The sequence below is a fragment of the Nicotiana sylvestris genome, chromosome 10 (genome assembly GCF_000393655.2).
Source record: "Nicotiana sylvestris chromosome 10, ASM39365v2, whole genome shotgun sequence".
Classification (NCBI taxonomy): Eukaryota; Viridiplantae; Streptophyta; class Magnoliopsida; order Solanales; family Solanaceae; genus Nicotiana; species Nicotiana sylvestris.
Genome location: NC_091066.1, coordinates 68,187,277 through 68,259,365, shown reverse-complemented (window position 1 = coordinate 68,259,365; position 72,089 = coordinate 68,187,277). Strand labels below are relative to the sequence as shown.

The 72,089-nt window shown below is 39.3% G+C and overlaps 4 protein-coding genes, 1 long non-coding RNA gene, 1 other non-coding gene and 1 pseudogene across 7 annotated transcripts; 4 read left to right on the top strand and 3 right to left on the bottom strand.

The window, feature by feature from the left end:
• Window positions 1-13,291: 13,291 nt before the first annotated feature.
• Window positions 13,292-13,982, bottom strand: LOC104226836 (uncharacterized). The gene is made up of 2 exons (XM_009778913.1): window positions 13,683-13,982; window positions 13,292-13,564 (listed from the first exon to the last, which is right to left on the bottom strand). Exons 1-2 carry the CDS (start codon window positions 13,980-13,982, stop codon window positions 13,292-13,294), a joined length of 573 nt encoding a protein of 190 aa, XP_009777215.1.
• Window positions 13,983-14,847: 865 nt separating this feature from the next.
• LOC138880602 (small nucleolar RNA R71) lies at window positions 14,848-14,954 on the top strand. Its single transcript, XR_011403331.1, has one exon. It is a non-coding gene; the product is annotated as a small nucleolar RNA R71 (small nucleolar RNA).
• A 2,449-nt stretch (window positions 14,955-17,403) lies between these two features.
• On the top strand, window positions 17,404-19,608 carry LOC104226833 (E3 ubiquitin-protein ligase APD2-like). 2 transcript variants are annotated; one of them, XM_009778909.2, is made up of 8 exons: window positions 17,404-17,568; window positions 17,666-17,892; window positions 17,971-18,067; window positions 18,144-18,215; window positions 18,490-18,710; window positions 18,799-18,868; window positions 18,988-19,282; window positions 19,348-19,608. In XM_009778909.2, the coding sequence occupies exons 1-8, from the start codon at window positions 17,514-17,516 to the stop codon at window positions 19,424-19,426; spliced, it is 1,116 nt and encodes a 371-aa protein (XP_009777211.1). In that variant the 5' UTR covers window positions 17,404-17,513; the 3' UTR covers window positions 19,427-19,608. The 2 variants fall into 2 exon arrangements, with proteins under 2 accessions (XP_009777211.1, XP_009777213.1); XM_009778911.2 differs by having other exon boundaries at window positions 17,425-17,559.
• Window positions 19,609-21,817: 2,209 nt separating this feature from the next.
• LOC138879469 (uncharacterized) lies at window positions 21,818-22,593 on the top strand. Its single transcript, XM_070159081.1, has 2 exons — window positions 21,818-22,112; window positions 22,202-22,593. The coding sequence occupies exons 1-2, from the start codon at window positions 21,818-21,820 to the stop codon at window positions 22,591-22,593; spliced, it is 687 nt and encodes a 228-aa protein (XP_070015182.1).
• A 2,286-nt stretch (window positions 22,594-24,879) lies between these two features.
• Window positions 24,880-25,288, bottom strand: LOC138880347 (uncharacterized). The gene is made up of 3 exons (XR_011402964.1): window positions 25,195-25,288; window positions 25,062-25,124; window positions 24,880-24,993 (listed from the first exon to the last, which is right to left on the bottom strand). It is a non-coding gene; the product is annotated as an uncharacterized lncRNA (long non-coding RNA).
• A 3,691-nt stretch (window positions 25,289-28,979) lies between these two features.
• LOC104226832 (cytochrome P450 81Q32-like) lies at window positions 28,980-30,734 on the top strand (annotated as a pseudogene).
• Window positions 30,735-31,269: 535 nt separating this feature from the next.
• LOC104226831 (uncharacterized) lies at window positions 31,270-35,160 on the bottom strand. Its single transcript, XM_009778908.2, has 4 exons — window positions 35,056-35,160; window positions 34,594-34,688; window positions 32,941-33,215; window positions 31,270-32,363 (listed from the first exon to the last, which is right to left on the bottom strand). The coding sequence occupies exons 1-4, from the start codon at window positions 35,083-35,085 to the stop codon at window positions 31,558-31,560; spliced, it is 1,206 nt and encodes a 401-aa protein (XP_009777210.1). The 5' UTR covers window positions 35,086-35,160; the 3' UTR covers window positions 31,270-31,557.
• Between the last annotated feature and the right edge of the window lie 36,929 nt (window positions 35,161-72,089).

The window sequence follows — 72,089 nt, the reverse complement described above, 5'->3', positions numbered from 1 at the left end:
ACATCATTCAAACTTGTTCCAACCTTCGAAATGCTCAAAAAAACATTAAAACACCAAATTTGCATCGGATTCAAGCCTAAGAATTCCAAAAACTTCCAAATTCCGCTTTCGATCAAAAAGTCTATCAAACCTCATCCGAATGACCTGAAATTTTGCGCACACATCACAAATGACACAACGAACCTACTCCAACTTTCGGAATTCCATTCTGACCCCTATATCAAAATCTCACTTATCAATCGGAAAACGCCAAAATTTCAATTTCACCCATTCAAGTCTAAACCTCCCACGGACCTCCAAACAACATTCCGATCATGCTCCTAAGTCCCAAATCACCCAACAGAGCTAACCAAATCATAAAAATTCCAATCCATATACTAACAAGTCAAAAACTTGGTCAACCCTTTCAAATTTTAAGCTTCAAATTGAGAACTGTTTTTCCAAATTCATTCTGATTGCCCTGGAAACCAAAACCGACGATTTACATAAGTAATAATATATCACACGGGGATAGACATGTCCGAGAACTAGCCAGAGAAGTGCAAAATCTCAAAATGAGTGGTTGGGTCATTAAAATTTGCAGGAGCGAAAGTCCTGGCAGTGTTATATTTTGAAGGGATTCCAAGTTTTCTTCATTTTGTGGACTTTGCAAGCTCGACTAGTGGTGATTTTTAAAAGGAGTTTCACTAGATTTCAAGAGGTAATCAACTTTTTATCATTTTTATTCATTAATATTGAATACGCATTGAATTTTCCACCAAGATTAGGTGTTTTTGAGGTGAAACTTTGGGAATTTTGGACTAGGGAGAGAGTTAGATTTGAGGGTTTGAGGGCCAATTTTTTGTCGGAATTGGATGGTTGGACTCGTTATTGAAAAGGAAATTTTGTCGGGTTTCGAAGTATGGGCCTGGGGTTGACTTTTTGAATTTGTTTAAAGTACTTAGCTCTATCGAATGAAATCGATTCCTATAGCTTGTATTGATTATATTAAGTTTTTTTGTGACTAGATTCGAATCGTCAGGAGGCCGATTCACGAGGCAAGGTTTTGTTGGAGCTTTGAGTTGTGCAATTTGAAGTAAGTAACACTTCAAAACTTGGTATTAAGGTATAAATCCCTAAAATACATGTTATATGGTTGGTGTTGGAGTGACGCACATGCTAGGTGACGGGCATGTGAGCGTGCACCGTGTTAATTATGACTCAGATGATTATGTGGTACTATGTAGTTATCTAGTCTTGTTTCTATCCGTGTAATTCCTATGTGTTAAAATAATTAAGTTGTGATCCATGATAGAAATCATGTTTAGGCTATGTGCATATTCTGTTGGGACCCACTAAGGTAATTTCTACTTTTGAGTTATTTGCTTAAGTTGAAATTATGTGCTCAACCATATTTATTCATTGTATATCATATCTCAGTGTCTGTTATCATTTATTGTTACATCATGATATCATTGTTTGGGCTGATTGGTATGGGATTTGTGAGCCGAGAGGCTGGAGAGATTGATGATTGAGTTGGAGCCTGAGAGCTAAATTATAAGTGACATTTAAGGATCGGGTTGCATACCGCGGTAGGCTTTATTTATTTATTTATTTATGAGATCGGATTGCACGTTGATTTATTGATTTATTATGGGATCGGGTTGCACGCCACATCATGCCATGTTGGCTTATATTAGCTCTTGGGCAGGATCCGCCCCTCTGGAGTTAGATATACTAGCAGCTAGCGCATGTGTCATGCCCCGATCCTTGCTTGAAATAGCATAATACTTATAATCTCCAAATAATCTTGTCCTTGAATTAATGTCAATTACCTTACAATAAATTCATCGTATAATACTACAGGGTGTAACATCTTCATAATATAATACTGCAGAGCATAACATCATCGTACTATAATACTGCGGAGCATAACATAATCGTAATATTGCAGGGCGTAACATCATTCCCCCCTTTGGAACATTCATCCTCTAGTGTTGACTGACGCACTTATCATTTTCATAACCTTTGTCTTTCGAATACTTTAGTACTCTCCTTGCCATCTAGGCAACTATTCTGTGAATAATTCCAAAGGACAGGGCATTCCCCCCGTTAGGCCTCTTTCTCACACCACAACTTGTGGTCGAAATCCTTCCAATCTCGTAACTGTCTTTGACCTTGTAAATGCGCCTATACGACTCTTCTATCCTTTGTAAACTAAACTAAAACCCAACCTCTATCTGATGTCTGAACTATTTACAACCTTTTGTACTTGAGTATCTCGTATCTTCTTCACCTTTACTTTACTTACCTTTTAATCTCGCATCGTATCTTCTGTTTCTTTCATAACCTCCCTTCTACATAAGTAGAAGTTACATCTACGCCTTAAAGCTCTATTGTGTAGCACCTCTAGTGCATACAAAATCCAGCAAAAGCTTCATACAGACTTCTTACAACTCAGATCTATGGCACGATCTGGAACAAAAGAAGGGTAACATTTCCTAAATGACCTATAGCCTCTCAATTATAAGTATGGCGTACAACACACCCATAAGTGAGACTCTACTAGGCACGAATTTATAGATTCCCTAGGACACGACCTGCTCTGATAGACAGAAATGTTAGCAGTAAATAAGAAGAGAGCTAATGAAGCATTAAGAGTAAGATGTGATACATGGATGACAATGGTAGGTCAAAAAGATGACAGTATTACAGAGTCTATAGTCAAGTGAAGGAAAAGACGAGAGGTGACATGCCTTGAGACAACAAAAAATATAGGCCATAAAGTCATATCCTCACTTTGAGAAATAAGTTCGTGACTCCTACGCAACTACCAGAAGGAAAAGTTAGACCCCAAAATAATAGAAATCAGCATGGGCTGATGAACAAGATAAAATAAACGTGAATTAGGGACTAAGTGATTGGATAATAGTCGACATCAGAAGAGTTTTAGATTTTGTTTCAGCAATAATAGAATGGACAACAGAAGAAGATTCATGAGAAATTCAGAGAATGGTCATTTAGGAAGACGCTTCCCTAAAGCAAGCAATGTGAGCAAAGTTAAGCTTAAGGAAATATGTGTGCCAGTTACACTAAGGAATTTCGTTATCCTTGGTACAGAAGGATTACCGCAAGGCAAGTAAGGGTCATCGATAATGTGAGAAGACGCTAATGATGAAGAGGTAAAGCATTTATAGGTAGATCGTCGTAGCGCTAAATATTAGTACTTTCCTAAAGGGGGAATATGGAGTGATGTGGCATTAAGTCAGAATTAAGTGGTTCTAGTAATTATGGAATGGTAAAGGAAGAATGCGATAAAATGAAAAAGGGATGCGATTGCACTTATTCAAAGCCTACAGATATGCTACGATACCAGAGCATTATGCAAACACGACATCAAAGAGAGGAAGTAAGGGTTCCTGCCCGAGATGTTATTGATTAATAAGGAGCCAGTGGTAAGTTAAGACAAAGGGAATAACTCAAGAAATATTACGCAGAATATTCATATGGGAATGGGCCAACAAGTCGTTATGTCATGCCCCGAGCTTGGGGGGCGAGACCGGCACCCGGTGCCTCACCTATCATTGCGTACCACTTGCGACTAAGAGACTTTGAACATGTAATGTCATACTTTAGCCATGGGCCACATTACAAGATAATGTGAGAAGCAAAATATAAAATTGAATAGAGGCTAACGCTGACTAAATGTCAACATAAAGCTAGGCCGACAAGGCCGTCATAACTACTATAACTGAGAAGCCAACAAAATATACGTACAGGAACTACAAGCCCAACATACTGCACTAACTAACAAGATACGTCTGCAAGCCTCTACTAATAGATGTACTGTGATTGGAACATGGCCCTAACCTCCACATAGCCTATATGTATATATACACAAGATTACACAAAACTTCTAGACCCGACAACTCTGAAGGACGTGGAGCTACCGATAAAGCTGAACTCGGGCAATACCTACTGAGGAGGTCTACTCGTCTGTCTGTCTGAACCTGCACACATGAAATGCAACGTCCCCCAAAAAAGGGACGTTAGTACAAAATAATGTACCGAGTATGCAAGGAAATAATATAACTAAAAGCTGAAACTGAACTGATAATATAATAACTGAAAGTAACTGGGAGTCAAAGATAATCTGCACCTATTGATACTGACTCAACTTTCTCCATATAGTAAGTAATACAGTAGTCTGACCCTATAAGGCTCAGTATACATATATAACTGCTCTACCATAGTAGGCTCGCTCATAGGTGCTTGGCCATACTTGGCTCGGTATCTCGACCAATTTGACTCGCTCATAGGTGCTCGGCCACAGTAGGCTCGGTATATAACTTACCATCTGATCCGAGGTTACCCAATAGGGGCCTGCCCATCGATTATAGCTCGATGGTAATGAAAATACTGTAATATATATATATATATATATATATATATATATATATATATATATATATATATATATACTCTCTGCTCTCTTGACTAGAAGAAAGAAATACTCAGTTGAATATGAAGTTCGGATAAGGAGAATATTGTAACTTACAAAACTAGAAAAACATATCTAAATTCCGGGATATGAATTTTTCTTTATGCCTCATATGTTTATGATTTTATGTCTTACAGGATTGACTAGTTTGGTTCTGGAAAGCTTTCGGGTTGATTTGGACCCTTGATTCTTGGCTTAGAGATTTGAATTAAAAAATATTGACCAAAACACAACCCCAAAACTACGTTTTGATGGATTTGATAGCTACATATTGTGATTTCAGACTTGGGCGTATGCCCAGAACTGATTTTTGAAGTCTGTAGGATGATTTATGTTTATTTGCTAAATTTGGCAATTTGAAGTTGAAAAGTTTGACTATAGGTTGACTTTTAGTGATCGAGATCAGAATTTGAATTTGGGATTTGGAATAGGTCTGTTATGCTATTTATAACTTTTCTGCAAAATTTGATAACATTTGGAGTTGATTTGATAGGATTCAGATGTTTTGTTGTAACTTTAAAAATTCTTGATCTTTACTTTGAAATTCATGCGTTTTAGAGTTCAATTTGTAGTTTTAGCTGTTATTATTGTGTTTTGATAGCGCAAGCGAGTTTGTATGATGTTTTTACTTGTATGGAGGTTTGGTTTCGAGCCCCGAGGGCTCGAATAAGTTTCGAACATGTTCCGGAATGGTTTTGACTGAAATTTGAAAAAATAGTGCTCTGGTGTCGCGATTGCGAACACCAAGGTCACATTTTCGAAGGTGACAGAAGGAGGGGGGGGGGTAGTTGTCGCAAATGAGACTTCCCCTTCACATTTGCGAAGTCAACATGATTCCAGCATAGTTCGCATTTGCGAACAAAAGTTCTCTTCTGCGATAGTGGACATTTGCAATTGCGATGCCTTTCTCACAATTGCGAGGATGCATAAGGTTGTCAGGGTTCGCAAATGCGAGCCCTAGTTTACAATTTTGAGGGTTCACATGTATCGCAAATGCAACATCTACAACTAGTTAAAGGGCTGGAAGACGGAATTTTTGAACACATTCTCTAATTTTTGAACCCTAGACTCGGTAGGAGGCGATTTAGAGAGGGAATATTTACCTACAAACTTTGTATAAGTCATTCTAATCTATTTCTAATAATATTCCATCAACATAACTTAGATTTTAACATCAAAATCATCTGAATCAAAGTGAAAATTTGTGAAATTTTATCAAGTTTTTGAAAAAATAAGAAATTGAGTTTTGAGAGTCGATTTGGACTCGAATTTTGAAACTAATCATGTATATGAACTCGTGGGGTCATGGGTTGTCGGAATCTATCATTGGACCCGGGTTTTGACCGGAAGGACCCTGGGTTGACTTTTATTGACTTTTTAGAAAAATTTTAAAGATCTTAGTTTTATATATTGTAATTAATTTTCCTAGCATTGTTTGATGATATTAAGTTAATTTTGGTTAGATTTGAGCCATGTGAAGGCAAATTTTAAGGAAAATTCTATTTTCGAGTGTTGAATTGGCCTAGTTGAGGTAAGTATCTTGTCTAACTTTGTGTGGAGAACTACCCCTTAGGATTGATATTGATTGATTTATTTGTGCTATGTGAAAGCCGTGTACGCAAGGTGATGAGTGGGTGCACGGGTTGTGCATGGTATTTGGCCGGTTTAGGATACTTAAACTATTTTCCATGCTTTAGTTGAAATGTCATATCATGCTCTAAATCCTCTTAGTTAATCTATTCTTGTTTGTATTAGTGTATCCGTACGTGCCTTAATTGACTTGTTTAAAACTTGTTCTACACCCTGCTTGATAAATTGCTCCCATGCCTAAGTTGAACTTGATGCCTATTTTATTGTTACATGCTATCTCTTCATTGTTAATTATCATTATTTGAAGTTATTGTTCATTTTTATCCCATTCACTCTTGATTATCATTACTTGAATTTATTGTTCATTTTATCTCTTTCCTCTATTTTAAGTTATAGTTATACGTCTCTTCCATTGTGAGTCATTCATATTTAATATCGTGGTCATACGTTATCTCATGGTTGAGTTGTTGGTGTTGAGGTTGTGAAGGTCGTTATCATGTTGAGGCAAAATTATTATTGTTGAAACGTCTTCCTTGTTGGGCATTTTACATTCACTGTGTTTGTGATATTCTTGTACCCATTGTGGTGGAGCCATGTGCTATTGTTGTGAAAACGTTGATATTGTTGATTATTGGCAAATTGTGATATATGGGCACTTATGGTGTGAGTTGTTATTGTAATATGATATTGACGAGCATGTGGGGTATGTAAGCACGTGATTTTTGACCCTCCCCGAGAATTTTCACATTTTTAGCGTGAATATGTGAAATTGGGTCCAACACGGTCATTTTAACTATTTTTACTTTATTTCGGCGCAAAAAGAAAATTTCAAAAAATATATATAAATTTTAGTTTATGTATCTCTCATAAACTTGAAAAATACAAAAATTGTACTTTATTTTGGTACTTTATATAAATTCGAAAATTACAAAAATATAGTTCTATTAATGTTTGCAGTCATTATAACTTTGAAAAAATACAAAAATATTACGTCTTTATTAAAGAACGAAAATTACAAAAAAATAATTTTATTAATATTCTATAGTCATTTTTAACTTTGAAAAATACAAAAAATATTACTTCATATTTTATCTTAATATTTAAGAAAAATGAAAATTACAAAAAATATAGTTTCATTAATATTTTGTAGCTATTTTAAATCTTTAAAAAATATTTAAAAAGAGATAGTTTTGTTTAAATACTAGTCTTATTTTTGGTAGTTATTTTGCTTACATAGGACTAGTTAAGCAACGTGTTCCTATTTCTCGGGTCCTGGCAAAAGAATAATATTCGGGTTTAAAATACCCGGTTTTAGGCCTAATTTTCGGACCTAGCCCACAATAAACCGTGTCCAGGACACGTGGGGAACCCCACCACGCGTGGGGGACATATGCCTTGAACCCCACCACGCGTGGGGCTCATTTTTCTGGGCAAACCCGTTACAAAAACACGGACAGAAAAACGGACTAGAGGAGTTCCAGGATTTGGTTTTTGAAAACAATGGTACTGTTCACGCTTCTTCTTCTTTAGAAGAAGAAGCAGAAGCCCTAGAAAAAAACCAGGCAAAAACCCTCCATTTCCGGACTTCCCCCCAGCACCGGACCAGCACCCCGTCACTGCCAAAACGACGTCCAAACCCACTTGCTCCAACAGACCCTCCAGTCCGTCGACCTCCATAACCGCTGCCCAGTTCCGTCGACCACGACCACCCCTCCAGTCCGTCGACCTCCATAACCGCTGCCCAGTTCCGTCGACCACGACCACTCCCCCATTGCTGCTGCTTCACGTTCTTCTTCATCTATACTACCCAAACCAGTCGCGAACCACCCCCAGCGCACCAGCCTCGTCGTCGTTGCCCTTCGACTGCCGTTACCCGAAAAAAAAACAGTAGTTTCATCGCCTCCCTTCGAGCAGCAGTTGTGGCTGCGTTTGCTGCGTCGCATCACCCAAACAACCCACAGTCCGTCAAGGTCGTCGAAAGAGAGAAGATGAGTGTCGAGGTCATTGACAATCTTGGTTCGAGTCGTCGGTTCCGTTGAGGTCGTCGTTGTTCGTCGAGTCCGTCCGTTGAAGTCGATGTAGAGGTTTGGTCCCTGGTTCTATTCGTTTCTGTCTGTTCAGGTTAGTAAGCTTCACTGTATTAGATAAAGAAATTTTACGTTCAATGTTCGAAGTTGCAATATATCGATTGATATGATAATTTTCTGCCCATGTTTCACCGTATGCATTTAGTTCATTTTTGGGTTATGTTATTATTGTTTACTTGATGTCGTTTGATTTAGTTGTATTAGTAGTCCTAAGACACAGCTTGACGTTGATTCGCTCGTCCCTTCATTGTCTTAGTTTATTTGGACAAAATTAATATTAGTACCTGTTGTTACTACGCCCGAAACACTCATTCGCCTAACTTCTTTTATTAAATCTTGACAAGTTATGAGATTTTAGTTGTACAGAGGCCGTAAGTTTTAGTATTGTTAAAGGCGTAGAAATGGCATCCTTTAAAAATAAATAAATAATTTAAAAAAAAATATATAAAAAAAATAAAAAAATGAATAATAATAATAAAAACGAGACTAGCTTCGCCAAATAAAAATGTACAAAGTGCGGAGCCCTCGCAAAATATATGTATTAAATACTTAGATTCTGGGACAGGCCGTTTAGCAAATTTCGCGGCTCTACCAAAAAATAATAATGCGCTAGTTGCTTTAGGCGCGCCTTTAATAATGTTATCTCCCTAAACTCGGGTGCACATTTATGTGACCCAAATCCAAATCTCAACGGAGTCGAAATATGTCTTTAATCACGGGTACATGGACTGTGACGTGGTATGAGATGCATTTCCATGACGTTGCAAATTCCTTTTAAAAATAAGAATGAGATGAGCCTCGCCAAATAAAAACATAAATTGTGGGGCCCTCAGTAAATACTTGTTTTAAATTACTTAGAATTCAGGAGGGTCGTTTAGCGAATTTCGCGGCCTCCGCAAAATAATAACGCGATAGTCTCTTTAGGCGCGTGTTTAATAATTTACTTTCTTAAGCTCGGGTGCGCATTTCATGCGACCCAAATCCAAATCCTAAAACATCAAATAAAATATGTTTCGGATTGTGGGTGCATTTCATGTGACACAGTCCAAAGATATATTTTAAGCGATGTTCACATTCTTATAAAACAATAATAATAAAGCGGTTAAAAGATAAATTTGCACATAAGTTCATATTGTATTAAAAATCAGATAAATAAGCCAAATATAACAGTTGAGCGACCGTGCTAGAACCACGGAACTCGGGAATGCCTAACACCTTCTCCCGGGTTAACAGAATTCCTTATCTAGATTTCTGGTACGCAGACTGTAATATAGAGTCATTCTTTCCTCGATTCGGGATTAAAATTGGTGACTTGGGACACCCTAAATCTCCCAAGTGGCGACTCTGAAATAATTAAATAAATCCCGTTTCGATTGTCCTTTAATTGGAAAAAACTCCCCTGCGCCCCCCGGGCGCGGAAAAAGGAGGTGTGACAGGTTATAAGGTGGGACTTATGTGCGTGATGCTTGTAGGGGAACTACGTGAAGCCACGCAGCGTCATAAGGTGGGCTAAAGTGCATGTAGCTATTTCGGGAAAACTATTTTCAAAACCTATTTCAGATGTAAGGCTTATGTGGCGGTGTAAGAAAAGATTGTGAATTGTGAATATGAGGAAATACCTAGGTTGTGATTCTTGATTTATACGAAGCGATACCGCAGTGATGATTCTTATTGTACACGAGGTGGTACCTCATTGTGATTCTTTTTGTTTATCTCATTTTGCAAGTAGTTTTGGTGAAAACGTTCCTTGTTGACTTATTCTTCCTTGTTTAGCAGTTGTTGTGTGTATATGATCGTCTTAGTTCTCTTTAGCTGCTTCTTTTATGTTATTCCCATGTTTAATTTTCGGTATTAGTTCATATTATTCTTGTTTTGTATCAGTTATTTCTCCGCTTTCCATTTTATCTGTTCTTATGGTTTTATTATGTTATTTATATTATAGTAGGTGTCTTGACCTGGCCTCGTCACTACTCTACCGAGGTTAGAATTGATACTTACTGGGTACCGTTGTGGTGTACTCAAACTATATTTTAGCACAATTTTAGTGCAAATCTAGGTACGTCTGCTCATGCCGGACACTAGAGTAATTTGAGTTGTTGCTTTGGAGACTTTAAGGTATACCTGCTCCACGTCCGCAGGCCTCAGAGTCACCTTTCCTTATTCTTAGTTACTGTTTTCAAACAGTGATGTACTGGACACTTTAGCTTACTTTGTAAAGCTTATGACTCTGTTCCACCAGTTTTGGGAAGTGTATTGTGGTGGATTTTGTTTCGGACGTTTATATTAGTTATTCAGTCTTGTTTTAGTATTTTGTTAATTATTTCTGTTTAATTGTTATCAAATGCTAGGCTTACTTAGTCGTAGAGACTAGGTGCCGTCAAGACATCCTACTGAGGGCAATTGGGATCGTGACACCAGCCAAATTAGGACAAAATCAGCCCTTGGGCGTCACGCTTTGCGCCTGGCGCAAAGATGGACACTGAATTTCTTAGCCTACTGCCAACGACATTTTGATTGGTTCCTAGCGCGAACCTGGGCACCGAACGTTTTCCACTTTTTTGCTCTGCTGCCCTTGGCGTTTTGGTTGGTACCTGGCGCGAACCTGGGCACCAAACTTGTACTTCCTCCAAAGTCTTCCATTTTTACTTTAATTTGCATGCAAATTTTCCAAATCACTTTCATTTGACTCCTACACATAAAAACACCACGAATTAGAATAAATCATTACATTACACATACAAAACCCGTGACATATGAGTAATATGCGAGGCGATATGCATATAAATACACATAATTTGTGCCGAATATCAACACCCACACTTAAACTCTTTCTCGCTCTTAAGCAATGGGACTCTCAACTACACCCCATCAACTAACACATCAACTATGGAGGAGCAATTCAAATTTTAATCATACACTTTACCCTTGACTATGGTTGATACCGACAATCAAGCATGAGCATACGAAATTCACATTCTTTCCATTTTAAACATGCCCAAGTATAAGTTTCTTAAGTCAACCAATTCCAACAACCTACCCATAACCACCCTACCTCAAGAGCCGACTCATTACCACCAAGCACCTTCAACTCGTGCACTCACCAATCAAGAGAAGTTAATAATATTACCAATCCGTGATGAGATCATGTACCTCACCAACTAACAAGAGAGTGAATATAAATGTAGTCCACACATTCAAGTACGACTTTGAACATAAATTAAGGACATCACACAATTGTGCAAAATTCGCTCACTCTTACAAATAAATTCATGTGTATCCTGTGGTCGTACCATACATCTCTACTAATCTAAGCTAGCCAAGTCTAGGATCAATTAGGATTTTATGGGTTGTAATGTAGGCTAAGGGACAGGTAAGATATATTTAGGAATAGTGACTAACCCTCCTAAGCACTTTAATACACTACACTCAAGAATCAAGTATACATTCTTCTCAATCAATTCACTCACTACAAACCATACACAACATAACCTTTTTTTTAATTAAGTACTTCTACATCCCCACTAGCACGAATTAGTAAGATTAGGAGGTGTACTTTTTTTTCTTTTTAACTATCAACATTATTTGTACTTTTCATTGCAATTTCCTTGTCTCTTTTTTTTGCACACACTCCATACATTAAGGTTCATCGGCTAGTGATATTTTTCACAATATTAGTGCACCTTATGGGCCCTTCCATGGTTTCACTCAAAAGATATTTCTCAATCTCTCACCTTACTAGCAACTAAATGCTTTCGGAGGTAAATATTCAACAAGCATAAGTTAAGACAAAATAAGTACGGTTTGTAATATGGGTGTGAAGGAAAAGTTCCACAGGCTCAAGGGACTAATAACAGAGAAATTTTATTTGTAAGTGACAAGCACATTTATGATAAAGCAAAGAACTGCCTATTCCATCTCCTATACTAGCACAACTTAATGTTTTCTCTTAGATTAACACACATGGCAAGTTCTAGACTCCATAGGATAGCACAGAATATCACGAATCCTCGCACACACATTGCACATGACTCAATCAGGACTGTTCTGTTCAACTCTCAAGTCAAGCAAGCATATGTACTTGAGAATTTTTGAGCAATAATGCACTAGGTGACATGCAAGTCAATCAACTAAGAAAAGGCGTCACAGAATAGGCTATTTATATTACTTAGGCATCACAATTGAAGTCAAATATAATAGGAAGACAAAGTGCATGCCATAGCCTAATGTGCCAGTACCAAACATGCCTATAGGTACCTCAGAGCAACTCAATTTTCTTCTTATCCTACTCCTAAAAAATTAAAACAAAATACCCGGTTCAAGCTACACCCTCGGAAAAGAATTGGTGCCCAAAGAAAACCCAAGGGATACTACCTAACTATCCTAAAAAAAAAAAAAATCTTTTTGGTGCTTTTAATCGGACTTTAATCCCTCAAAAAAACTATCCAAAAGATCCATCGTCGAGAAAAGTCCGAGCTTTTTTTGATTTTTTTCTTTTCCCATTTTTTGTTGTTGAAGAAACTAGACTATTTCTATGATGGGTTCCTAAAATAAAAACAAAGAAAAACTAATAAAAAACAGTTTTATACAATTACATTATAGAAAGTAGTTCCCCCACCCTACACTTATATTATGCATAGTCCTCGATACATGATCACAGAGAAAAATATTAAAATAAGGGTGAGAAATACTCCCTGAGACCCTCTAGGCCTAGCTAGCATATGATTCTCAATATTAAGGGCCAGGACGACCCCACACTTAAGATCAAACAAGCTCCTCATCTTTAACTTCGCGCACTCAGACTTCCCCTACTTTGCAAAAATAAAAACAACACACAACTTGACACTATAAAGAAAATTAGAAAAAATAAAATATAATCCGGGGTTCCTCCCAACAAGCGCCTTATTTATAGTCATGACAGGACTCTGCTACTCTGCTTAGGCTGGGCGCTTTTGCTTCTTCTTTCTCCCATGAAGTCTATCCTTTTTTCAAGTTCTAGGAAGATCTCCTCTTTCATCTCTGGTTCTATTCTCAATCATCTTTGCACACTCAACTTGCAACACCACCTCCTCTAACTCAGTTGTCCCATCTATATCACTACAATTTACATAAGGACTCTACTCTATCCCCTTCGATTCTACACGGTAATCATGCACAAGTCCTCATAATGATTAGGGAGCTTAAGTGCCTTGTACACATTAAAAATGATTTCCTCATCATCAACTCTCATCTTCAACTTCCCTTCCTTCACATCAATAATCGCTCCACCAGTAGCTAAGAACGATCGCTCCAAAATAATGGGCACTTCCTCATCTGCCTCATAATCAAGAACAATAAAATCAGCAGGAAGAATAAACTTTCCCACTCGAACTAACAGATCCTCAATAATTCCTTTTGCATCACTAGTGACCTATCTACCAACTGTAAGTGATTGTAGTAGGTCTAAGGACCCCCAATCTGAGTTGCTTGAACAACGATGATAGCATCAAATTTATACTAGCCCCTAAATCACACATGGCTCTACTAACTTCTTGTTTCCCAAGAGACAAAGGAATTGTGAAACTCCCAGGATCCTTTAACTTAGGAGGAAGTTTGCTCTGAACTCTAGCACTGCACTCTTCAGTAAGTGAAACTGTTTCAAACTCTGTATGTTGCTTGTTTGCCACAATATCTATGAGATACTTTGCACACTTAGGCACTTCCTGCAAAATTTCCACCAAAGGCAAATTCACACGCAATTGGCTCAAAATATCTAAGAATTTCTTGTACCTAGCATCATCTTTTTGCTTCTGCAATCTTTGTGAAAACGGAGGTTGTGGCCTTGTCATAATTATTGGTTCTGATCTTTTGCTTTCTTTCTCATTCTCCTCAACTAGCTTGGGAACTAATTCTCCTTCAAGACTTGCCGTATACTTCTTTTTCTTTCGAACTTATTCTAATACTCTTCCATTTTTCAAGGTAACTGTATTGACTTGATCCTTAGGATTAGGCTTAGTATCACTATGAAGAGCTCCAGTTGGTCGATTATTTTGGGCACTAGCAAGTTGCCCCATTTGTCGCTCCAAATTTTTCATAGCTGCTGCTTGGGCCTGCTGGTCAGCCCTCAACTACTTTAGCATCTCCTCAATATGACTCGTTGAATTCGTGGGTTGTATAGCCTATGGTAGTCTATATTGCTGTTGAGGAGCTTGTGGCTTGTACTGATTCTGAGCACCTTGATTTCCACCCTAATAAAAGTTTGGGTGGTTCCTCCAGTTAGGATTGTAAGTGTCCATATACTGATTTTCCTTGGCTCGATTTGCATTACCCACAAAACATTCAGACTTTGGATTTGCTGGGCATAGATTTCTCATGTAACCTTCTCCACAGACTTCACAAAATACCTGCTGCACTAGCTGAGCTTGTTGCTTATTAATAACCAAGGTCTTCTTATTGGCTTGTTTGGCCAATGTGGTAACCTGCACTGATAATGCCGAAACAACATCTAACTCGAAGACCCCTGCAAACTTTTGAGTTGTGTGCCTACCTATCTCTCCTTGCTAATCAGGATTACTTTTGGAGAATTTATTCAATAATGCATAAATTTTATTAAAGCTTTTCTCCAACACCTGACCTCTCGCTGCAACGTCCACCACAACTTTTGTCTCTAGATGTAGCCCTTCTATGAAGGTATGAGCCAACACTTCATTTTTCTAGTTATGATGAGGACAATCTCTGAGCAGCCTATTGAATCTCTCCCAAGATGAATATAAAGACTCACCCGACTTCTGTTCGAAGGCTATGATCTCACTTCTGATCTTTGCAATTTTGCCTAAAGGGAAGAATCGTACCAAAAATTTCCTAACCAGATCATTTCATGATGTAATAGAACTAGCTGGTTCCGCCTTCAACCACTGATTTGCTTCGCCCAATAGAGAAAAAGGGAACAGTGCAAGCCTCACATAGTTTGGAGTGACTCAGATAGTGATATAAGTATCGCTAATTTCCAAGAAGTCCAGGATGCGTTGTTGTGGATACTCGTGTGGAAGACCCAAATATTGCCCATTTGCATGTAGTAATTGGATCATGCTCTATTTTAGCTCAAAATGCCTAGTGATTCTAGGCTTCATAATGCTGGAAATGATATTAGCAATGCTGGGCATCGCCACCTTCTGAACAGCCATATGTTGCTCTTCTGCCATATTCACAGGTAGTTGAGCAAGTGCCTGAAGATTATCTGTGTCCTTTGCCTCTCTCAACCTTCTGTGAAATGTTTTCTCAAGTTCGGGGTCAAAGCCTTGAAGTCTATCCTAGCTCCTGACCCTTCAGATTCAATCAAAGTTCCTGAGACCAGAGCAACCAATAAGAACGTTATACTTGAAGAAATAAACAACTAAAGTAAAAGCTAGTAAAATAGTCAATATTCAAGTCCCATGCAACGATGCCAAAACTTGTTGCTCCCAAATGCACACGCAAGTATACGTGGTCGTACAAGTAATAAAGTGATAAATCAATTATCGAACCCACAGAAACTTGTGTTAACTACCCATCAGTTTCACCAAGATTATTATTCAGTCGAGTCAATTAGAGTTCAAAAGTGTGATTGTACTAAGAAATAATTCTAAAAAGTTACTCATTAATCAAGCAACAAAATAATTGTTGTGTATTCAGTAGAGATGAATATTCCAAGATTGTGATCGATTCACCAATCCTATTGCATTTTTGTTAACTCTCCCTTTCATATAATTTGCTCATGGTTGCTAATTAATCGAATAATTGCTCTCGTAGTATTCTCCCAAATTACTATTCGCCTATTCAAAATAGATTAACGCATATATTCCTATAGAATCAATCTATTAAGATTACGATATTCAATTGAACATGATGACTAGGTATATTTCTATCCTAACCACAGATCCGCCCCCATTTAGAGTTAAGATCATTCCCTCTTTAATTCTTTTCTAATTTAGATGTAGTTTTCCAATGCATAGCATAGATAGTAAATAGAGCCTAACTATTGGTCAGACAATTGAGCAATTAATCACAGATTTGAAGAAACAACCATATATATAATCAAGGTAAAGTCAACTTCGAACAACAATATTCATGGATAAATCACAACCCCAAAACTTATGGTTTTAGCCATTCGTGATAAAATTAAACAATTTCACAAGTGTTTGAATAATTGAAAATACTAAGAAAGATGAAGAAAAGCTGAGAATTCTTGCTCCATAATGTTCTATGTATTGTTCTCGCGTCCAAATAATGCCCCCCTCCCCCCCCCCCAAAAAAAAGGATTAGAACCCCTTTTATACATGTTGGGGATGTGTAGGGTTGGAATCACGAAGTCCCAGCTGAATTAGAACAAAATTCGCCCTTGGGCGTCACGCTTTGCGCGAAGCTGGACACTTAACTTCTTAGCCTGCTGTCAACGACGTTTTGGTTGGTGCCTAGCACGAACTTGGGCACCAAATGTTTTTCACTTTTGTGCTCCGTTGCCCTTGGTGTTTTGGTTGGTCCATGGCATGAACCTGGGCACCAAACTCGTACTTCCTCTAAATTCTTCCATTTTTTCTTTAATTTGCATGTAAAATTTTCAAATCACTTTCATTTGACTCCTACACATGAAAACACCACGAATTAGAATAAATCATTACATTACACATACAAAACTCACGAAATATGAGTAAAATGTGAGGTAATATACATATAAATACACATACTATAGTTGTAAACTCTTTATATTTGATATTTTGATTTTACCCCTTATGATATGCTCTATAGAAATAACATGACATATCTAAAATCAAAAAATTCTAAAGGGTGCTTTTGGTAAGTCATTTACATTTAGTTTATGGGTCAAAAGTCCTTTTTTCTTTTTTCTTTGTTAAGCTCATAGAATGGAGCAAAAAGCAATTTGTGCCAAAATCTTGTTAATCCTATAAATTTTAAACCTTTTACTTTTTTCATTAGCTTATATTTGGCAAACTTGAATTCATTCAAATTCCTTTGAAATAGAAAAGTGATATTGGGACTTCTGAAAATGATAATTAGTAAAGAAAAAGAAGTAATGGTCCATTTTAATATTGAATGTAAAGTACAGTTCTCAACAAGAATTCTGATAGAACTACTAATACCTAACATTCATAATACCCACCTTTCTTACATAGAACAGTTAGCTGCACAAAAAAGGAAAGGTGAATTTCTACTAACTAGCCATTCTTTTTTTCCTCCTATAATATGGAGTTATCAGCATTTGATGATTCCCTTATGAATAGTCTTCCATGCCACCTCCTGCAGCTTCAAGTTTCATTTTTCACAGAGGGGATTACCCTCTTCTCATGCATCATTAGCATTATCGTTATTGCTATTATTGTTGGATGTGGCAAGAGAAATTGACTCGTTTACTCGCCCTGCTACCTATATGTATTTGTGGCATGTAATATCCAATTTTTTATGCTTTTATCTCTTCATTGAACTCCTTTCTAATGCACACACATTTTGTTTTTTTTCTTTCTTTTTTCTATCGCAGTGTTGTTTAGCATAAGATACGGGCTTTATGGCGATTGTCACATGGTTCTTGGACCTAACACATCGCGATTGCTTAGGGTGAGTTCTCTGTTTGTGAAGCAGGTTGAGGTAAGAGATGATGACAAGACAGGAGTTTCCATTTATGGGTTCTCAGAGAAGCCTGAATTAAGTGTAGAAGCCAAATGGAGCTCGTCGAGATTCGTGGTTGTTGGATCATACAGTGGCAAGGTTTGCATGAACAAATCTTGTGCTTTGTCATCATCCATTTAAAGGATATATGCTTAAAAGTCACTGATTTGAATACAGGGGTTTTCTCTGTGGCTGAACAAAGGTTCAAGAATCGGAATAAAATGGCAAGCACAAAGCAGTATTTTGAGTCAACTTGAAGTGTCTTTAATCAAAGGTACCAAGAGTTTGGTATACGTAATGAAGTCGAAAACTAGATATGCCAATAAGTATGTCATTTTTGTCTTCAACAGGGGATCGAATGCATGAACAAGTGCTGTCAACAAACTCTGCTAGATTTGATGTTTCAAATGGAACAACATATGGTAAGTTGGTAACAGCTTAAATTTGCACTAGTATATGCTTTTTGTAACTATGTACTATCTTGTTTTCCTATTATGTGATGGTGTTTGATTTGGTAGGGAGCTTAAGAAGTTAATTTCACTTGGTTTCTTTTGTTTCTAGTTGATTGTAATAGACCCTTGTGGTCCGGTCTTCCCTGGACCCCGCACATAGTGAGAACTTAGTGTACGGGCTGCCCTAGTTGATTGTAATAGATTTGCCTACAATCTTGAATTAATTAAACCCTTGTTGGTTAAGGTATAGAAGCAACATACAGAATTGAGGAAGATGACAGGTACAACATTGGCATCACAAATCAAAACTCCAAAGGTGTCATACTGCTCATGAATGTGAACATTTCATCAACAATGTACAACATAAAGAAAGCAAAGAGTATTTGTTCGACAAAAAATGAACCTTGTCGCCTCGATCTGTCATACCCTTCCACCCAATACGTTGTTCTGGCAACACCTGATACTGTAAGTCCAAACTTTTCTTAAAACATCAAGCATGGCAGACAATGTTCATCGAAATTTAAGAGCTTAACGATCGATGTGTCTACTGCAGCAAGATCTGTCTGGAATGTCTGTTGCAATATCTTACATTGCCCGTCTTGTCACTTATGTTGGAATTTTAGGTAATCTCTCAGGCAACTAAAGTCTCAAGATAATTACCATTATGTTATATTAAAAGTTAGTAAGATCAAGAATTTGACTAGTAGTTAAAATGTTGGCCTTACCTAATAATGTGTGGCAGGAATAGCTGTAATAATCATTTGCTTTATACTGAAATCTTTGGGAGCTTGTGATAATGAGAGCTATGTAGAAGAAACACCGGTAACAAGAGAAATAACCGAGACCGATCCAATGTTGCCGCATAAGGAATTAGGATCAATTTACGGAACATGTGAAGAAGAGTCAAATTCTGGAAAATCAAGCTCTTCAGAGGATTTATATGATGGGAGAATATGTGTTATTTGCTATGACAATACAAGAAACTGCTTCTTTGTTCCTTGTGGTCATTGTGCAACTTGCCAGGAATGTGCTCAGAGGTAAATTATTCTTTTCACAGATAGAATATAGTAATGAAAATTCTCATAGGCGGAATTTCTTGCAGGATCATGGATGTTGAAAGTAGGGTGTGCCCAGTGTGCAGAAGGCCAATTTACAAAGTTAGAAAGTTGATCATTCCTTAAACAGGAGGATGTTTTTTTGCTTTCTGGAAATTTTTAATGAAGTTGTGGATATGTGTAATCAGTACCTATGAACTGTTAGCAATTCCATAGGTTTGTAAACAGTAAACTGTAGAATCATAGCAAAATTAATGATCCCTAGAGAGATGACCAGTTATTTGAAATACAGGTTGTCATTTGTGGAAGCGAACGGGTTACAAGTTCGGCCTGGTTTTTTTGGTGTCTTAAAGGGATGGATTGTTCTTTCTAAGGCATTATTTATTAGTGAGCTTTTAAGTATTGTCACAATGTCACTGTATGGGTACATACAAGGTAAAAATAGGGGGTCTCTCTGTTAACCAAGATGCACAAAGATAATATATGTTGTTTCAGAATGAATAAGATATCGAGGAATTGTCGTTGTTACATAGAGAAAACCATTTCTTCTCATCAGGCTATTAGTAAAGATTATTTTACTAAACCAATTAAAGTATAGGGTCAAAAACAATAGTAATTCTTAGTCCCTAGAAAAGTATTTCTTGTTAGCTGATGTATTTGGATATTCCAGTACCAGCAATCCATTTTAGAAATTAATTTCTTTAATAAAACTTCCGGCTATGAAAAGATTCTGAGATGTCAGCTTGGTAATCAGATACTGTAGTAGAGATTAGAAAACAAGCAACTGGGGCACTGTGACATAGGACATGACTCCCATAACATACGCAGTAAGTTGAAGTAGAGTAATTTTATTCTCGTACAAATCAAAATTTTCCGTTGAAGTACAAGAGTAAAGGCCAAAATTTCAATCATTCCTATGACAAGAAAGGAATCTTAAATGACGGAGTACAATTGTTCCGGGACCACTGCACACAAAACCTAAATATTGTTTTTTTGGATTCAAAGAACGCTATGCGTCAAACAAAATTTCATATTCCGGGCTAGCCATTTCCTATATAAAGTGATTAGGATTTTAGAAAAATTCGTTCACAAAATTTTTTAACTCCCATTCAATTTTTTCTTGTTGTTAAATTTTGAAGCATTTTTTCCGTAATATCTGAAGAGCGTAGAATAAGAGTTTCATTATATTGGGGGGTGAGGTTGTGATGGAAAATAAATCTGTGAGGTATAGTTTATCTCCACAGGGTCATGTTAAATTACCATTTACAATAGAGTACGATAAATTGATATCGTTGTTATGCAAAAAAAATGGGTGTGAGGAAACGTTCAGTGATACTTAATGTAACCGGAAGATATCCGTATTCCGTCATTCCGCAAGGGGCTGCTTTTTACTCGAAGTTAAACATCTACGATGATGAAACTTTGAGGGATTTTTTGAGGACTCCGGATGAATACCGGGAATATCTTGTAATCAAAACGTTGGATATGTACGTCAAGGTCGAAGACGTTCCAACAACGAGGTTGCCGGACAGGTTCCGGATAACCCCCAATCATCGGCTGATTATTTTGGAGGAGTTTTTGCCGGACAGGTTCTGGATGAAAGAGTTTTCCTTGATTTAAACTTATCCCCACCTGCTTTACATAATTCACAAGACGAGTGGTAAGCTTCAATTTTCCTTTGTGTTACGATGTACATTTTTGTTGTATTGAATTTGTATTAACGCTCATATATTTAACAAGGGATACATGCCGGATATGAATTTACAAATTATGAACCCAAGCATAGTTTTGGTATGTTGGATCATGGTGGTCCATCCGGGAGCCCTCACCTAAATGAAAATGCCCATCATGGAATTTCATCACATTACGACTTGTAAGTGAAGTTATACAGCTATATCAATATCTTATTATTTTGTTGATTGTGTAGTGAAAACGAGCAAGTTGAACCAAATGTACTCACTCAATTTCCCGAAGACGACGTATTAAATCGGGATCTGGCAGATGCATAAAGTGAGGAAGAGAACAGTGATTACGACAACAATGTTGATGAATCTGGAGACGAGGCACCCTTTCCTCGTGAGGATGGTGATGAAGAGGATGAGAATGAATGACCTGATTTGACGAGAGAGTATACTCCACCCCCTAGACGAAGAGTGTACGAGTCCAAGTGTCGTTTCATTCAAGGGAGATTCCTTACCTTGATAACTTGACAAGCATGCCGGATGTGTAAGCTCTCACAAGGGATTTTGATGAAATTCGGACAGCAATGTGGGATGAGTCTAGACCAACGGTGCTTGCAAAGGGCATGCTTTTTCCTGATAAAGCGCACCTAAGCAGGGCTTGTAAAATGCACAACGTAAAAAAGTATCGTGAGATGACGGTATGGGAGTCAAGTCCGGTTGTATACAAGGTTGTTTGTCGCAGGTGGTTTTGGCCATGTCATTGGATGTTGCGTGCAAGCAAGAAGAAACAGGTCTGTGGAAAGTGGGTAAATACATTCCCACCCACACATGCGAAATGGACACATTCAACGGGAATCACTTCAACTTAGATATTAACTTGATTTCTCTTGTTCTTATTCCACACATCGAAGCGTTCATAAGGTACAAAATCAAAGAGTGTATTACAGCAGTCCGTCAGGAACATGGCCATACCATTACTAAAAGAAAGGCATATCTCGGGTGCAAACGAGTGTTTGAAATAGTCTATGGTAACTGGGATAAGTCATTTGCAGATCTACCTAGGTACATGGCTGCACTGCAGCAGTTTAACCCCGGGACGGTTGTTGAATGGAAGCTTGAGCGGATTCCGGGTAAACCAGAATATATATTCAATTACGTGTTCTGGGCATTTAAACCAGCAATTGATGGTTTTTGCATTGTCGGCCTGTAATATCCATAGACGACACCCATGTCTTTGGAAAGTACGATATCAAGCTGTTGATAGCCGTGACAGTAGATGCTAATGGACAGATATTTCCTCTAACTTTTGCTATTTGTGCCAATAAAATCCAAGAGACGTGGACGCTATTTTTGAACCACTTGAAAGTGCACGTTGTCAAACAGCATTCCGGTATTTGTCTAATATCTGATCGGTACGGTGGTATCTTAAGTTCTGTGGAGAACTTGCCTGCATGGCAAGAAACTTATGCCTACTATCGTTACTGTGTTAGGCACTTTAAAGCCAATTTCCAGAAGGCATATCCCAACAAGGATCTGCATGATTTGATGTGGATGGCAGCAACAGACCACCAACAACATAAATTCTGGAGGCACATGGAATATATCAGGTAAGAAGACGAGGCAGCCTATCATTGGTTAATGTGACATGACCCTGAAAAGTGGACTTTGCATGCGGAGGGTGGCAGACGATGGGGAGGTCTGACTACAAATGTGTCAGAGTCTTTCAACGGGTTATTAAAGCCGACAAGAGGATTACCTGTCACAGCCATGGTGCGAATGTCGTTCAAGCAGACGGCGAGCGCATTGGCACTCATTTTTGCAGTATGATAACGAAAGAAATGTTTTTGAAGTTTACACCGCTATCCATCAAAATCGGGGTAATAATGTACATATTGTAAATGAATCTACAAGGTTATGCTCTTGTGGGAAATGGTCCATCTACCACATGCCTTGCTCACATGCCATCAAGTGCTTAACAAGTTGGTTTAGGTGTAACCAACTATGTTGATCAACAATATAGTGTTGCGAAGTACCTAAACACATATAGTGGGCAGTTGCAGCCAGTGGGTGCTGAGCATTATGGCAGCCTGAACCATTTAAAATGGTGTGTAACAAGTCCTATTTGCGTCGAATACAGGTGAAGAAAAGAACGCATATACGGAACCAAATGGATGTTAGTGATACCGTTTATGCGCGTAGATGTGGTATCTGCTCGCAAATAGGACACGACCGTCGAAAATGTCCTTTGGGTGGCAATAGTAATCAAGCTTGTGGTGGGTGTTCTTCTATTGTGCCTAGCTATCAATGAGTTTGTGTTGTAATATTTAGTTGTTTTGTTTATATTGCAAGATTTATAAAATAAAATTATGTTTGTTAATTATGAGTTGAATTTCTCCATTTCAGTTTTTTAATGATAATTAAAAATATATATATATTCGGAAGAACTGGAAACAACATTGAAATTTCATAAATCAGATTAATTTATGACTGTGTGTTGTCTTGTCAAACTGAAAAAGCTGCCCAATTGACATAAAGCTATTTCGTACCCGTTAGAACATTTAACACGCAACGCATAGCGCGGGTAAATACTACGTTATGTCTATATATAGCGTGGTTAAATACTACGTTATGACTGTGTGTCGTCTTGTCGAACTGAAAAAGCTGCCCAACTGACATAAAGTTGTTTCGTACCCGTCAGAACATTTAACACGCAACGCATAGTGCGGGTAAATACTACATTATGTCTATATATAGCGCGGTTAAATACTACGTTACAACTGTGTGTTGTCTTGTCGAACTGAAAAAGCTGCCCAACTGACATAAAGCTGTTTCGTACCCATCAAAACATTTAACACGCAACGCATAGTGCGGATAAATACTATGTTATGTCTATATATAATGCGATTAAATACTACGTTATGACTGTGTGTTGTCTTGTCAAACTGAAAAAGCTGCCCAACTGACATAAAGTTGTTTCGTACCCACCAGAACCTTTAACACGCAAAGCATAGCGCGGTCAAATACTACGTTTTGGATATATAGCGCGGTTAAATATTACGTTATGTGTGTTGTCTTGCCTATAAATAACGGACTCATTCTAGTTATTTTCTGCGCTCAACAATAATTGAAGGAGCAACTTTTTTTTTAACGCAAAAATATCTCAACCTCTTTATGTACCAATGTGCAAGTGTGGAAAAAAATGCATGATGCAAAGTTGTTGGGATAATGGTGAAGCTGGACGCCGCTACTGGGAATATTTGAACAAGTTTTATAAGGTTCCCGGGGAACCTATTTGCGATTTTGAGGTATGGATTGATGAACCATGTTATTAGGAATACTACAAAGAATTATTGAACGATCTTAATGATTTGTGTTTAAAACAGTGGGAACGTGAGAAGAACATAAAAGAGAGGTTGTGGAGTTGAAAGCGAAACTTAAAGAGGTAGAAGAAGAAAAAAATAAGCTGGAAAAATAATTTAAGTGGTTGGAGCAAAAAATAATGGGCGGCAGTGACTAAACATTGACATGTGTGTGTTTAGTGTATCACTTTATCTTTATGTTTCCTATGTCGTGTATTTTTATTAGTTGTATTGAATTTTAATTATGTTAAGTTGCTATGTTTGTGTTTGTGTTGTAGTATTAAACTAAATTAGTTGTAATGAACTTTATTTTTTTTTAATTATAATGGAATTTAATTGTTTGTGTTGTAGTACGAAACTAACTAATGAACGGAGAATTAAAAAAGTAATGCGCATATTATATAAAAATTGTTGTTAATGTATATGCAAAAATATTATTTATATCAAAAAGAAAAAAACAGAAAGAAAATCAATGTGTCCCGCATCCAGTGTGCTTCAACGCAGCCGCTGGCCTAAGGCACATCCCATCCCGCCTGGGTATGCTATCGGGATCGTCATCATCAAGTCGCCTCCTAATAGCCGGATGCGTCGCATCATGAACATCAGTGGGGCTGACATGATCGGTAGAAAAGGCCGCCAGTCCAGTAGAAACCTACATAAGAATAGAAAGATCAGTATAGCAAAGTATATAATAAGTCACAACAATTTAAATTGTCTTACCACGATATCGTCGGGCTCCTGCATGTAATCATCTGTCGCAGCCATGTCAACATCGCGTTCAACCTTAAAAAGCAAATTAATAAAGTTATGGAAAATAAAGAAAAATTGTAATTCAATACTATGAAAACCATACATGCGCCTGTGATGATGAACCATAACTCAACCGACGCCCACTATGTAAATCTCAGGTTGGCCGGTTCTCAGCAACAGTAGACGGGCTTGGAAAGTATGTATCCTAATCAATTCTAGAAAGGTCCGTGCCTGTGATCAATAATTGACCTGACGGGGTCACCTGCAAAGTCCCTAGAGTGAGATCCATCCCAAGGCTGTATGACGGCATGTCCGTCTCATGTAGGCCTCCCGCCAGATCAGCAACAACATCATCAGCAGGGGCCTCAACACCCCCTTGCTGGGGACCACCTCCTCTCCACCCACCGCCACGTCGTCCGGCACCCCCGCCTCGTCGGGCACCACCACCTCGTGCGACACCAGCGCCTCGCTCGTACTCCTCTGGCTCCACATAATCAGGCATGTGTGCCAAACACAGATCCTCCCGGGCTCGCTGCAGTGTCCAGGCAGCCAACTTTACAAATCGACGGCTGTAATCCTGCAAGGCGTCCGCAGGATCGCCGACATAATCCTGCATCTGCAGTCCCATGTGATAGATTGTATATAGTCCAATAGCCTGCACAATGTATAAAATATAAACTACATATATTGCACTAAAATACAGTTATATAATGAATAATAACAAAAAACATACCAGGGCCTCGTGTCGCCCGGCGTATGGAACGTACTGACCGCCAGCCTGATGAATAGGGTTTCCGATAAAAATTCGGGTGACGTGCCGGTACCAGGACATATACCTCTGAATAGTCACCTCCTGGATCTGTGTAGGTGGGGGCGGAATCATCTGATCTCGATGGTCCCAAATATGGATCTCCGCCGCTAACCATGCCATAAATGCATCGTCCGCCATGCAACGATCGTCCCTCTGATAATGTGTAGGCTCCCATATAGGCCCCCTCGGTATATACTGTGGGCGGCCAAACTATCGAAGTACCCGCTCCGAGGCATGATGCTCCACAATATCGAGGCATATGAGTGGGGCAGAAGTGCTCCAAATCAATCGGCCGGCCGAGCAATAAGCTGACAGGGAAGCTATCAAATCGTCGTTGTATGGCGTCAAGATGAACTATCAAATAAGAACATGAAACGTGAGTATGTGCAATACTAAGTTAATCTATACCAAGTAAGTTTAGGTACATATTTACCTGTGCGCCCTCCATCAAATCCAACATATTCCTGCAGAGGGGGAGATTATGATGAGCATCATACTCTCGTGAAAGTGTATGGAGAAAAACCCACCTCCTGGCTAGAGGGAGAAACGGAGGTGCTACATTAGGAGGTAATTGTGGTCGAGGTGGCTGAAACTGCAAGAACCGCTCCCAGGCTCAAACCTAACATACAAAGTTGGCGTAAGGTTTAAGATAAATTCCAACTAGGTAGAGTTGGAACTGATGAACAAATTATTTGAATATGTTGTCACCTGTAGAAGCGTCATAAAACCACAAACATCTCTCTGAGTGCCCATGCTCGCCCGACACATCTGCCTATACATGTAGCCGAGAACAACAGCACCCAAGCTGTAATAGGCTAACTCATATAGCAGCTGAAGATGATGCAAAAATCTCAGGCTGACTAGGTTCCCCGAAGTGTTCGGGAACAAGACCCCTCCAAATAGAAGAAGTAACAACAACCTCATATACCGAGTGATATGTACCTCCTCTGTATCGTCGGTGATATCGGGTTGGAGTACCTCCAGGTACTGTCTAATAGGGGTCAAAGTCAACTGATTAGCACCCGATGATGCAGTTTCGTCCTGTGGCCTGAAACCCGTGAGCTGCTGCAGCATGTCCAAATAAGCATCACGCGACATAGATCTCATAGCAATAGGCAGTGAAACGGCCATGCCATCAATGGGCAGGCCATATAAAACCTCAACGTCCTGCAGCGTGATGGTAGCCTCGCCAATGGGCAGGTGAAAAGTGCGTGTCTCCGGTCGCAACCGCTCAATCAATGCCGTGATCAAAGCCCAGTCAACCTGTATCCCCCCGATCTCAATAATCCTATAGAATCCCGTATCCTGAAGGCGATGGACTACACGCTTGTGGAGATCTTTGGGCCTCAGAAAATCCCACAGGTCGCCCATCTCCTAGCGCGGAGAGTCTGGGACAGTAACTCTCCCTCCCATATATGGGCAGACTTATGATCGCCCTGAAGCACTAATAGCTCACGAGAGTAAGGGCCGGGATGTATAGGCGCGTCCATGTCGTCAACTGTAAATTAAACAACATTAATTGTATGTTTATTATTTCATTGTACAAAGTATATATAACTATTGAAATCCAGGCTTGATATTTGAGGCCCGGTAGCACCAAACTATCATGAATATTTATGTGTGTCAAATTCAATATTTTGATTATTTTGTGTATGTTTATTTTATAATTTAAATTCTTAATTTTTAATTATTTAATTGTACAAAATATATATACCTATTGGGTTCCAGACTCGATATTTGAGGCCCAGTAGCACCAAACTATCATGAATAATTATGTGTGTCAAATTCAGTATTTTCATTATTTAATTGTACAAAGTATATATTTTCATCTACCAGTATAAGAAATACTTAAACTACATGGATTCTACGCTAAAATACTATACAGTTTAATACGCTAAAAGTTTCTACATTTTACTACGCTAATAAATAAACTAAATATAAACAACAAATACATTTTAATCACATAACATTCACAAAAATATATTTAACATACTAGTTTCGCAAATAAAACACAAACGACACGGAAACAATAATATCTAAATTCGGATATTAACATAAAAAGTTAAATCTCAATTTTATTTTTTTAGAATACTAATATCTAAGTCTGGATAAATATAACATACTAGTTTCGCAAATAAAACACAAAATGACATGGAAACACATTCAATCAACTAATATACATTATTATACAAGTTTGGACATAAAATAAATCGAAATACCTCGATGTAGTGATTGTTTTGTGTGAAAATTTGAAGGCGAAGGAGTTAAACCACAATAATACAATGTTCTACTACGATGTGGGACCTACGTTCTTAATCTTTTGTGTGACGGAAGGGGCCCGCAATTTTTTTTAAAAAAAAACGAGCAGTGGTTCGGGGGGGGGGGGAACAGAAGCAGGGGGTTAAAAAAAATGGGGAAAGGATTTCTGGTCAGGGAAGAAGACGAAGGGCAATATTTAAATCAGGGTATATCAATTTTTTTTGGACGCTATATGTATAGCGTATGAATTAAAAATGCTATATATGGCAGTCAAATCATCATGCTATATAGTGTCCAAATACAAGACGCTATACCTTAACGGTAAAAAGTTACCGTTAAGGTATACCGTCTTGTATTTGGACGCTATATATAGAAAAATAATGTTTTTTTTACACTTATTAATGTACTTTGAGTCCAAAAAAATAATATTTAGGTTTCGGACTCTAATCAAGATGGGGTGTAGCTTATAAACACCATGGTTTAGTTGATTTTTACATTATCAGTACATTTTAACTTGTTATAACCTGTCATTTACGTTACTTTCTATTACTAAACACGCTTATTATAAAGTTATTACAGTAAGTCATATGGACCTGATGGTATAAAAAAGTTATACATTGTTAGTGCACAAAAATTAAACTCAACAACAAATTATCAAACCACACTTGTTACATAAAAGTGGCACCTAGCCGTCCACAGATGAAAATGTCAAATATGCTGATAACAACACATAGTATATACTAAAGCCTTCCTGCATCAAAGTTGCACTCCATAAAATATCAGCCTAGCTTTGGCCTTATTCAATTCCTGGAAAAGGACTAAGCCTCAAGCCAGAAACTAAGTTAACCTAAAACCTCGTTCAAAAAGGAAATCCAATAAGCAAAGTTGAGTATTCTTGTTATTTATAATTACTGCAAAGTCTTTATTTGATTGTCTCTGCATCACCATGGAGATTTCATACTACATCCTCATCTTCACTTACCTTTACTTACTAAAGAACCATTTCCTCAGAAAATTTCATAATCTCCCACCAAGTCCCTTTATTTCTTTGCCCATAATAGGCATCTATATCTCTTCAAGAAACCACCCATTAAAACATTAGCTACGATCTCAGAAAGACATGGTCCTTTGCTTTTCCTCCGATTTGGATCGCGCCCTGTCCTCCTTGTCTCTTCCCCTTCTTTTGCAGAGGAATGTTTCACCAAAAATGACATCGTCTTTGCCAACCGTCCAAGGTTGCTAGCTGGAAAGCATCTTGGTTACAATTATACCAGCCTTGTTTGGGCCTCCTATGGCCAACATTGGCGCAATCTAAGGCGGATTGCTACTCATGAAATCTTGTCCACTCAGAGAATTCAAATTTTTGCTGACATCTATAGAGTTGAGGTTCGAGCTCTGCTTCAACGACTCGTTAGGGGTAAAACCGGTGATGGAGCTTCTCACATAGTGGATATGAAAGCGGCCTTTTTTGAGATGACACTTAACATTCTGATGATGATGATTGCTGGGAAACGATACTTTGGTGGTTCTGCTGTGGAGGAATCTAGGAGCTTTAAAGAGATTGTTGCAGAAACTTTCCAATTGAGTGGTGCAACAAATATAGGAGATTTTGTGCCACTTCTTAACTGGATAGGAGCAAACAAACTTGAAGATAAGCTGAAGTTATTACAGGAGAAGAGGGATAACTTCATGCAAGATTTGATTGAAGAGCACAAAAACAACAGAAAGGGATCTTCTTTTGAGCAAAAGAACAACAGCATGATTGATGTTCTTCTATCACTCCAAGATTCAGAACCTGATTATTACACAGATGAAGTGATAAGGGGCATGGGACAAGTCATGTTATCAGCAGGGACAGATACTACAGCTAGCACAATGGAGTGGGCATTATCACTTCTTCTGAACAATCCTAAGGCACTAAAGAAAGCTCAAAACGAAATAGACACTCATAGGAGAGTCATCAAGATTACTTGATGACTCAGACCTTTCTCAACTCCCTTATCTCCATGGAATCATAAATAAAACTCTCCGAATGTACCCAGTTGTTCCAATTCTTGTACCACATGAGTCCTCGGATGAGTGTGTCGTTGGAGGTTTTCGTGTCCCCCCTGGGACAATGTTGCTGGTGAATATGTGGGCAATACAGAATGATAATAAGACATGGGAAGAGCCAAATGAGTTTAAGCCTGAAAGGTTTTTCGATATCAAAGGGCAACGAGATGGGTTCAGGCTAATGCCATTTGGATATGGAAGGAGAGGATGTCCAGGTGAGAATTTGGCAATGCATGTAGCTAGTTTGGCATTGGGATCACTTATTCAGTGTTTTGAATGGGAGAGAACAAGTGAAGAGCTGGTTGACATGACTGGAGGACCTGGACTCACTATGCCTAAGGCTATACCATTGCTAGCAAGATGTATGCCACGACAAAATATTGTTAACCTTCTTGCTTAGTTGTAATCAAGTTTCTTCCCTGAGCTTTCTTTTCAAACAAAACTAATAAACACAGAAAAACAACACAACATTTGTCTATCTACACTAAGTACATAAAACTAAGGAAAAAGTAACATCTAAATTTAAGTAGTCTGCTAATTGTTCACAGCTTACAGGACATGATCAGTAATTCTTGCAGAGGGCTGGCTTCCTGTTGTAGCTTATATCTTCTTAGTTGCTAATACAACTGCTAGTACGTTGCAATCCCAAACTTTTAGTTGCTAACATCTAATTTATGTTACACCTTGTGCCTTAGTTTGTGCCATACTTGAATACAAATATGGCTCAATTTATGCATTGAAGTGAATCCTCACGTACGAGCATGCATCAGCATTCATCAAACAAGAGCTCACCGTTATAGTGGTTATGACTCGCCATGTATGTTCAAAATGTAATTAAAGCTGACCATGTTTGACCACTCATAGGAGGCGATGAAGAACGAACAAAGAAATTCTGGGTATAACAAAGTTTTGATGACTGCACCAGATCAACATTCCCATCAATTTTTTGTGGCTGTAGAGTAGATCAGTGAGTTACCAGTCATTAAGAAATATATATATAATCACAGAAGCAGGAGCAATCATCCAACATTAAACAAGAAAATGAAGGCGCGTAACTTTCATAAGCAATCAGAATGATGGATTCCTTTTACGTTTATTCTGTAACTCATGTAAAAATAAGTATTCACCGTTAGTGCAAAGCACAATAACTATGTTGTCCAACTCAGTATAATATTTTCTGAACAGGTTATACAAGCAAACCTTTCAAAAAGATGGAAAACTAAAAGGGAACCGGATGGGAGTCACCAAAATAAATATCCTCACTGCCTTCTCGGCTTCGTGTACACAAAAGCATTTGCTTTCATGATTGGTACACTTCAACATGCATCATTCATCATTTTCATCTTAGCTCCACCTCCTTCGATCTTCTTCCTCATCCACTGGAGCGTACCATGATGGTCTTCGCTTTGAGTTGCTCAATCTGTAGTTCAGAAGAATCTCTTCATTGCAAATTGCTCTAGTTGCCACAAGAACAAGCGTCTTTAGAACAGGGACATCCGATCCATTCTTGCCGGACTTCCATTTGAACCAAAATGTGCCAAACCTTTTCATTGCTTCTTCACCATTTCCGAACGAAATATTTGGTATATAGGACCTCATGTGTTTCTCTGGGAGGGGAAAGTCATAAGGGCATATCATAACATTGGGGACCATGTCCTTGGCTGGGTGGTTGGCAAAGTGAGCAAAGGCTAGAGGGTTTCTCCTTTCCAAAACTTCATGGTTGCCACCTAGACGTGTTCCATCCAATGGTTTACTGAGCATTCTCCAAATTCGCTCAGAACCTTTTTCATCAACTTGCATGTTGTGCTTAGGTTCAGGAAGGGACGAACCATTCCATATTTCCCGAGATTCACCACCGGCACCCCAGGGCTGCGCATTTATCACAGTTCCATCATATCGTGTGATCAAATACGAATTTTGGGCATCAACTCTTGGATATCCAGGAATATAGCGGTAATATGCAGGGGAGTAGATTACACCAGGATAGAATGCTAGCACAGCACCAACATCAGCTTCACCATGTAAGAATAAACCTTGCCCAGCATCCTCATGTGGAATTTGAGACGGTTTGACCTCCAAAGTGTAGCCCATAAGATCCTTTAAACTCTGTGAAATCTCTATGCGTGTCAATGGCTTGGTTTCAGGTATAGCTGTGCTGAAAACATATTAGTAATCAAAATCCAGGGGCAATGCAGCTAAGCGAAGTCATCAACACTTGCTGTGAGAAAGAAAAGCTTTATCCAAGATTACCAAAAAGCTTGAATATAATCTATGTGAGACCACCAAAAAGTTTCTGTAACTATAATTTTATGTTATACCCCACTTTCCAAGGGCTTATATTGAACGCAATCCATGAGAACCGTCCTACAATTACCTATGGGTCCAATTTTCCAGGACATGGACTCTTATGTCCCTACCATTTACCAAAATGTTAAGACACAACTTTTTAGTCAAAAAATTCCAGAAGTCCTAAGAAACACCATAAGCCTGATATTTGTTTCAATTCTATTTTTGGTAAGCTAAATAGTTAACAACCAACAATGCAACACCAACAATATGGCTAGGAGTTAAAATTCATCTTCATAATCTAACATAACATAACAAAAGCAGGACATAAAGGGTTGCCAACACGTTGCTAAAGTTGGGAACTAATGACAATTCTAAACAAATTTTAGAAAAGCCACATATATAAAAGGTGCTGCGGAAACTTCAGCTCAAGATTCTTACCGATGTGGTCCTTTAATGGAGCAGTCCTACCAATAGCAAGGCCGAGCCCACTGCGACGGGGAGAAGGACTATTTTCGGGAGATGATGTGTCCTGTTTGTCCTTGACATTAAGATCAGGGAGTAATATGTGATCCATATGCTTGCAAAAGTTTTTAATCTGGTTATGCACATTGTCTTGGACCTGCTTCTGTTGATCAGCTAAGGAGGCCTTGCCAGCCATGTCAATAATCTCCTCAGCATCAGCTTCAACGGCATCCTTTCCCAAACGATTGTAACTGAAAAATGAAGTTTATCATGGCAAGGATGAAACTTGCAGAAAAGATGTATGCAATTTTTACTATCATATGTTTCATAAGTGATTCCAGTCATAAAAGAAGTTAGTTAGAGCTTACAATTTCATCTGATCTGACATAGACAAGAGCCTTAGAGGACAATAGTATAATGCAATCTCCGCACCCCCCCCCCTCCTTTCTTTGAACCAGTAAATATTGCAGATCGTTAAATCTACAGTTATCTAAAGAAGAAACAAAAAGGAAAATGTAGAAGTAGAACAAGGATTGCTGATTGATGACTCAAGTAATATCCTAGCTCTTAAAAGAACTGAAAGCAGCAAAACAATCCTCAAAATACCCAACCGGCTGCTCACAAGTTTGATAGGGCGGACACAAAATCTTACTCAACAAAAAAATTTAACTTCTGTCATTCAAACAAAAGATGAGATGACCAGAAAAAAATATAAAATATCCTAACAAAACCTTTCCTTTCCACAGGTTAAAACAAATTCATTTCAATCTCATAAAGTGCATATTTAAATTTCAAATAAAAAACTATTGTATTTACATGAAAAACGCAGCAACACAAAAAATTCAGTGTAATCCCACAAGTAGGGTTCGAGGAGGGTAGTGAGTACGCAACCTTACCCCTACCTTGTGCAGGTAAAGAGGTTGTTTTCAATAGACGTGAAACAGCGCAACCTGGTCGGTCAAATTACTCATAGAAAATAGTTTTACGAGGAAAAGTGCTATATACAGCCAATTGAACAGCTTAGATCTGCCAATTCTTGGTACAGACATCAATGCTAAAGCTATGTTTTTGCAGTACATTTCATGGAGTGCAGATAAAACCTAAATTAGCCTACCTTAGTTTATTGACCGAATTATAAATAATACAGCAAGTTGTATTTGTCTCACCTGTCTGTTTACACGAAGAGTATAAGTTTTATGCACGTGCATAGTGTAAAAAATATTTACACCATCAGGTCACTTAAAAGGCAACTTCAAGTAACTCTTTTTACAAACACTAATTGGTAAGTTTAAAAAGACGGGAAGCAATCTTCTCTAAAAGGTCAAAATACACGGATAGTGTAAGAAAATCTTCGCAATGGCAATGTAAAACAAAAATGGCAGCCCGCTATGTGCGGGGTCGGGGAATCGGACCACAAGGGTCTATTGTACGCAGCCTTACCTTGCATTTCCGCAAGGGGCTGTTTCCACGGCTCGAACCCGTGACCTCCTGGTCACATGGAGGCAACTTTACCAAGCCAAGGATCCCCTTCTTAGCAATGGCAGTGTATATAACTTTAATCCTTAAAAAGGAAAAAAAAAACATCCTATATATTAGCATTACGTTTTTTAAGTATGTTATGATTCTTACCTAGAGTAAAGGAAGAGACGGTTTATATCAGCTTCAAACTGAAGATGCCTTGGATCTTTAGCAAATGTGGGGCTTTTTGCAAGAACTTTAACGGCCTAAAATTTGTTCCAGAACTTTATCAGGAGATGAATTGTATTAATATTCAATACAAAGTACATACCACATTATAGAATCATAGGACTAGAAGAAAAAATTATAAATCACAATCTTTAATAGTTAAAAGTATTTGCAAAAATCTTAATCAAAAGAAATGCATTTTAACTCTCCAAATAAAAAAAAATTAATTCTTTTTGAGAGGAAGGAAGAACCCAAAAAACCCAACATAAATTAAAAATAAAACTCTTATATATGAACCGTTTAATATCCATAAAAATTACATGTTCCTGTTCCAAGTTTATACATTTGAAAGAAGTTTCACTTGAGTGAGAAACCCGGGGGGGGGGGGGGGGTCGAGGAGGGTACCTCTTGAAATTTTTGGAAGAGAGAGGCCATAGAGGAGCTTGGTCGTTGTTTGCTGAAGTTTGAGCTTGCTGCAAACCTGAATTGAAAATTTTGCGGCGTCGTATTTGATTTGAGGGAAACAAGTAGGGAAGTTGGTGTAATATACGAAAATAAGCGAGGTCGTTTTGAAATAACAATGTAAATAACGAAGGATATTATTACGAAACTATTATATTGTGCATCTATTTATTACTCCGCTATAGATAATCTTCTGAAGAACATTATCCATTTAGTACTCTGTTGAAGTTTATCTACAAGTAGCTGATGCAGGTAGGTTGCAAGCAACTCAATAAAATGATTTGCAGGAGCTTCTTATTAAACAGGCAGGTTTCAAGCAGCTCATGCAGACAGTTTACAAACAACTCAAGAATAGTCTCGCAACTACTTGTTGAAAAGTCTTGCAACTGCTTCCTCAAAAGCCTCGCAACTGCTTCCTTTCTTCTATAAATAGAGGAGTTTTCTGTTCATTATGTACATACGTTTGAAGTTAAATAATCTATTAGTTTCTCTCTATACTTGTCTTTACCTTACAGTCTTTATTTTATAACATGTTATCAGCACGAGACTCTGCCATCTCAAGCAAGTACGTTAAAAGTATCAGAGGTACGAACTTTCTTTTTCTAATAATGTCAAATATCTCTAAACTTGAATTTGTAGCCCTGAATATATCGGGGAAAGCTACATGTCTTGGGTGCTTGATGCTAAAATTCATCTTGATGCAATGGGTCTGGCAGATACCATCAAGGACAAAAATCAGGCATCAAATCAAGATCGTGTCAAAATAATGATATTCCTACGCCATCACCTTGATGAGGGCCTGAAAATGGAATATCTTATTGTTAAAGATCCAGTCATACTGTGGAATAATTTGAAAGACAGATATGATCACCTGAAGATAGTCGTTCTTCCACAAGCACGATATGATTGGACTATTTAAGGCTACAAGATTTTAAATCTATTAGTGGGTATAATTCGCTGTGTTCAGAATTATTTTGCAATTAAAATTATGTGGTGATAATATTACTGATCGTGATATGCTGGAGAAAACTTTCACCACTTTTCATGCCTCATATATGCTCCTACAAGAGCAATATCGAGAGAAGGAATTCAAAAAGTATTCTGAACTTATCTCACATCTTCTTGTAGCCGAGATAATGGGATATTAATGAAAACCATGAAAGCTGACCTACTGGTTCTTGTCCATTCCCTGAAGTGAATGAGACAAATTTTCACAAGCTAAACGTGGAAGAAGTCATGACCCCAGTCGTGGTCATGGCCGTGGTCGGGGAGGAAACTTAATTATGGTAATACTAATGCACCAAAGAACCCTCCTCACCACCAGCAATGAAAAAGGAAGGAACAAAAGCATGAAGCGGTGCAAGCACCAAATGCATAAAATGCATGCTATAGATATGGAGGAAAAGGGCACTGGCCACGTACTTGTCGTACGTCAAAGCACCTGGTTGAGTTTTATCAAGCCTCTCTAAAGAAGATAGAGAAAAATACTGAAGTAAATTTTATTTCTGAAGATAATTTAGACTTCATGCATTTGGATGTAGCTGATTACTTTACACTCCCAGAAGGAGAACAAGTCATGTGATCAGTGGTGAATCTGTAGAAATGTAAATATTTTAATTTTTGTTGTTTGTGATAGATAGTATGATTATGTAATTGTTATACATAAATAAAAGTTATGCTTTGATAATGATGTTTATATTTTGTTTATGTTATTTTGAAGAATATAGATAATCCTCAAATTATGTTTGGATCAAAGACCAATCATAAAAATATTTGTGAAATTGATAGTGGAACAACTCATGCCATATTCAAAGATCAAAAATACTTTTCTATTTGCATAAGGAAAAAGCAAATATTTTAACAATTTCTAGTAATATAAGTTTGATTTAAGGCTCCGGAAGAGCCACTATATTTCTGTCTAAGAGAACAAATCTTATTATAGATAATGCATTGTTCTCCTCCAAGTCCCGAAGAAACTTGTTGAGTCGCCGACATGGATATCATGTTAAGATAATAGATGAAATGAACGTGGAATATCTTTGTATTACAAACAATATTTCTCGCTAGAAATGCATTGTAGAAAAGTTATCAACATTATCTTCTGGCTTATACTATTAAAAAATTAGTATAGTTGAAGCACACTTTATCGTAAACCAGAAGTTTACGGATTCAAATACTTTTGTGCTTTGGCATGGCCGTTTAAACCATCCTGGATCAATAATGATGAGACGAATTACTGAAAATTCGAGCGGGCATCCATTAAAGAACCTGAAAATTCTTACAAATGATGAATTTTCTTGTGATGCTTGTTATCAAGGCAAAATGATCACTAGACCATCACTAATGAAGGTTGGCATTGAATCCCCTGCCTTTTTAGAGCGTATACATGTGGATATATGTGGACCTATTCATCCACCAAGTGGGTTGTTTAGATATTTTATGGTCCTAATAGACACATCTTCAAGATGGTCTCATGTGTGCCTACTATCATATCGCAAACTGACGTTTGCAAAGCTATTAGCCCAAATAATTCGATTAAGGGCACAATTCCCAGATTATCCTATAAAGGATATTCGCCTTGATAATGCTGGAGAATTCTCATCTCAAGTTTTGATGATTATTGTCTATCAGTTGGGATACAATTTGAACATCTTGTAGCTTATTACTCAAAATGGCCTTGCAGAGTTATTTATTAAACGCTTGCAATTGATAGCAAGACCACTACTTATGAAAATAAAATTGCACACTACTGTTTGAGTCATTCTATCTTACATGCAACATCACTTATCCGTCTTAGACCGATGTATTATAATAAATATTCTCTGTCACAATTAATTTTTGGTCATGAACTAAATATTGCCCATCAACGAATTTTTGGATGTGCTGTATATGTGTCAGTAGCACCACCACGGCACAGTAAGATTGAACCACAGAGAGGGATAGGAATATATGTTGGGTTTGAATCACCATCTGTTATTCACTGTCTTGAACCATTGACAGGAAATTTATTTACTGCTCGATTTGCAGATTATCAGTTTGATAAAACAAATTTCCCACAATTAGGGGGAGAGAAAAAGGAAATCAAAAGAGAAATTGTGTGAAAAGTTTCATTATTATCTCATTTCGATCCACGTACCCCTATATATAATCAGGAGGTCCAGAAGATCATCCATTTAAAAAATATAGCAAATCAAATGCCAGAGGCGTTTACTGATTTGAAAATGATAACTAAGACACATATCCCTGCAGAGAATATATGTCACGACCCAAAAACCCGATTTGTCGTGATGGCGCCTATTGTGAAACTAGGCCAGCCTCAACTCAACATTCAGCACGATAATAATAAGTTTGAAAAAAAACATTTACGGAAGATTTTAACAGTTAAAGAACTCTTTGAAACATAAGAAATTCCAAGAATAATTACAATCCGGCCCAAAACCAGGGTGTCACTGAGTGTATGAGCGTGTAAGAAAAATACATAGTCTAATATAATGTCTAAGGGAGCAACTAAAATACAACTGGTAAGTAAGGTGGAGAGCCAATGCCTGCGAACGTCGTGCAGATACCTCATTAATCTCCTAAGCCAGAAGCCTCGATCAACCACCACCACTGGATCCAAAGTTCTTGAATCTACACACGAGGTGCAGGGGGTGACGTGAGTACACCAACTCAGTAATTAACAAGTCCAACCTTTGGACTGATAGGTAGTGACGAACTCAACTTCATCAAAGGTAACATAAATGATGTACAGAAATGTAGGCATGCTTTCAGTTAAATAAATAGCTTGAATAGTAAAACTGGGCAGATATATACAGGGTAAGGATGTGTAACTCTGCTACGTCTACATGCCAATGCACATGCTGTATGAAATGCACCATGCTGAGTGCCTCATGTGCCCACAATCTCAAATGCTCATCCACTCAGTATTGTATATGGCTCATACGGCCAGGGAAGATCCATCCCGGAATATATACATCTCTGACAGCAGTCACCCAGTACTGAGGAAGGCCATTCCAGCCTATAGAGAAGATCCATCTCCACATAATAACAATAACAACCTTACAACCACTCAGTACTGCATATGGCTCACAAGGCCTAGGGAAGATCCATCCCGGAATATATACATATCACTGACAACAGTCATCCAGTACAGAGGAACATGCCAACCAGCCTCATGGAGAAGATCCATCTCCATACCAAGGGAAGATTCATCCCTGAATATATCAACTGCACTCATTACGGGTGTGTTATAGACTCCGGAGGGGCTCCTACAACCCAAGTGTTATCATAATCATCAACATAATCGCTACGGCATGCAACCCGATCCCATAACTGTCACTCAATATCAGGCTCTCAGCCTCACTCAGTCATCACTCTCCAATTTCACACACACGGGCTCAAAATGCCATGATACTAGCCCGAAACAATGATATGATATGCCAAATAACAATAACCGAGACTGAGACATGATATAATATGCATGAACAGGATTGAGTATAGAATATCAATGAAGCTAATGATATGACAGTAAGAAATGACCTCTCGGTCTCAACAGTATCGGCGTGAAGCCTTAACATGATAATTAGCATGATATAGCTCATAACTTAGTCACATAATCGCAACACATATATCAGCAAGAAGAGCCACTAAGCGGTGCCATGGAATGATCCCGGCGCATTTCTCACGGTTCACCCCCACATTCCCGTCACTTGGCATTTGCGTCACCTCAATAGTAATTATAGAACATATATTTCGGGGTTTCGAACCCTCAAAACCAAGTTTGGAAGCGTTATTTACCTCAAACCAAGCCAAACTCTAGCCCGCGATGCCCTTGCCTCTCGATTCGGCCTCCAAATTCTCCGTCTCTAACCAAAATCAGTATATTTTCATCAATATACGCTAAAGGAATGAAAACCATATGAGAATTATCAATTTAGACCAAAAATCCCGAATTTGCTCAAACTCGGTCCCCCAGGCCCATGTCTTGGAATCTGATAAATGTCACAAAACTAAAAAACTCATTCGCTCAGGAGTTTACCCATACCAAATTCACCAAAATCGGACATAAACTGGCCATCCAAATCCCCAAAATCAACTCTCCAAACCTTCTTCCATTTTCCCCAAATTTTCACCCCAAATTCCCAAATTAAATGATAAGAATCAAGGCATAATCATGGGATTTAACCAAATTTGAGTGAAGAACACTTACCCCAATCAATCCTCTAAAAATTCTCTCCAAAATCACCTTCTCCCGATCTCTCTAATGAATTTTGAAGTTATAGATCAAAACCCTCGTTTTTGAACTTAAACATTCTTCCCATGTGTTTTCTTCTTCGCGAACGCGACATCTCCCTCGCGTTCACGAAGCAAAAGCTTCCTCAGACCAAATCCCCTTCTTTGCAAACGCGAGGGCCCACTCACGAACGCGAAGACCATCCAGCTCGACCCTACGCGAATGCAGAACACCCATCGCGAACGCGTAGCCTTGAACTCCCACACCTTCGCGAACGTGGGACCTACATCGCGAACACGAAGCACAACTAGGATGCCCCTCTCATTATCCATTCGTGAACGCGAGAGCCCTCTCGCGAACGCGAAGAAGGATTTCTCTGCAACAAAATACCAGAAAATCTGCCAACTTCCAAAGCCAAGAATTGATCCGTTAACCACCCAAAACTCACTCGAGTCCCTCGAGACCTCAACCATGCATGCCAACATATCCCATAACATCATTCAAACTTGTTCCAACCTTCGAAATACTCAAAACAACATCAAAACATCGAATCATCATCGGATTCAAGCCTGAGATTCCAAAACTTCCAATCCCGCAAGCGATGCAAAAACCGATCAAACCTTATCCGAATTACCTGAAATTTTGCACACGCGTCACAAATGACACAACAGACCTACTCCAATTTTTAGAATTCCAATCCGACCTTGATATCAATATTTCCAGTGCCAACCGGAGAACGCCAAAATTCCAATTTTGCCAATTCAAGCCTAAATCTACAACAGAGCTAACCAAATCATAAAAATCCAAATCCGAGTTCGAATACTAAAAAGTCAAAACTTGGTCAAACCTTTCAAATTTGAAGCTTTAAGCTGAGAATTGTTCTTCCAAATATATTCCAATTATCCTGAAAACCAAAACCGACGATTTACATAAGTCATAATAGATCATACGGGGCTAGTCATGCTCGAGAACTAGCGAGCGAAGTGCAAATGCTCAAAATGACCGGTCGGGTCGTTACATCCTCCCCCACTTAAACATACGTTCATCCTCGAACGTGCCCAGATTTGTTCCAAAAGCCAACAACTTGCTGAATAACCTTACCATGCACATACTCGGGGGTGATCCCACGTCACCCTATCCCATATAGGTCTGATAACGCAACATGATTGAAATTTCGCAAACCAACCATGCCCATGCACCTTAGAACCAAATTTCCACTTCCGAAATTATCTATAAGATCAGAACCTCACATCTATACTCTGAATAAGTCTGAACAAGCTGTAACAAACCATGTCTGCAACCCTATATGCAATTGCATGATACAACATGACTCAAATACTTGTATCGATAACTTCTAATCACAACAGTTGCTCAAAATAACCGAATACCGACGATAAACCTCTTATCAAATAAAGCCTTATTCCAACACTTTCGTATACTGTCAATGATGAATGAAACACGCAGAAAGTCATAACTATTCATCAGATCAACCATTCATGAAGCTCTCTCTCCTTTGGGAAGGACCATAGTAAATTTCTAAGCTGAACATCGATATTATTATTTCAACATGCTGAAATCGGATCTTATAGTATTCATTCTAGATCTCAATGACCTCATATCATCCAACATGACTACTCTAGTGACATGACACATCGATATAATCTCAAGCCATAATCTGTGCAACCCGTGCACCAATAAGCAACAGTCCAAATGTACTCAAATCATGGAAAGTGACTCAAATGAGAGAGTAAGCTCACCAGTACTACTACAACACAATGCTAAGAACCCATCACACCTCGCAGAACCAGAACACACGAATCTAACCCGAAGGGTCATACCTCCACATAACTTCACTACAACGCGGTACCTCATCCAAACGTTGGTCTGCATTATATACCTCGAGCCACCCTGCTCAAAATCCATAACCATTCGGAATTCAACATCAAGGACCCAGAGTGCATTACCATAACTACGGAGAAGCGAATGACATAACACCACACAAACCGAAAGAACATAACCAATACGCAATCAATCATGCATCACCCAAATACCCGTCTTACTCAAATTCTGCTATAAAGTCCAAATGAAACCGCACCATATGTGCATATAACCAACAAATCATAACTTCCCGCAACACGGAAACGTAACTCATAGATCACCCCAGAATACTAATATGCTCAATAACAATCGAATCAGCACATCCCTCAACAATAGCAACTCGAAGTCAACAAAGCCGACTCAATGCAGAAAACACATCCATATTGGCCTATCAATGAACCCATTATCAAGGAGTTCCTGAAGCTGCTCCTTCAACTCCTTTAACTCCCCCGGTGCCATACGATATGGTGTCCGACACCAAATCAATACCGAAATCAACAACCCTGTCCGGCGGCATGCTCGGCAGCAGGAAACACATCCAGAAAATTCCTCACCACCGCAACTGAATCAATGGTTGGAGTTTCTGTACTAACATCCCTCGCAAAGACCAAATAAGAAAGACAACCCTTCCCAACCATCCGCTGGGTCTTCAAATATAAAAATCACCCTACTGCGAACATAATCCGTCGAATCTCGCCACTCAATCAGTGGCATCCTCGACATAGCCAACGTCGCCATCTTAGCCCAACAGTCCAAAATAACACGATACAGAGACGACCAATCTATATCCAATGTCACATCAAAATCTAACATACTAAGCATAAAGGATCCACCCGGGTCTCCAAACCCCTGATAGTCACCATACAAGGCCAATATGCGTGACCCACAACCCACAACCACAACTAATCACCATATCTGATCCCAATTCCACCATTCGAATATATAACACACCTCTAATACCCAATCATTCCACGAGGGATACTCCTATAATTCTTCTAGGCCACCAAGCAGACTCGAATATCAGTAGTCGATCAAACAAGAGAGTGCCGCAATACCAAGGAAGTACACTTAACTCAAACACATTGCCTTTTTCTGAAATGTTTACCCTCATCAACCCGCACCAATTCGTAATATCATTTACCTAGTCATCTGAAACTCTCTGTGCTGCCTAAGAATTTATGACCTTCCTTTAATAACTGAACCGTGACCTTACACATGAAAATCTCAACCCTGCACAACATACCGCATATACCATGCCATCCTATGACAAATATGAGGACTTCATAATCCCTTTCGAGCCACAAACAACTACGTACTCCACTAGCTAAGAACTTTCCATTTAATCCAATCTAGAGAAAATTGCTATACATCACATGCTCCTCATGCCAGTAGAAAATATACATCTCTAACAGTGGTAGAAACTATCAAGAACTCTCCGACTTCCATTTGCACAAAACCAAACCGTCAGGATTGAATCCTTCTAACTCAACCAAGCTACGTAGGTCACCAAAACCCAAGAGAATTGCCATGAACACCTGTAGAAACTCATTACCTCATAAGCACCCCCAAAGAATTAATCATATCCCTTACCATGCCAATCTGACCTATTACCAAGATATCCTATTTATCCAAGTTCCTTCTAAATTACCTTCAAATTAATAATTTTTCTTGCCATAATACCGCAACCCTCAACCCAGACTCACCACACGAGACTCAAATATGAAACTACACCATCTAAGGCTCATAAGCTGCTGAATACTCTCTCTTGAATATTCCCAAAAGTACCGCATTCAAAATACTTACCCGAAAGAGACTTCCTGCGATTCTAAAGCCATTACCTTCACCTTCCTGATACTGATGTATAGAATCCCTAATGATATAGAAATGTCACAAGTCTTGACATACTCCAATGTAAACCTCAGTTTCTAGCTAAATACACATCCTGAAGATCTCCAATTACTATATGTAAATCTTGAATCCTTCAAAATCACTCTCGGGAGTCATCTACTCTACTCAGGTTTCAATTAGACTGATCAATGAACCGAACGACCTGTGACCCATTAGAACAACAACACCTATGGAAGTAACCCCACTGTAATGCAACCAAATAAATTCCTGCTCTAAGCATCGAACATCCTTTACCAATAACAACTCAAGTCATTCCGTGATTATTATACACCTACAGAGCATAACATAACCTTTATTAAAATTTCATTTACTTGAGCCATCCTCGATCTCAACCCCTGCAAGCCACAACTAGTTCACTAATATACCTCAAACTGAAACCAATACGACACATAACTGTGCAATCAACTAATCAATAGCAGACTCCCCCACTTGGCTCAAAGCCATAGGTCAAAACACACAAAACTCACAATGCCCATACTTTACTACTGCCATAATACCATGGTGAGGTTAAAATAAATCCTTCATAAGCTCGTGCAACACAAACCATCTAGTACTTCAAATCATCTGCAAATTTCACATTCATCATCATAATAGACAAACCCACACTTATAAGCGACCCAAGCTCAAATTGCAACAACACACATATATTTCACTGGTAAAGAGGACTCCCAACCAACAACATAGGGGTCACACAAACCTTAGAACACACCGTAGGAGATAACTTACCTACTTTTCCTCAAACTGACATCTCTTCATACCTGTCCACCGTCATAAACATCACGCAATCACTTAATCTTCCTGAGTCCGAACTCATATCGTAACATGAAATCTACTTCATTCCCCAACTAGACAACATGAAAAGATCCTTCACATACCCATAACCCGGGGCTATACATTAAATCGAGATGGAAATCAAGCACCAATAGTTCTTTCTATCCTCAAGCAGACCCTTCTCCTACATTCAAATCATATGAACATATCTCACAGTTACATCATGCTCATCATGTAGCCATCCATCCATCATTCCAACCAATAGGGACACTACCGAACATATAAATCCAAAAGCACATGCTCACATAATCAACACCTCAGTGCTCAAGCTACAAGCAAAGCCTGACCTCAAGTACTCCAGACTGGCCCAACATTAACTCACAAAAATTACATCTCGCCCCTCATTCAAGAAATCACAAGTCGTCGATGCACAGCTGACAGAGCGCTCATGTGCGCACACGAATGCATGGAAGGAATTCAAGGAGTTAAGCTTCAAGCTGAATCAATGTCACACTCTAAGAATTCAAGAATGTGAAGTTTTTCCTAAAGGTTATGCAGTCTCTCGAAGATAAGTACAGACTTCTCCGTACCGATCCGCTAGACTCTACTAAACCCGCTCATGACTCGTGAGACCTATGTAACCTAGGCTCCGATACCAACTTGTCACAACCCAAAAAACCTAACCTATCGTGATGGTACTTATCGTGAAACTAGGCCAGCCTCAACTCAACATTCAACACGATAATAATAAGTTTGAAAGAAAAAACATTTACGGAAGCTTTTAACAATTAAAGAACTCTTTGAAACATAAGAAATTCCAAGAATAATTACAATCCAGCCCAAAACCAGGGTGTCACTGAGTGCATGAGCGTGTAAGGAAAATATATAGTCTAATATAATGTCTAAGGGAACAACTGAAATACAACTAGTAAGTAAGGTGGAGAGCCAAGGCCTGCGAATGCAGTGCAGATACCTCATTAATCTCCTAAGCCAGAAGCCTCGATCAACCACCGCCACTAGATCCAAAGTACCTGAATCTACACACGAGGTGTATGGGGTGACGTGAGTACACCAACTTAGTAAATAATAAGTGTCATACCTCCATTTTCGCCCGCGCTGCTTTGAAGGGACGCGGAAGGGAGTTTTTTCCAATTAAAGGACAATCAAAACGGGATTTATTTATTTATTTCAGAGTCGCCACTTGGGAGATTTATGGTGTCCCAAGTCACCGGTTTTAATCCCGAATCGAGGAAAAGAATGACTCTGTATTACAGTCCGCAAACCAGAAATCCGGATAAGGAATTCTGTTAACCCGGGAGAAGGTGTTAGGCATTCCCGAGTTCCGTGGTTCTAGCACGGTCGCTCAACTGTCATATTTGGCTTGATTATCTTGATTTTATACAATTATGAACTTATGTGCAAACTTTAAACTCTCTACCGCTTTTATTATTATTATTATTATTATTATTATTATTATTATTATTTTAACAGAGAATTACAACATTGTGAAAAACGTATCTCGAACCACGTCACATCAATGTACCCGTGGTTATCGACACATTTCGACTCTGTTGAGATTTGGATTTGGGTCACATAAATGTGCACCCGAGTTTAAGAAAGTAAATTGTTAAAGGCGCGCCTAAAGCGACTAGCGTATCATTATTTTGGGTAAGGCCGTGAAATTTCCTAAACGGCCGATCCCGAAGTCTATACAATTATTAACCAATTATTGAGGGCCCCGCAACTTGTGTGTTTTATTGGGCGAGGCTCATCTCGTTTATTCTAAAAGGATAATCCTAAAGTGACTACATTTTTTCTATTTAAGTTCGTCTTTAAAAAAGAGAAAAATTCTAATTAATTACATGCTTGAAGAGGCCGCTACTTATTTATCGGATTAAGACAAATGCAAACTAAAAATTGCAATCGAGACAAAGGGAGATTGTTTCATGCCTTATTCTATAATTGAATATTACTAAAATTGAAATTATAAATAGAATACGGAATTTACAAATAATATTACCAAAATAAACTAATTATCCTCTAACTAATTTAAACCCACATTGTTAGATGAATTGAACCATTGGAATTAATTGTTTACAACTATTTGAAACTGAAATTAACCTTAATCACTAATGTTTATTCGAAAGTTTGTTAAACTTAATCGTTAACTCGTCTTGTTTGAACTCAACTCATGCCTATTGGATTAATGATCTTAACAATTACTACTACGATCCTAACTTAAAATATAGTGGGCCTAGTGATTCTACGAAATTACTGGCCATTTTTTGATTCTGCCTAATATTTACAGATTTCCATTACTAACATGATTAAAAATTCACAAGCTTTGACTCATTTCTATTCCGGTTTGTATGAATTCAGAGTTATACTTCACTAATTAAACTAAATCAAAATAATCTCCAGTAATGACTATCTATCAATTCATGTACACATAGGCATATAGAAAACAGTTCAAACTACTTAGAATAGTTCTAAGTACAGTCCAATTTTCAGTATAGTTGTACAATGTAAATACATGTTTAAGATGAGCATAAACATATACAATATTTCCTAATGTACATTCTAATACATTAATTGAACACACTTTAACATGCAATCTGTTAAGCCTTTTAATTCAGCATTTTTTGCAGTTTGAAGTTACCTCAGAACTAATCTCAGAAATGTGTACCTGGAAAGGGACCACAAGGAAAAGGAAGAAAGGGATCAGCAGGAGCAGTAGCAACAACACAGCAACAACAACAGTAACGGAAACAGAACAGCCCAGTAACAGTGTTTAATAAAACCAACAGAATTCCAGCAACACCCTTTTTTAGATTGAAAGACCAGTTAACGTTTTACCCTTAAATTCTGACCCCCTTAACTTGTGTCCAGCTCCTCCTCTTTATAGCCAAACTTGAAGCACTTAAATTAATCCCACCATCTTCTCCCCATTCCCCTTTTGAATCTCACTACTTAATGTTTTGTCCCCCACTATATTAAACAAATATATTAGTTTACACTATCACATATCTTTTCTTTATTTAATTCCCTTATTGCCCCACTACCACATGCTTTGTCCCCTACTATATTAAACAATGTATTAATTCCCACTAACACATGTCTTGTCCCCCACTATGTATTAAATAATGTATTAATTTAATATTATTAGTACTTAGTGGACAGAACACTCAAATTAATTATTTTTTTAAAACTTAAAATCCCGAAAATGCCCCTGAAACTACTGCAATTTACCATTCTACCCCCATCCCTTTCAATTTGTACCAAAACCATATCAGCTATAATCAATTCACCTAATCAATGTCCAATTAACAAACAAACTCTGAATAAACAAACTCGCCAAACAAACTCCTAATCGACAACATTCATGAATTAACAACAGAGTCAGATTCATATCAACAAACTTATCAGGACAAACAAGTAGATTTAAATCACTAAACTCAACATCAGTCGAACTCAAACTAAATCAAACAACATCATAACAAAGATGAATGATTCAAACTAAATCAAAAACTAAAGACCAGCACATAAACACTCGACATTAAATCACTTGATGAAAAACTAACGAACTTCAAACAAAAATGAACACGAATTATCTCTAATACAAACAAAGACATGGGTTTGAATTCAAACCAACCTATTGGAACACGAACATAATTATAAAAAGGAGCGGAAGATGAATTCACTGAACGAAAACTAAAAGAAAAGAGAACGGAAACCTACTAGTTTGAAGTCCGGGTTCGAACGGAACCTCGACGAACAACGCCGAACGGGAACCTCAAGAGTGGTTTCATGGATACACTGTTGTGAATGGGAAATGGCAGAATAAGCGATGATGATGGTAAAGCTCAGAGACGACGGGGAAACAACAGTTGGCTGTTGGTGGCTGGTCGTGGAAGTTGCTACTGGTTTGGGGGCGATGGAGGCGACGATGGTCGTTTGGACGTGACGAACTGGTTGCTGCTTGTTGGGCGACGCTGGAGGGGTCATTTGGAGGGGTTGTTAGATGATGGGGTGACGGAAATGGCGGAGGGCCTGGACGAGGACTGTTCGCTGGTGGTTATGGTATTTGTGGCGAGAGGTTGTTGGTGGCGATGGACTGGTTCGTTTGGTTGAGGGTTGGAGTGGCTGGACGATGAGGTCGTAAGGATGGTCGTTTGAACGACAGAAATGGCGTGTTTCAGGTGGAACTTTGGCGGAGGAAGCTGGATGGAAGCGTCGCTTGGGACGTGACTGACGGGCCTGGACTGATGGTTGTTTGATCGTGAGCTAGGCTGGTCGACGACGATGGCAGTGCTCGCTGAAGAGTTGTCGACGGACTGGTTGAGCTCGACGAAGAAGATAAAGACGGGAGAAGGGCAGCCATGTGAGGGATGATGGGGAAGACGGGGAGGGCAGCCATGGATGGCGATGGTGTTGCTATGGTGGTGAGGTCGTTTGGAGCTGATGCAGGAGGAACGTGCGGGTGTTTTTTAGGGTTTTGGGGTTTGGTTGTTTGGGTGAAGGGTAACTGAAAGGGGGGAGGGTCCTTTTGGTTTAGTGCTGGACCGAGTCGAGGGGTTTTTGGGTTAGGTAAGGGGTTATTTGGTTTGGTCCTGGGGTTTAAAATTGGAGGAAGGGCCCAATCCGATTTTCTTCTTCTTTTATTGCTTCTTTTTTCTTCTTTTATTTTTTCTTAAACTAAAACTAAATCCTAAAAATCCTAAATTATCCTATAGAACTAAATTAATTTATAAAAGTGCTAATTAACTCTTAATAATAATTAACACACAATTAAATAGCAATTACGATAAAATTACACAATTTGGATATTAAATGCCAAAAAATGCGACGTACATTATTTTTATGATTTTTGTTCTTGTAAAACAAACTTAATTGCTCTTAATTGTAGAATTAAATCCTAAATGCAAATGCGACATATTTTTGTATTTTTTATTAATTTAACAAATAAACATGCACGGACAAATACAAATAATTATTCAAAAATGCCACGAAAATTCTCAAAATTGCACACAAAAGGAAAATTGTTTTATTTTGAATTTTTGGGAGTAATTTTCATATAGGGCAAAAATCACGTGCTCACAGCTGCCCCTCTTTGTCCGAAAACACAAAGAGTTTTCGTGCAAAGATAAAGTGAGCGGATACGAGCGATTTTTGTCCGTTGGAATACTCCGTGTGAAGCAATTTTTGAAAAGGTTTAACCGAACCTTTGCTTCAAAGGTTTCCTACATATCCCTGGCTAGAAGGGAATCAAGTTAATGTAGTTCGGGAAGTTTTGGTAGCTGGGACTACCATGGGACTGCAATGTTACTGCTGTTACATGCTGTTATTACTGCTTTCCGACCTCCTTATTACACCATGCTGAAAGAAAATAAGAAGCTATACTAAACTATAGTCTATGAATTACAAAATCTTATCTGGATCTTCAGTTGTGCTCTTGTGTCTCTTGTTGCTTTGATGTCTCGGTGACTCCTCTGGTATTTCTTTACTTCTGATTGTCTTGTATTCTCCCTTGAATGCCGATCTCAAACTGCTTATTTCCTTCTCGTGAGCTTCGCATTATTTTTCCATCGAATCTTGAACTTCCTTCCTCTGCTGGGGATTTTTGTTGTTTCCCGCTGGGGATTTTGGTTGTATTCCTCTGCTTTACTGACTTCAAACTTCCATGTATTCCTCTGTTATATGGGCAGGCTCCCAACTTCAAAATTGGAAATATAAAGACTGAAATGTATTCCTCTGTTATATGGGCGGGCTCCCAACTTCTTCAACTTAAAATGTAAAGACTGAAATGTATTCCTCTGTTATATGGGCGGGCTCCCAACTTCCAGACTTGAAATTTAAAGACTGAAATGTATTCCTCTGTTATATGGGCGGGCTCCCAACCTCAACTAACAACTTCGAAAAATAAATCGCCATTCCGTTCTTCAGGCGGGGCTCCTGACCTCAACAACAACTTCAAAAATAAAGCGTCATTCCGTTCTTCAGGAGGGGCTCCTGACCTTAACAACAACTTCGAAAAATAAATCCCCATTCTGCTCTTCGGGTGGGCTCCTGGCCTCAACAACAACTTCAAAAATAAAGTGCCATTCCGTTCTTCATGGGGGGCTCCTGACTGCTACAAAATAGACAAAACAAAGGAAATTTTCTGCCCCAGTTTGCACTGGGAAGATTTGTAAATTGTTAGAAATATTGTAAACCACTTATACTATTGATGCAATTGTGAAAGTAAACTAATGACTAGGCCAGGATGTGCGTCTTTTATGAGTAAAACCCAAAACTTTGACGAGCAAATGCATTTGCTAAAAATAAAACCTGAATGAACCAAACTAGGAAGTGCGTCTCCTACGAGTAAAACTTGTATGAACCAAAATCAGGAAGTGTGTATCCTAGTGGTAAAATCTCAATTTAGGAAGTGTATCTCCTAAAGCAAAAATATAACCTGAAAGACCCAGACTAGGAAGTGCGTCTCCTAAGGGTGAAACTTCAATGATTCAAACTAGGAAGTGCGTCTCCTACGAATGAACTTAAATGAACCAGACTAGGAAGTGCATCTCCTAGGAGAAAATCTCAATTTAGGAAGTGTGTCTCCTAAAGCAAAAATATAACCTGAAAGACCCAGACTAGGGAGTGCGTCTCCTAGGGGTGAAACTTCAATGATTCAAACTAAAAAGTGCATCTCCTATGAATGAACTTAAATGAACCAAATAGGAAGTGCGTATCCTAGTGGTAAAATCTCAATTTAGGAAGTGCATCTCCTAAAGCAAAAATATAACCCGAAAGACCCAGACTAGGAAGTGCGTCTCCTAGGGGTGAAACTTCAATGATTCGAACTAGGAAGTGCGTCTCCTATGAATGAACTTAAATGAACCAAATAGGAAGTGCGTATCCTAGTGGTAAAATCTCAATTTAGGAAGTGCATCTCCTAAAGCAAAAATATAACCCGAAAGACCTAGACTAGGAAGTGCGTCTCCTAGGGATGAAACTTCAATGATTCGAACTAGGAAGTGTGTCTCCTATGAATGAACTTAAATGAACCAAATAGGAAGTACGTATCCTAGTGGTAAAATCTCAATTTAGGAAGTGCATCTCCTAAAGCAAAAATATAACCCGAAAGACCTAGACTAGGAAGTGCGTCTCCTAGGGGTGAAACTTCAATGATTCGAACTAGGAAGTGTGTCTCCTACGAATGCACTTAAATGAACCAGACTAGGAAGTGCGTCTCCTAGGAATGAATTTAAATGACCGAGACTAGGAAGTGCATCTCCTAGAAGTGAGAATTTTAGTGACTAAAACTCATATGATCCAAACTAGGAAGTGCGTCTCCTAAGGGTAAAATCTCAATTTATAAAGTGCATCTCCTACAACAAAATATATCTTGAAAACCCAGACTAGGAAATGCTTTTCTTGGTGGTGATGTGTGATCTTCTCAATAGCCTTTGCGTAAGCCGAATTGGGGCATTACACCTGAAAATTTCAACCTTCCAAGCTTTGATATGAACATTGCTTCCATCCCTGTTTCAAACAAAGAAAATTCGGTCAGTTTAAAACGTGGTGGTTGGTTGTGATACTCCTGTTGGGGATGCCATCAACCATTTTCCATCTATGCGTTGTCTGACCATCTTGAACTGGGCTGATACCTTCTGACCTTCTTGACGATTCCTTATTCACAAACCTCTTAACCATTTTCCCAGTCTCCTTATATGATCTCACGTATTTTCATGACAGCCGATTTCACTTGAAGATCTTGCATGTTCATTAATTAACCACTCCCTCCATCGTCTATGTTATTGAAATACCTTTTCTCGGTGCGGACCCAATATCTTCTTTTGTGGTACTGTCCGTGAACTGGCATTTCCCCAACCATTGAGTCTCCTATGAATTTCCAAATTCTGTCCACCGCTTTCCGCATTGTTCTTTCTTGATTTTTCGCTGGCCTTGGCCTTATAGCCCTCATTTTCTGCTGGGGATATCCTTCTTGATGCTGGTCCATCCTTTTGTCAATCTCATCATCGAATATACCCTCGGTTCAATCCCCCTAGCCCTCTTTTTATTACACTGTCCCTGAATTGATATGGACCAATCTTGGGTATTTTGCGCGAACCTCAAAGCACGTTGACTATTACCAACTCATTGCGCTTGTTCTTTCCTGACTTATACCCCTTTGATGTAATAGTCAGATCTCGTCTTGCATAATTGGAAAGCTGATGGCAAATTTTGAAATCATTTCTCACTTGTTCTGACCAAAGAGACTCAAGAAGAAGAAATGACAACGGTAAAAGGAACAGAGTAAAAGACAAAGGAAAAGATGACTCCTAACGAGAAAAACTACAAAGTAAAACCTATCAGATGTGGATGCCAACTCCATTGGCCATGACATGCATATGTGGCCTATCCTTTGTTGTTAATCGCCTTTCACAATCTTCGTCTGGTACTTTCCTGTATGATTCTCAATCTTTATTCGACTTGTAGTGCCCGAAGGGTTTTCACTATCAAGCCTCTCTCATTTTGTTTTTTCTCTCAACTTATAGCCGCCTCAAGGTGCCCGTGAAGGTTTTCACCGATAAGACTCTCTCATTTTATTACTTTTCTGTCGGGGATCAGAGTGTTATTCTAGACTTCCATTTGCATGACTTGGCATCTTTTGAAGACTGGTCAAAAGGTCTTTCTTTGGACCGTAACGTGGGGTTTTGGCTAGGGCTAGAAAGAAAGGGTACTAGCGGCTCAAAACGAATCAATTTGGGTTCAAAATTTACAACCTTCGGAACCAGATTTCTTTACCTCAGACACAACTTCTGCCCCAGTTTCTGCATGGGGATTTTTGATGTTTTGTTACACTATGTTACACTATGCACACTATGACCGAGCCGTGAAGCGCCTACGTATCCTTTTTGAAGAATCAGGTCAAACGTAGTTCCCAATTCCTTTCTGTTTTTCTTTCCACTTATTTATTATTCTCTTTTCTTTTTCTTTCTCTTTTGCTCATTTCTCCTTCCTCTTTTGTTGTTTCGTTGTTTCTGTTGTTTTCCTTTTCTTTTTCTTTATTCTTTTTCTTTAATCTTCCATGATTGTGTTTTCTAGTCTTCGCTACTGATTCCGAACGAGGGGTACAAAAGAAAACCAATAAGGCTCAAAAGGGTTAACGAAGGATAAAGTGTTTAGATAGTAGAATAAAATGCTTTCGTCATTCCAATCTTCAAAACATGCCAAGCACAAACAACACCATTAAATATTCGCCACATCTTCTGATTGTGCCGGACTTGATAACCATATCCATACATTTGCCTTTTCATTTGTCATTTTTAAAGCACCGTTGGGCAATGCTCTCACTTGCTTTTATGGTTTTTCTTTATGTTTTGCTTGCCCCAGTTTCATGTGGCTCGGGCTTCAAAGAATCTCAAGCTGTTCCTATTTCCATTAAATGTCCCGATCATCCCCCAATGGCTTTATAATTAACTCTTAAGATTAGGCCCAAACTTTGCGTGCATGTCATATCACTAGAATTGGCGTTTGAATAAGGACAAAACAAAAAGATAAAAAGAACTAAACAAAGAAGATGATTGGAGGTAACAAAAGACCAGAATTTGCATTAGACAAGCGGTGAACGGTTCGTATCACGAAACAAGCAAAACAACTGGGGTACAACCTTGGAACGAAACTAAAACAATCCTAGACAACACTAAACAAACTAGTATGACAAAATGGAAGGATAAGAGGGTTTGACACAAGACAATGTCTGGATTACAACCCTGCAAATAACCCGAACAACAGAAATGATAACAAAATGAACCACCAAAACTCCTCCCTGACCAACCAAGAAAGGAGCGTCTTTCTAATTTCCAAGCTCGGCATCTCAGCCACTGGGTTCCCCATCAATATTGCCAAAACCATTAACAACTTCAATATCATTAACTTCAGTCCGCAAATTCCCAAGAGGATTCGCATGCTCCTTGTCACTGCCATTGATCACAATTACCCCTTCTTGAATCATTCTTTCTATTTCCCTTTTCAAAGAACGACAATCTTCAATGCTATGCCCTTGGACATTAGAGTGGTACATGCATCATACAGTAGGATCGAAGCCTTTTGCATATGGGTCTGGAGTATAGCCGAGGAGCGGCTCAATCAGGCCAGAATGCTTTAACTTTTCAAACAAGCTTGTGTAGGACTCCCCAATTGGCGTGAAACTATTTCTTTGCCTTTGTTCCCCTCCCTGCCCCTGTTTTCTAGGGTCGTTGGGTGCTTGAAAATGTTGTGAAGGCAAGAATGCATTATGTGGTGCTGGCGCTCGCCATAGGGAGTGACCTGATGGTTGGACATATGACTGGACATTGTTCGGAGGATAATACTGAGGTGGATTATATGGAGCTCGGGGACAGGTTTGGGCTAATGGGTGGAAAAGAGTGGCTCTGATGGTGGGTAGTAGGGTTGTGGAAGGCCATATGGCATGTGTGGGTAATTTGAGTGATGGGGTCTGGGCTGGTAGTGAGGGGAAGGACCTCTGGATTTGGACCAAGTACATGCTTCGACTGTTGCGACCTCCTCTCTCTTCTTTTTCCCGAGCGCACCTCCTGTGTCGCTTTGGATAGCCTGAGTTGTGGCCTTTGTGAGCACGTGATTTTTGCCTCACAAGAACTACTCCAAAAGACATCATAAATAATTTTCTCTTTATATACGATTTTGAATTTTCGTGGCATTTTATCTGTGCATGTTTATTTTATTCTAAATAAAGAAAATACAGAAAAATAGTAATATAGTACATGTGCATTTAGGAATTAATGTTGCATTTTCATAATTAATTAATCATTGGTTTATATAAAAGGATAAAATAATAAAAAATAATATATTTAGGAATTAATTAACCATAATTTGATTAAAAGAAAATCACAAAAATATGCATATGTGTTTCTTGCCATTGTGTTGATTTTATTTAAAAGTTTAATTTGTTTGTTAATTATTATAGATGTTAAATAATATGTGTGTTATTTTATTTTTTGATTTTTACAATTTATTTAGGATTTTTGTTTAATTTTCGTAATTAAAGAAAAATGTAAAACGGGTAAATGTAAAGGAAATTCGGATTGGGCCAGGAGAAATTCAGGCCCAAAACTCATCCCTGACCCAATCCAGACCAACTGGTCTCGGAAACAAACGAAACGACGTAGTATGATGATGAAACTACCCCGTTTCGTCATCCTTCAATCTGAGCCGTTGATCGAACAAATCAAACGGTTCAGTGCAACCCTGGCTTGGTATGAAACGACACCGTTTCAAGTGCTCAATCTGAGCCACCCATTTTCTTTGATCCAACGGCTTCAAGGCCTCCCCATAACCCGATCCAATTCGCCCTCCCCAGTTTAACCCAACCTGAAGCCAAACGACCCCGTTTTAATTAAATGAATTAATCAAAGCCGTTGGATCCCATCATCCAACGGCCAGGATTCCTCAGCCACTCCACTATATAAACCTAAAATCACTACCCGCCCCCCATAGCCATTACCCCCTCCTCTCATTTTCTCATCAAACCTCGTCTCTTTCAGAGACGAGGAACCCTAATAGCCGCCACCCTGTTCCCTCGCCGTAAACCCGGCGGCGCCGGCTCTGATGGCCGTGAAATTCACACCACTGAACCTCCACACCACCCTGAACACGAATCCCTGGTCACTTAACTTCGAATCATCCCTAGTGTTCTCGAATCTTCAATCGAAGATTCGAGCCAAAACCCTAAATCACCTAATAAGTCCCAAAATCACACCAACCACCCACCTGACCTCCCACATGCTTAAACCACCATTAATCCCGTTCGAATCTCATGAGAACTGCTTGAATCCCAAATCGAACAAAGAAGAACCCTAGATTCCAAGAAGTCGGAGTTCGTCGAGATTGGGGGAAAAACTTGAGGTCTCGACTGACCTTAGTCAAGTGTTCTCAGTCAGAACATTCGATTAAGGTCCGTTCAACCTCAAAAAAGGTCAAAACCGGTTCAAGATTAGGACATATTTTGCGGTGAAGATTTAGAGGTATTTTTCCTGCCTTTCTATTGTATTCTATGCACATCTTACCTGTTGTAGTAATCTATATAATTCTCCTATTTTTCTTTTACTAAATTCCGTCTCATCTCCACTAGACACGTTTATTTGGTCAAATTCTAGCATTGCTTCTGTTTGATTGCTATGAGTTACAATGTGTGTAATCGATTCGATTAAGTTCGTCAATTAGTTATTTTATTATAAATCCATATTCCTGTTAATGCTGATTGAAACAGCCTGTTTATTTATTTTTGATTGATTGTTATCATTTGTTTATGTTCGATATAATTGTTATGTGTAATCGATTAATGAATTGCGTCGATTAATTAGTGTCTAGTTAATCTATGTTTCTGTCAATACCCCTAAAATTACCTGTGAATTGCCTAATTGTCTGGGTCTGATTATTTAGTATCAGTTGTGGCACGCAGTCAGTTAATTAGTTTCGTCTATTAATTCGTCCTTGTTTATAGACCAGTAAGTTCGTCAGACAATTGTTGTGTGTGTTGATCTGCGGATACTCAGTTTCAGAGAATTATCAATAGGCTGACAATGATAGTGTAATCATGTTGATTATGATTTTTATTGTTCAGTTTCAGTTTTAAGGATTTTGATAAGTTCTATGTTGTGATTAAGTCTAGATTGATTTAATTCCAAGTTCATTTGTTCCAATTAATTTCTAACCTTAATCCTTCAGTAATCAGAAATAAGTTTGGTTACAGTTGAAAGTCAGTTTTAATTTTCAAATCTTTGTTAAAGGTGAAAACATATTTCAGATTTAAGAAGCTGTAATGCAGTAGTGTTTGTGTTAGGAGGGCAGTAATATTAAGGGTTTTCAGGGGCAATTTGGGATTGAAACAGTTAATTTTATATGTTAATATTAGTGCTTTGTTAATGGGGGTACTAACTAATACATTAATGGGGAACAAAAGGTAATGGGGGGGGGGGCTGTTTAAGTGGAAAAGGCAGTCTTAATGGCAGATAGTGGAAAAATTCTAATTTTTCAAAGTAGAGAGGGGTCGGGCAACACCTAGGGAAAAAAAGGATACTTGTATAAAGAGAGGGGAAGATCTGGACAGAAGAGGAGAGCAGACTGGAAAGAAAAAAAAAGATCTGGAAAAATACTGGAAAAGAGAGGAAAAAATTCAGAAAGTAAAAATCAGAACTTTTACACTAAGAGTTAGAGTGTTAAAGCTGAACTTTTACATTAAGAGTTTCAGGCTGCTTTTCTTGAGTGTTTAACAAATAAGAAGATTGTGTCCTTGCATCTGTCTGTGTTTCATTCTGGTACTGCTGGTTTTCAGTTTTAGTATTTCCTGGATTTACTGGTTGTTGTTGTACTGCTGTGTTGCTGTGTATGCTACTGCTGCTTTCTGCACTGATCTTCCTCTTCTTCTCTTTGCTTTTCAAATACCAGGTACACAAATCGATACACTGATTCTTGTAGATTAAAACTTGAAGCATGAATACAAAGAAGTGAAGAGCTGAAGTTTTAAATTCATTATAGTTGTTTATTTATTTGTATACGTATTAGAATACCTTTTTCATTAGAATCATGTAAGTGTTTATTTATGTATAACTGGACATGCCTTTTTGCGATAGTTTAGTAAGAAAACTGCCCATGTATGTTTAGTTAAAAGGATTGATGATATAGTAACTCTTGTTCTGTTACTTCAGTATTATTTGTTAAATAGCATATATCAAAAGCATGTTAGGCCATTTAGATTATTTCAATAGTTATCTCACTGAACAAATGGCCTATTTCGGAAACTGATAGGAACATTATTTAATTAGATACAAGTAGTTAATTTAATGCATGTAAATGGTTTAGAAAAAAAAATCAATTAGATTTCCAAGTTCTTACATTCCAGTAGAACGCCACTTTAAATTTGAAGAAACTTGTTAATAAGATGATACCATTTTTTACAAGCTATGAATGTGTAGAAACCATTAACTAGCCCTATTGGATTAAGGATGGCCCGGGTCCAGTTTTACCTCACATACGTTGGACTTGGGCCCAATAAATGGCAAACGAATCGCCTTATTGCATCATTTTTAGAATTAACAAATCGCATACGGATCTTAACTAATAACTCGCAAGCATGTAAATAAATTAGGTACTTTGTCTTATTTTATTTTAGAGACGAACGGAAATAGAAAAACATAATTACTATAGGACGATCCTTTTAAAATAAAATGGAGGTGTGCCTCGCCATAGTAAATCACAAATTGTTGGGCCCTCAGTAAATACTTACTATAAAAATTGCTTATACTTCGGAATGGACCATTTAGCAAACTTTCACGGCCCTACCCAAAGTAAGAGATACGCTAGTCGCTTTAGGCGCGCCTTTAATAATTTAATTTTCTTAAAACTCGGGTGCACATTTATGTGACCCAAATCAAAATCTCAACAGAGTCGAAATATGTCGATAACCACGGGTACATTGATGTGACGTGGTTCGAGATATATTTTCATGATGTTGCAATTCTCTATAAAATAATAATAACAATAAAGCGGTTAAAAGTTGAAATTGCACTATAATTTTTGAACATGTATTAAAATCAGATATTTTAGCCATTACAACAGTTTAAGTGACCGTGTTAGAACCACGGGATTCGGGGGTGCCTAACACCTTCCCTCGGGTCAACAGAATGCCTTACTTAGAATTTCTGGTTCGCAGATTTCATTTGGAAAGTCGAATATTTTCCTCGATTCGGGATCAAATTGGTGACTTGGGACACCCTAAATCTTCCAAGTGGCGACTATGAATAAATAAATAAATCTCGTTTCGATCGTCCTTTAAGTGAAAAAAACTCCCTACCGCGTCCCTTCGCGGCGGCGCGGGCGAAAAAGGAGGTGTGACCCTGCCGAAATTTTGAAAAAAAAATGAAAATGTTTTTTTTAGTTTAATGTGTTTGAAAAAAAAGGAGTCTTGTTTACAAGTTTAGTTTATGTTGGGCGAACTACGCCGGTTTGATTCTCACAGGACGTGAGATACGTAGGCAACCCTCGTCGGGTCCAACCTCCTATTTTGTAAAAAAAAACAAACAAAAAAAATGTCAAAATTTTAATTTTTCTATCATAAAGTCAGGTGATGCCGTTTTTATCAAAAATAGCCGAATGTTCCCAAAAGGAACGCCGGAAGACTGACTTTGTATAAACAGCCACTTCTGTCATTCTTTATTTTTATTATTTGTTGGTTAAATCGCACAACCTTAAAATCTTCGTCTCTGAAGTGCTGAAAGGTCGTGTCCGGAAGATCTGTTTTTTTTTAAAAAGGATCAAATTGTTTTTTAAATAAATTCTCGCTTGTTTAAGCTTATTAATAAATGTGCAGAATGAGCACGACTCAAAATGAACCCTTTTCAATCATGAATAAAATTCCCCTCCAGTTGCGGCTATGGTGGAATGATTTAGGCAAAGAAGGGCATGACGAAATCAAGAAACATCTGAAAGGTCTCATGAGTTTGTTGGATATCAAGCCTCGAGGAGACATTATAAGGGCACTGGTCCCTCACTGGGACCCTGCGCACAATGTCTTCCACTTCTCGGACTTTGAACTCACCCCAACTTTAGAGGAAATAGCAGGGTACATCGGCAGTACTAGGGTTCCATTGAGGCATAAATACCTGGTTGCTCCAAGAGCTGTAGCGGTGCACCGATTTTTGGACTCATTAAAGATAGTCAGAATAATCCATAACCCTGACTTGGCAAAAGGTTTTTGCACTATGAGTTTCATATACCAAAGATATGGTCACATAGGAGGATTCGACAAGCCAGAAAATAAGTTGTGCAGCAAAAGTAACCGTCGAAAGTGGGATGAACATAGACGGGTTGCTTTCATGATAACCTTCTTAGGGCTCTTAGTGTTCCCAAGAAAAGACGGGAATATCGACATAAAGATAGCTGGGTTCGTCAGTACTTTGCTTACTCAAAATGATAGCACGTTGGTGCCCATGATTGTATCTGATATGTTCCGAGCTCTCATGGCCTGCAAAGCCGGAGGAAACTTTTTCGAAGGTTGTAACTTGTTGTTGCAAATGTGGATGACCGAACACCTATGTCACCGAGCCCAGTTCCTGAGCCATGGATCTTCTGAAAAGACCTGCATAGAGGAGTTCTACACCAGAATTAATGAGGTCCACCTACCTGAAGGAGTCTCGGCATGGACCTCATATTTTTGGACCCTCAACGCCAGTCAAATACAGTGGACACTGGGATGGTTACCGGTCGACGAAGTCATATACATGCCAGCAGCTAGGCCCCATTTTCTCTTGATGGGACTTAAGAGCATTCAACCTTATGCGCCGTATCGGGTTTTGAGGCAACTAGGGAGGTGTCAGATAGTGCCCAAAGATGAGGACTAAGTACCCAGGTAATTGAAATCAGTTCCGAGGGTTAGTTTTCTGAAGCAAGAGTCCGCCAGATTTGGAGCCAATGTCAATACTTAGAGGCAAATATTTGTGTGCTGAATCAGGCAAGAGGGGAAGTTTCACCTGGATATCAGGCTTGGTACAAAGGGGAAATGTCGTCTGGAAGGCCGACTAAAAGATCTCACCTTCAAGAATTTGCCAAGTCCTCACAAGAGCATTGGGACTGGTTGGCCAAAGAGCGGGAAAATCTTGCCGAAATAGGCAAACTGAAACAACAGATTCAGGATCTGAAATTTGAAAGCAAAGTGCAGGTTGCTGCCAACAAGGGAGAAAAGAACAGACTAGCCAAAGAAAGAGAGATCCTCAAAGCTCAGATCCGTAAGATGAAAATGGATGCCGACAACCAACTGAGAAGCCAGGCTGATAAAAGGTTGATAGCAGGGTTAAGGAATCAGGTCGCTGAAGGCCAGAAAGACTTGGAAAGATCCAAGGCCAGCATAGCAAGATTACGGACCAGGTGGGCAAGAGTTACAGCAACATGGAGAAAGCACCTATGGCAAGTGAAAAGGGATTACGAAATGAGTGTTACTACATTGAGAGAAATAAATTCCACTCTCAGTGATCGGATCCTTAAACAAGCCCGGGATGCTAGAACAGATAGGGAACACTGCTATGAGTCAATAGCCCGAATGGAAGAACAAATGGAGAGGTTCCAAGATCAGCTCATTGACAATACTCGAATATTGGGACTAAAGAATCAACGAATAGAACAGCTGTGCATAGAAAGGGATAGAATCATGGGTAGGATCAATGAGATTGGGCGCTACATCACCACGAAATGCCTAACATGTGAAGAAATGCCCCGTGATATCCTTTTTGCTTCAGTCATGGGTTATGTCCACCAGATCATGGAGGAATTAAAAAGCTTGCAAAGAGGCCTAACACCAAAGCCCGCGGAAAGGCCGAATGATGCCTCGCGGGCACCAAAATTCAAGGCTTTAATGTATCCCTAGTTCAACCCTGCATTTGTTTTTCAGAGTTTGTTGTCTACCCTTATGTTCTCTTCAAACATTGGTAATAGTATGGAGTCTGTATTTCGTTTGCTCTTCTTTCAAATAATACCTTGTAATAGCATATTTGGGTAATAAAAAGTAAAATTGGGTCTTTATTTTACTTATGGCAGAACTACGCCCGGTCTGATTCATGCGGGGACATGATACGTAGGCAATTTACATAAGATTCGACCACCACCACAAAGATAAAAAGAAAGGGCAAAGTGAATAAATAAAGGACATAAGCCGGAATGACGCATGCAATCGAAGCAAAAACATGTTAGAAATGGTTAAACTGCCTAGGAACATTGCATTCCTTGATGTGAAATTGCATTATGTGTTAAACTCTAACGCTAACAAGTTTGTTGTTCCATTATCAGAGAAAGAGATTTCAAAACAGTTAGCTCGTTAGAACGTTCTGGCAGATTACCATTACCACACAAGATCAAAAGGGCCCATTCCGGAAAGTATGTCTGGATCGGACAAAAGTATTGAGGAGGAAAAGACAGAGATGCAAATGATGAAGGAGGAAATGAACAGGTTGAGACAAGAGATTGTTGGGATGCACTTAGCCTGGGCTAAGGGACAAACACCGCCAATACTTCCCCCTACTCCTACCCTTTCACCAGCTCGGACTCCGGAACACCCTTCCACTGGTCCATCAGCGAGCTTCCCCATTGCCCAATACTATTAGGGAGAAACTTCCTATAATCCCCAAGATTCACCACCTAAACAAAACCCTCCTCCACCAACGGTTCCTATTTTCATGGCACCTCCACCCGCCACGTTGCAAAAATCCCCTGATGAACCAGTGTTTCAGGCTCAAGACAATCAATACTATCCTCCTGAACTCACCTTCAAACCTTCCGAGCCATACACTTACACCTCTCACCTTCAGTTCCCTACAGAAACTGAAAGGCCAGCTAAAAATCCGGAGCAGGATGAAGTACTCCGTAAAGTGAAAAGCCTGGAGCAATCCTTCAGGAATATGCATGGATTGGGCAGCCAAGTTAGTGTGGCCTACAAAAATTTGTGTCCCTTCCCCGATGTTCAATTACCGACAGGTTTTAAGATGCCAAAGTTCGACTTATATGAGGGACATGGTGATCCCATGGCACATCTACGAGGTTTCTGCAGTAAGATGAGAGGGGCAGGTGGAAAGGATAAGTTGCTGATTGCCTATTTCGGTCAAAGTTTAAGCGGGTCCGCATTAGAATGGTACACGAGGCAGGATCCTACCAGGTGGTATACCTGGGATGATCTGGCACAAGCATTTCCAGGTCATTTCTAATATAACCTTGAGATCATCTCCAACCGTCTCACACTGTTAAAACTTGAGAAAAAGCCCGGAGAAAGCTTCAGGGAATTCGAATTCTACTGGAGAGAACAAGCAGCAAGAGTCGATCCGCCAATGAGGGAAGGTGAAATGGTGGACTACTTCTTACAAACATTGGAGCCAACCTATTTTGGACACTTGGTGACGGCGGTTGGTAAATCTTTCAATGAAGTGGTAAAAATGGGCGGCATGGTTGAAGAGGGACTCAGGTCCAACAAGATAATGAGTTATTCGGCGATCAAGGCCACAACTCAGGCTATCCAAAGCGGCACGGGAGGTGCGCTTGGGAAAAACAAGAGAGAGGAGGTCGCAACAGTCGAAGCAGGTACTTGGTCCAGATCAAGAGGTCCAACCCCTCGCTATCAAACCAGATCCCATTACCCAAACTACCCACACAATCCATACAACCCTCCACAACCTTATTATCCACCACAAGAGCCCCACTTCTCCGTCCATCACGCCCAAACTTACACCCAGCCTCCGGCTCGTCCGCAATGGCGTGCGCCGGCTCCCCAAAATACATATCTACCTCCACAAAACACATATCCACCTCCATAAAACACATATCCACCACCGAGGGCCTACAGAAATCCTGCATGGCCAAGCTTCCGCGGAAATCAGGCTTTCAGGAACGAAAGGATGCAGAAGCCAAGAACATTCACTCCGTTGGGAGAAACCTATACTACTCTATTTCAGAAGTTGAAGCAGATAGGCCTACTAAGTCCTGTTGAAACCAAATTTCCAAATCCCCTTCCCAGAAATCTGGACCATTCAGTAAGCTGCGAATATTGTTCGGGTGCTCCTGGGCATGATACTAAGAAATGTTGGAAGTTGAAGACTGTCATACAAGATCTTATTGACACAAATAGGATCGAGGTTTAGGCACCGGAGGCACCCAACATCAATGAAAATCCATTACCGGTGCACCATGAAGCCCACATGATCGAACTAATGTACGAAGGAGGGAAACCAAAAACACCCTCACAAACGGTAATGATGATTCGCGCCAGTTCTAATGAAGAGTCGACCAGTGTAAAGGCAGTGGTACAGTCGGGTAAGGTATATGACAAGCCATTTGTGGTAGCAGGGAAAGGATTGTCTGTTGCTGCGAAGAAGCCAGAGCCAGTCAGAGCGGTGTTGCAGGGAGTAGCAAACAAACCAATGTTGGTAGTAAAAGGGGTCCACGTGGAACCAGTTGTTATCAAGCCGGTCATACAGTTGCCGATAACAAGTGAGAAAGTTGTGCCGTGGAGCTACAGTCAAGTGACAGTGACGCATAAGGGGAAGGAGGTTGTGGAAGACGTATGCGAGGCACAGGGGTTAACTCGATCGGGAAGGTGTTTTGCTCCCGTAGAATTGAGAAGGGTCAATCCTGAAACAATAAAGAAACCAATGATATAGGAAGAAGCAGAGGAATTTTTAAAGAAGATGAAAGAACAGGACTACTCAATTATAGAACAGTTGAGGAAGACCCCGGCCCAGATTTCGTTGCTATCTTTGTTAATCCATTCGAACGATCATTGTCAGGCCTTAATGAAGATTCTGAACGAAGCCTATGTCCCGGACAAGCTCTCAGTAAACCATTTGGAGAAAATAGCGCACAAGATCTTTGAAGTAAACCGAGTAAGATTCTCTTATGATGAGTTACCAGTAGACGGTACTGAACACAATAGAGCACTCTACCTGACGGTCAAATGCGAAGAATCGGTGGTCACTCGAGCACTAATTGATAATGGGTCAAGTGCCAATATCTGTCCTTTGGCCACTCTGAACAAGCTAAAGATTGCTGATGATAGGATCCACAAGAACAGTGTGTGCGTCCGAGGTTTTGATGGGGGCGGCACTGACACAGTGGGTGATATCGTACTGGAATTAACCATTGGTCCAGTCGAGTTCACCATGGAATTTCAAGTAATAGATGTGGCAGTGTCGTACAATCTTTTGTTGCGACGACCCTGGATCCATGCAGCTAAAGCAGTGCCTTCTACACCGCATCAAGTGGTCAAATTTGAATGGGATAGACAAGAGATTGTGGTACACGGGGATGACGGCACACACGCCGTCAGTGATGATATTGTGCCCTACATAGAAACTGACAATGATAAGGGCCCGTGGGTTTATCAGGTTTTCGACGCAGTCTCAGTAGACAAAATTCCTGAGGGTGAGGGCCTTCCACTTCCCAGAATCACAGCAGCAACCTTCATGATAGCTTCAGAGATGTTGAACAACGGGTTTATACCAGGGAAAGGTCTGGGGGTTGATCTGCAAGGAATGATCCAGCCAGTTTCTTTGCCTAAGAACCTGGAAACTTTTGGGTTGGGATTCAAGCCTACCGCAATGGATGTGAAGCGGGCCCGCAAATTGAAGAAAAGAGTCTGGGTCCTTCCTAAGCCAGTCCCACGCCTGTCCAGGTCATTTGTCAAAGCAGGGTGCAGAAAGTTGCCGGTCCCGGAAGTTCTCGGACCTCTGATGGGGCCAGATGGAGATTTGAATGAAAGCTTTGAAAGAGTGTTTGCCGATATCAACATGATAGAAGCTGGAGAGGGTTCCAGTAAGGCAGACATACAGTTTGTGGGTCCTAAGGTCAAGGTCAACAATTGGATAGCTACTCCTCTTCCTACTTGGAGGGAGTCCTGGTAGTTGGCTCTGATTTTCCTTTTCTGTTTTCTGGATTATTCCAGGGTTGTAATCCAGATTTCTTTTTATTGTGTTCAATAAAGTGTGAAACCTTGTTATCCCATAATTCAATAAAACGAAAACTTTCTTCTTTATTTCTTATTTTATTTCTTATTTTTAATTTTGTTTCCTTTATTTCTTTTTCTGAACAGTTCTTTTCATACTGGTTCTAATGACATGGCATGCACAACAGATCTTCAACCTAGTCTAAAAGATCAATCTGATTCCGAGCTAACCCTACAAGAGGTCGATTATGATAATGAATCGGAATACGATGAGGATGATACATTCAAGGAGATAAACAGGGAGTTAAGCCAGTTTGAAGAAAAATGCAAACCCAACTTAAATGACACAGAAGCCATCAATTTAGGAGATGCCGGTGATATCAGAGAAACTAAAATAAGCATCCACATTGCACCAAATATCAGAGAGGAATTGATCAAAACACTTATTGAGTTCAAAGATGTTTTTGCATGGTCGTATGATGACATGCCAGGGTTAAGCACAGACTTAGTGGTTCATAAATTACCCACTGATCCAACATGCCTTTCCGTCAAGCAGAAATTGAGGAAGTTCAAAACGGATATGAGTGTGAAGATCAAAGAGGAAGTAACCAAGCAGCTGCAAGCAAAGGTTATTCGTGTCACTCGATATCCTGATTGGTTGGCTAATGTGGTGTCGGCGCCAAAGAAAGATGGAAAGATCAGGGTGTGTGTCGATTACCGCAATCAGAATAGGGCAAGCCCAAAGGACAACTTTCCTTTACCCAACATCCATATCTTGATTGACAATTGTGCCGGACGTGAGATCGGATCTTTTGTAGATTGCTATGCTGGGTATCATCAGATTCTGATGGATGAGGAAGATGCGGAAAAGACAGCTTTCATTACGCCGTGGGGAACTTATTGCTACCGGGTAATGCCATTTGGTTTGAAGAATGCTGGGGAGACGTACATGAGAGCAATAACCACTGTGTTTCATGACATAATCCACAAAGAAATTGAAGTGTACGTAGACGATGTGATCATAAAGTCCAAGCATCAGGAAGACCACGTAGCAGACCTAAGGAAGTTCTTTCAAAGACTTCGAAGGTATGATATTAAGCTCAACCCGGCCAAATGTGCATTTGGTGTTCCATATGGGAAGCTTTTGGGATTCATTGTCAGTCGACGAGGTATTGAACTGGATCCGTCAAAGATCAAATCTATCCAAGAGTTTCCACCGCCGAAGAACAAGGCAGAAGTAATGAGTCTGTTGGGAAGGTTGAATTACATCAGCAGATTTATTGCTCAACTCACAGCAACCTGTGAACCCATTTTTCGGCTGTTGAAGAAGGATGCTACAGTAGGATGGACGGCGGAATGCCAGGAAGCATTCGACCAGATCAAAGAATATTTATCAAATCCACCTGTATTAGTTCCACCTGAGTCGGGGAGACCATTAATTCTTTATCTAACGGTCTTGGAGAATTCGTTTGGATGCGTGTTGGGGCAACACGACATTACAGGAAGAAAGGAGCAAGCCATCTATTATCTCAGCAAGAATTTTACAGTATATGAGGTTAAGTACACTCAACTCGAGAAGACATGTTGCGCCCTAACTTGGGTGGCCCAGAAATTGAAGCATTATTTATCCTCATATACTACTTATCTCATTTCCCATTTGGATCCGTTAAAGTATATTTTCCAGAAGCCTATGCCCACAGGAAGGTTAGCAAAATGGCAAATATTACTCACGGAGTTTGACATCGTCTATGTGACGAGGACAACCATGAAGGCCCAAGCGTTGGCAGATCACTTGGCTGAGAATCCCGTTGATGAAGAATATGAGCCGTTGAGGACGTATTTTCCTGACGAGGAAGTAATGAATATAGATGAGTTGGACTTACCTAAGGAACCAGGTTGGAAGCTTTTCTTTGATGGAGCCGCAAATGCGAAGGGAGTTGGAATAGGAGCAGTGCTTATTTCTGAAACAGGACATCATTATCCTATTACAGCTCAACTGCGTTTCTATTATACCAACAACATGGCTGAATATAAGGCATGCATTTTGGGTTTGCGATTAGCTGCAGACATGGATGTCCAGGACGTCTTGGTCTTGGGGGACTCGGACCTCCTGGTGCATCAGATTCAGGGTGAATGGGAAACACGGGATTTGAAGCTCATACCATATCGACAATGTTTGCACGATCTGAGCAAGCGATTTCGATCAGTGGAGTTCAGACACATCCCAAGAGTTCACAATGAGGTTGCCGATGCATTGGCCACTTTAGCATCAATGTTGCACCACCCAGACAAAATTCATGTTGACCCGTTGCACATCCAGGTTCATGATCAGCATGCCTATTGCAACATGATAGGGGAAGAAGTGGATGGCGAGCCATGGTTTTATGACGTCAAAGAGTACCTCAGAATAGGGATATACCCGGAGCAGGCCACCGGAGATCAAAAAAGAGCCATTAGGCGATTGTCAAGTGGTTTCTTCCTCAGTGGAGGAGTGTTGTACAAAAGAACCCCAGATTTGGGATTGCTGAGATGTATAGACGCCAGTCAAGCCACGACAGTTATGATAGAGGTACATGCTGGAATTTGTGGGCCACATATGAGCGGATATGTATTGGCGAAGAAGATTCTTCGAGCAGGGTATTATTGGCTCACTATGGAGCATGATTGTATCAATTTCGTGCGGAAATGCCATCAATGTCAAATACACGGAGATTTGATTCATTCTCCGCCAACGGAATTGCACACAATGTCAGCACCATGGCCATTTGTGGCATGGGGCATGGATGTTATTGGGCCTATTGAGCCGGCTGCTTCGAACGGTCACAGGTTCATTCTGGTAAGCATTGATTATTTCACCAAGTGGGTTGAAGCCAAAACTTTCAAGTCAGTAACCAAGAATGCAGTGGTGGATTTTGTCCATTCCCATATCATCTGTAGATTTGGGATCCCAAAAGTGATAATCACGGACAATGGTGCTAATCTTAACAGCAAGTTGATGAGAGAAGTATGTGAACAGTTTAAGATTACACACCGTAACTCCACACCATATCGTCCCAAGGCGAATGGAGCGGTTGAAGCAGCCAACAAGAACATCAAAAAGATACTGAGGAAGATGGTAGAAGGATCCAGGCAATGGAATGAAAAATTACCATTTGCATTGTTGGGTTATCGCACTACCGTCCGGACTTTAGTAGGTGCAACCCCTTATTTGTTGGTATATGGAACTGAAGCAGTAATACCGGCGGAAATTGAAATTTCATCCCTTCGGATTGTCGTTGAGGCTGAGATTGATGATGACGAGTGGGTCAAAACCCGTTTGGAGCAATTGAACTTGATTGATGAAAAGAGATTGGCAGCTGTGTGTCATGGCCAGTTATATCAAAGGAGAATAGCAAGAACCTACAACAAGAGGGTGCGCCCCAGAAAATTTGAAGTGGGGAAACAAGTGTTGAAACAAATCCTGCCACACCAAGCAGAAGCAAAGGGCAAGTTCGCCCCGAATTGGTAAGGACCATTCATTGTAACCAGAGTGTTGTCCAATGGCGCTTTATGTTTAATAGATATCGAAGGGAAATGTGTCGACATGGCTATCAATTCCGACGCAGTTAAGAGATATTATGTATGATCTCTTTTGATTGTAATTGTCATTTGTTTGTGGTTGGCATTTATCGGAGAATGAAATGACGGAGGCAATTCTTTCTTCTATCAAAACACTTTAACCTTTGCTTACCCTTTTGAGCCTTATTTATTCTTTCATATCCCTCTTTTAGAGCCAGTAATTAAAAATAAAGATAAAAAGAGAGAAAAACAATAATAAAGACAAAAGAAAAATCACAAGAAAAACAAAGGAAGTGGGAACTACGTTTGACCTGATTCCTCAAAGAAGGATACGTAGGCGCCTCACGGCTCGGTCATAGTGTAACCAAAAAATAAAAATCCCCAAGCAAGAAGAACTGGGGCAGAAGTTGTGAAAAGAAAGTTTGATTCCAAGAGTTGTACTGTTTCACCCCTCCAAATTATTTTAAACTTTTGATACCCCCTTTTCTTTTTAGCCATACACAAAAAAACCATATTGATGTCCAAAAAAGACCTCCCGATCAGTATCCGAGAAGTGCCAAGTTCATGCACGTGGAAGTCAGGAACAACACTCTGATCCCCAACAGAGAAGAGGATCATAAACTGAAAATGAATTAATAGCCGAAAGAATCCCCAACAAAGAGCGTCATATCGACAACGCTCCAATCCCCAGCTGAAAAATAAAATAAAATGAGAGAGTCTTATCGGTGAAAACCTTCACAGGCACCATGAGGCAACGGGAGTGGAGAGAAATGAGAGAGTCTTATTAGTGAAAACCCCTCGAAGGGCACTATGAGGCGACAAGGCGAGATTGGCGGAAAAGGTCCACATTTGGCAAAAGTTGAGTATTTATTTATCCCCAGCGAGATGAGGCCATCCGAAAGATTGATTGATACAAATAGACTGGGTTGATCAATCCGGAATGCACGACATGATCGTTGGGATTGGTTATATCATTCAGATAAGTTCTTTTCTTTTCTTTTTCCCCAGCGTTTGTTCAGAAAGACTTCTTTTTCTATCTTTAAAATTATCACTCTTTCATTTCTTGGTTTAAAAGATTTTATTTCCCCAACAGTTTATTTTTGAAAAGGATTTTCAGAGCTTACTACCAGTTGCCAAAATGGTGCAGGGCAAAATACGAAAAGGACAAGCCAAAGATAAGGCAACAAAGTGAAAAGAAGTTTATCGCAAGACCAAATGATGAATGAGTATAGATCCTAAGAGTCCCACATTTCCAAGGGAAGTTATGGATCAAATTCCAAGATGATTCCCAGCAGATTTGCGAGATACAGGAACAACTCCGACAGATTCTCGACCAAGCTCCACAATGGTCGGACAACACGGAGCGGGGAAGGAAGAGAAACGACAACCATCCCCAGCAGGAATATCAGCCCCAGCAATCAATATTCTCCCCAGCAAGTTTTATAGCAATGCAAGGAAAAGAAAAGGGAAAAACCATCCTCAGCAGAAGTGGCACGACCACTCGCCCCGTTTTAAACTAACAAATTTTTCTTTGATTTGAATCAGGGAAAGGAAATATTATTGACCGTAGGAAGACAGAGTCACAAAGAAGATTATCAAACTGGGGCAGAAAATTTTCTCTCATTACGAAAATTTTCTTAAAATCAGATAGTCATTTGGGAAAGAGAGAAGATAACACAAGTTTTGAAGGAAGAAAAATCCCCAGCAGTATACGAGAAGGGAGATACAAGTATTAAGAGAAAATCAATCTTGGAAGAAGCAAGATAATCAGTATCATCCCACCATTGTTAAAAGGAGAAAGATAATTCCGCAACAGTGTTATTCCCGGCAGGTTTCAGGGAAGTGAAAGCACCAGCTTTCAAGGAAATAGTCTTTGAAGAAGGAAAATGACATATTGCTGTAATAAAATATCGGTGTTATCCCCAGCAATTTTCAGAGGAATAAAACACCAATTTTGAAGGAAGCAGTTGAAGAAGTCAGAAGCCCGCCTGGAGAATGGAGGTGTTAGAATTTAAGAAGTTATTGAAGTCAGGAGCCCGCCTGGAGAATGGAGGCTGAATTATTTTGAGGAAGTTGAAGAAGTCAGGAGCCCGCCTGGAGAATGGAGGCTGAATTATTTTCAAAGTTGGAGAAGTCAGGAGACCGTCT

What these genes read in the sequence shown, in the direction of transcription:
- LOC104226836 (XM_009778913.1), bottom strand. Translation starts at nt 13,982, where the DNA reads ATGACAAGGCCACAACCTCCGTTTTCACAAAGATTGCAGAAGCAAAAA. An exon ending in TGTCTCTTGGGAAACAAGAA is followed by an intron (nt 13,565 to 13,682) that starts GTTAGTAGAGCC and finishes GTTGGTAGATAG; the next exon opens with GTCACTAGTGATGCAAAAGG.
- LOC104226833 (XM_009778909.2), top strand. Translation starts at nt 17,514, where the DNA reads ATGTGGCAAGAGAAATTGACTCGTTTACTCGCCCTGCTACCTATATGT. An exon ending in TTGGATCATACAGTGGCAAG is followed by an intron (nt 17,893 to 17,970) that starts GTTTGCATGAAC and finishes ATTTGAATACAG; the next exon opens with GGGTTTTCTCTGTGGCTGAA. An exon ending in TTCAAATGGAACAACATATG is followed by an intron (nt 18,216 to 18,489) that starts GTAAGTTGGTAA and finishes TTGTTGGTTAAG; the next exon opens with GTATAGAAGCAACATACAGA.
- LOC138879469 (XM_070159081.1), top strand. Translation starts at nt 21,818, where the DNA reads ATGGACACATTCAACGGGAATCACTTCAACTTAGATATTAACTTGATT. An exon ending in GAAGCTTGAGCGGATTCCGG is followed by an intron (nt 22,113 to 22,201) that starts GTAAACCAGAAT and finishes TAATATCCATAG; the next exon opens with ACGACACCCATGTCTTTGGA.
- LOC104226831 (XM_009778908.2), bottom strand. Translation starts at nt 35,085, where the DNA reads ATGGCCTCTCTCTTCCAAAAATTTCAAGAG. An exon ending in TCTTCCAAAAATTTCAAGAG is followed by an intron (nt 34,689 to 35,055) that starts GTACCCTCCTCG and finishes AACAAATTTTAG; the next exon opens with GCCGTTAAAGTTCTTGCAAA. An exon ending in CGTCTCTTCCTTTACTCTAG is followed by an intron (nt 33,216 to 34,593) that starts GTAAGAATCATA and finishes TTCATTTTTCAG; the next exon opens with TTACAATCGTTTGGGAAAGG.